Here is a 72,089-nt window from a genome sequence, read left to right as displayed (position 1 = left end):
GTCGGATCGGGTGAATACCTAGTTACGCCCCTCCAGGCATTCACTCTCCGGCACGGTCCAGTGGAATCACTACCAATCCCCCGCACACGCCGCTTAGCCCGGGCGTGTGCATAACACTGGGCATGTGTATTTGTGATATTTCACCCATAATCCCCATAAAGAACAATAGTTATACAAATATTCCTATGAGAAGTAGATGAAGTATTTTCCTGGGCATGTGTCTTTGTGATATTTCACCCATAATCCCCATACAGAACAATAGTTATACCCATATTCCTATGAGAAGTAGATGAAGTATGTTCCTGGGCATGTGTATTTGTGATATTTCACCCATAATCCCCATACAGAACAATAGTTATACCCATATTCCTATGAGAAGTAGATGAAATATGTTCCTGGGCATGTGTATTTATGATATTTCACCCATAATCCCCATACAGAACAATAGTTATGCCCATATTCCTATCAAAAGTAGATGAAGTATGTTCCTGGGCATGTGTATTTGTGATATTCTAGCTATAATCCCCATACAGAACAATAGTTATACACATATTCCTATCAGAAGTAGATGAAGTATGTTCCTGGGCATGTGTATTTGTGATATTTCACCCATAATCCCCTTACAGAACAATAGTTATACCCATATTCCTATCAGAAGTAGATGAAGTATGTTCCTGGGCATGTGTATTTGTGATATTTCACCCATAATCCCCATAAAGAACAATAGTTATACACATATTCCTATGAGAAGTAGATGAAGTATGTTCCTGGCCATGTGTATTTGTGATATTTTAGTCATAATCCCCATACAGAACAAAAGTTATACACATATTCCTATCAGAAGTAGATGAAGTATGTTCCTGGCCAAGTGTATTTGTGATATTTCACGCATAATCCCCATACAGAACAATAGTTATACCCATATTCCTATCAGAAGCAGATGAAGTATGTTCCTGGGCATGTGTATTTGTGATATTTCACCCACAATCCCCATAGAGAACAATAGTTATACCCATATTCTTATCAGAAGTAGATGAAGTATGTTCCTGGGCATGTGTATTTGTGATATTTCACCCATAATTCCCATACAGAACAATAGTTATACCCATATTCCTATCAGAAGTAGATGAAGTATGTTCCTGGGCATGTGTATTTGTGATATTTTAGCCATAATCCCCATACAGAACAATAGTTATACCCATATTCCTGACAGAAGTAGATGAAGTATATTCCTGGGCATGTGTATTTGTGGTATTTCACCCATAATCCCCTTACAGAACAATAGTTATACCCATATTCCTATGAGAAGTAGATGAAGTATGTTACTGGGCATGTGTATTTGTGATATTTCACCCATAATCCCCATACAGAACAATAGTTATACATATATTCCTATCAGAAGTAGATGAAATATGTTCCTGGGCATGTGTATTTGTGATATTTTAGCCATAATCCCCATACAGAACAATAGTTATACCCATATTCCTATGAGAAGTAGATGAAGTATGTTCCTGGGCATGTGTATTTGTGATATTTTAGCCATAATCCCCATACAGAACAATAGTTATACCCATATTCCTGACAGAAGTAGATGAAGTATATTCCTAGGCATGTGTATTTGTGATATTTCACCCATAATCCCCATACAGAACAATAGTTATACACATATTCCTATGAGAAGTAGATGAAGTATGTTCCTGGCCATGTGTATTTGTAATATTTTAGCCATAAACCCCATACAGAACAATAGTTATACACATATTCCTATCAGAAGTAGATGAAGTATGTTCCTGGTCATGTGTATTTGTGATATTTTAGCCATAATCCCGATACAGAACAATAATTATACCCATATTCCTATGAGAAGTAGATGAAGTATGTTCCTGGGCATGTGTATTTGTGATATTTCACCCATAATCCCCATACAGAACAATAGTTATACCCATATTCTTATCAGAAGTAGATGAAGCATGTTCCTGGGCATGTGTATTTGTGATATTTTAGCCATAATCCCCATACAGAACAATACTTATACACATATTCCTATCAGAAGTAGATGAAGTATGTTCCCGGCCATGTGTATTTGTGATATTTCACCCATAATCCCCATACAGAACAATAGTTATACCCATATTCCTATGAGAAGTAGATGAAATATGTTCCTGGGCATGTGTATTTGTGATATTTCATCCATAATCCCCATACAGAACAATAGTTATACCTATAATCCTATGAGAAGTAGATGAAGTATGTTCCTGGGCATGTGTATTTGTGATATTTCACCCATAATCCCCATAAAGAACAATAGTTATACAAATATTCCTATGAGAAGTAGATGAAGTATTTTCCTGGGCATGTGTGTTTGTGATATTTCACCCATAATCCCCATACAGAACAATAGTTATACCCATATTCCTATGAGAAGTAGATGAAGTATGTTCCTGGGCATGTGTATTTGTGATATTTCACCCATAATCCCCATACAGAACAATAGTTATACCCATATTCCTATGAGAAGTAGATGAAATATGTTCCTGGGCATGTGTATTTATGATATTTCACCCATAATCCTCATACAGAACAATAGTTATGCCCATATTCCTATCAAAAGTAGATGAAGTATGTTCCTGGGCATGTGTATTTGTGATATTTTAGCTATAATCCCCATACAGAACAATAGTTATACACATATTCCTATCAGAAGTAGATGAAGTATGTTCCTGGGCATGTGTATTTGTGATATTTCACCCATAATCCCCTTACAGAACAATAGTTATACCCATATTCCTATCAGAAGTAGATGAAGTATGTTCCTGGGCATGTGTATTTGTGATATTTCACCCATAATCCCCATAAAGAACAATAGTTATACACATATTCCTATGAGAAGTAGATGAAGTATGTTCCTGGCCATGTGTATTTGTGATATTTTAGTCATAATCCCCATACAGAACAAAAGTTATACACATATTCCTATCAGAAGTAGATGAAGTATGTTCCTGGCCAAGTGTATTTGTGATATTTCACGCATAATCCCCATACAGAACAATAGTTATACCCATATTCCTATCAGAAGCAGATGAAGTATGTTCCTGGGCATGTGTATTTGTGATATTTCACCCACAATCCCCATAGAGAACAATAGTTATACCCATATTCCTATCAGAAGTAGATGAAGTATGTTCCTGGGCATATGTATTTGTGATATTTTAGCCATAATCCCCATACAGAACAATAGTTATACCCATATTCCTATCAGAAGTAGATGAAGTATGTTCCTGGGCATGTGTATTTGTGATATTTCACCCATAATCCCCATAGAGAACAATAGTTATACCCATATTCCTATCAGAAGTAGATGAAGTATGTTCCTGGGCATGTGTATTTGTGATATTTTAGCCATAATCCCCATACAGAACAATAGTTATACCCATATTCCTATCAGAAGTAGATGAAGTATGTTCCTGGGCATGTGTATTTGTGATATTTCACCCATAATCCCCATACAGAACAATAGTTATAGCCATATTCCTATCAGAAGTAGATGAAGTATGTTCCTGGGCATCTGTATTTGTGATATTTTAGCCATAAACCCCATACAGAACAATAGTTATACACATATTCCTATCAGAAGTAGATGAAGTATGTTCCTGGGCATGTGTATTTGTGATATTTCACCTATAATCACCATACAGAACAATAGTTATACCCATATTCCTATGAAAAGTAGATGCAGTATGTTCCTGGTCATGTGTATTTGTGATATTTCAACCAGAATTCCCATACAGTACAATAGTTATATCCATATTCCTATCAGAAGTAGATGAAGTATATTCCTGGGCATGTGTATTTGTGATATTTCAACCAGAATTTCCATACAGTACAATAGTTAGATCCATATTCCTATCAGAAGTAGATGAAGTATATTCCTGGGCATGTGTATTTGTGATATTTCACCCATAATCACCATACAGAACAATAGTTATACCCATATTCCTATGAGAAGTAGATGAAGTATGTTCCTGGGCAGGTGTATTTGTGATATTTCACCCATAATCCCCATACAGAACAATAGTTATACCCCTATTCCTATCACAAGTAGATGAAGTATGTTTCTGGGCATGTGTATTTGTGATATTTCACCCATAATCCCCATACAGAACAATAGTTATACACATATTCCTATCAGAAGTAGATGAAGTATGTTCCTAGGCATGTGTATTTGTGATATTTTAGCCATAATCCCCTTACAGAATAATAGTTATACCCGTATTCCTATAAGAAGTAGATGAAATATGTTCCTGGGCATATGTATTTGTGATATTTCACCCATAATCCCCATACAGAACAATAGTTATACCCATATTCCTATCAGAAGTAGATGAAGTATGTTCCTGGGCAGGTGTATTTGTGATATTTCACCCATAATCCCCATACAGAACAATAGTTATACCCATATTCCTATCAGAAGTAGATTAAGTATGTTCCTGGGCATGTGTATTTGTGATATTTTAGCCATAATCCCCATACAGAATAATAGTTATACCCATATTCCTATCAGAAGTAGATGAAGTATGTTCCTGGGCATGTGTATTTGTGATATTTCACCCATAATCCCCATACAGAACAATAGTTATACCCATATTTCTATCAGAAGTAGATGAAGTATGTTCCTGGGCATGTGTATTTGTGATATTTTAGCCATAATCCCCATACAGAATAATAATTATACCCATATTACTATGAGAAGTAGATGAAGTATGTTCCTGGGCATGTGTATTTGTGATAATTTAGCCATAATCCCCATACAGAACAATAGTTATACCCATATTACTATGAGAAGTAGATGAAGTATGTTCCTGGGCATGTGTATTTGTGATAATTTAGCCATAATCCCCATACAGAACAATAGTTATACCCATATTCCTATCAGAAGTAGATGAAGTATGTTCCTGGGTATGTGTATTTGTGATATCTTAGCCATAAAACCCCATACAGAACCATAGTTATACCCATATTACTATGAGAAGTAGATTTAGTATGTTCCTGGGCATGTGTATTTGTGATATTTCACCCATAATCCCCATACAGAACAATAGTTATACCCATATTCCTATCAGAAGTAGATGAAGTATGTTCCTGGGCATGTGTATTTGTGATATTTTAGCCTTAATCCCCATACAGAACAATAGTTATACCCATATTCCTATCAGAAGTAGATGAAGTATGTTCCTGGGCATTTGTATTTGTGATATTTCACCCATAATCCCCATGCAGAACAATAGTTATACCCATATTCCTATCAGAAGTAGATGAAGTACGTTCCTGGGCATGTGTATTTGTGATGTTTCACCCATAATCCCCATACAGAACAATAGTTATACCCATATTCCTATGAGAAGTAGATGAAGTATGTTCCTGGGCATGTGTATTTGTGATATTTCACCCATAATCCTCATACAGAACAATATTGTGTGAACATGCCTCTGTTTCTTGTATGTCTGCCATCTTAGACCTCAGTTCACATTGTCTGGTTTTTTGACTTGTTTGCATTCTGTGCAATTTAAGGGTGTGGCATGCCCTTTGTTGAGCTGATTGGTATATATGTAGCTTACCACGGGCCTAGGTGGTCTGGAGTTGGGACCCGGTCCTATTTGTCTACCCTTTTATATGCATTACTTCAACTTTGATATACAGTAAGGTTTTTAATATAGGCAGTATAGGTACCGTCCCAATTTAGGGTCACCTTGCCGCTGGTGGGACGGCTTGTATACTTTTTTTGATCAAAAATAGTTCACTAAGTACCCTATATTTATTATGCAACTTTGCTTTACATTTATATATAATTATGGTAGGGTATGAGATATATTTTTGTCTTGCTTCTTTTTTTTTTTTCTTTTTTGCTAGTGTGAACATGCCTCTGTTTCTTGTATGTCTGCCATCTTAGACCTCAGTTCACATTGTCTGGTTTTTTGACTTGTTTGCATTCTGTGCAATTTAAGGGTGTGGCATGCCCTTTGTTGAGCTGATTGGTATATATGTAGCTTACCACGGGCCTAGGTGGTCTGGAGTTGGGACCCGGTCCTATTTGTCTACCCTTTTATATGCATTACTTCAACTTTGATATACAGTAAGGTTTTTAATATAGGCAGTATAGGTACCGTCCCAATTTAGGGTCACCTTGCCGCTGGTGGGACGGCTTGTATACTTTTTTTGATCAAAAATAGTTCACTAAGTACCCTATATTTATTATGCAACTTTGCTTTACATTTATATATAATTATGGTAGGGTATGAGATATATTTTTGTCTTGCTTCTTTTTTTTTTTTTTCTTTTTTGCTAGTGTGAACATGCCTCTGTTTCTTGTATGTCTGCCATCTTAGACCTCAGTTCACATTGTCTGGTTTTTTGACTTGTTTGCATTCTGTGCAATTTAAGGGTGTGGCATGCCCTTTGTTGAGCTGATTGGTATATATGTAGCTTACCACGGGCCTAGGTGGTCTGGAGTTGGGACCCGGTCCTATTTGTCTACCCTTTTATATGCATTACTTCAACTTTGATATACAGTAAGGTTTTTAATATAGGCAGTATAGGTACCGTCCCAATTTAGGGTCACCTTGCCGCTGGTGGGACGGCTTGTATACTTTTTTTGATCAAAAATAGTTCACTAAGTACCCTATATTTATTATGCAACTTTGCTTTACATTTATATATAATTATGGTAGGGTATGAGATATATTTTTGTCTTGCTTCTTTTTTTTTTTTTTTCTTTTTTGCTAGTGTGAACATGCCTCTGTTTCTTGTATGTCTGCCATCTTAGACCTCAGTTCACATTGTCTGGTTTTTTGACTTGTTTGCATTCTGTGCAATTTAAGGGTGTGGCATGCCCTTTGTTGAGCTGATTGGTATATATGTAGCTTACCACGGGCCTAGGTGGTCTGGAGTTGGGACCCGGTCCTATTTGTCTACCCTTTTATATGCATTACTTCAACTTTGATATACAGTAAGGTTTTTAATATAGGCAGTATAGGTACCGTCCCAATTTAGGGTCACCTTGCCGCTGGTGGGACGGCTTGTATACTTTTTTTGATCAAAAATAGTTCACTAAGTACCCTATATTTATTATGCAACTTTGCTTTACATTTATATATAATTATGGTAGGGTATGAGATATATTTTTGTCTTGCTTCTTTTTTTTTTTTTCTTTTTTGCTAGTGTGAACATGCCTCTGTTTCTTGTATGTCTGCCATCTTAGACCTCAGTTCACATTGTCTGGTTTTTTGACTTGTTTGCATTCTGTGCAATTTAAGGGTGTGGCATGCCCTTTGTTGAGCTGATTGGTATATATGTAGCTTACCACGGGCCTAGGTGGTCTGGAGTTGGGACCCGGTCCTATTTGTCTACCCTTTTATATGCATTACTTCAACTTTGATATACAGTAAGGTTTTTAATATAGGCAGTATAGGTACCGTCCCAATTTAGGGTCACCTTGCCGCTGGTGGGACGGCTTGTATACTTTTTTTGATCAAAAATAGTTCACTAAGTACCCTATATTTATTATGCAACTTTGCTTTACATTTATATATAATTATGGTAGGGTATGAGATATATTTTTGTCTTGCTTCTTTTTTTTTTTTTTCTTTTTTGCTAGTGTGAACATGCCTCTGTTTCTTGTATGTCTGCCATCTTAGACCTCAGTTCACATTGTCTGGTTTTTTGACTTGTTTGCATTCTGTGCAATTTAAGGGTGTGGCATGCCCTTTGTTGAGCTGATTGGTATATATGTAGCTTACCACGGGCCTAGGTGGTCTGGAGTTGGGACCCGGTCCTATTTGTCTACCCTTTTATATGCATTACTTCAACTTTGATATACAGTAAGGTTTTTAATATAGGCAGTATAGGTACCGTCCCAATTTAGGGTCACCTTGCCGCTGGTGGGACGGCTTGTATACTTTTTTTGATCAAAAATAGTTCACTAAGTACCCTATATTTATTATGCAACTTTGCTTTACATTTATATATAATTATGGTAGGGTATGAGATATATTTTTGTCTTGCTTCTTTTTTTTTTTTTCTTTTTTGCTAGTGTGAACATGCCTCTGTTTCTTGTATGTCTGCCATCTTAGACCTCAGTTCACATTGTCTGGTTTTTTGACTTGTTTGCATTCTGTGCAATTTAAGGGTGTGGCATGCCCTTTGTTGAGCTGATTGGTATATATGTAGCTTACCACGGGCCTAGGTGGTCTGGAGTTGGGACCCGGTCCTATTTGTCTACCCTTTTATATGCATTACTTCAACTTTGATATACAGTAAGGTTTTTAATATAGGCAGTATAGGTACCGTCCCAATTTAGGGTCACCTTGCCGCTGGTGGGACGGCTTGTATACTTTTTTTGATCAAAAATAGTTCACTAAGTACCCTATATTTATTATGCAACTTTGCTTTACATTTATATATAATTATGGTAGGGTATGAGATATATTTTTGTCTTGCTTCTTTTTTTTTTTTTCTTTTTTGCTAGTGTGAACATGCCTCTGTTTCTTGTATGTCTGCCATCTTAGACCTCAGTTCACATTGTCTGGTTTTTTGACTTGTTTGCATTCTGTGCAATTTAAGGGTGTGGCATGCCCTTTGTTGAGCTGATTGGTATATATGTAGCTTACCACGGGCCTAGGTGGTCTGGAGTTGGGACCCGGTCCTATTTGTCTACCCTTTTATATGCATTACTTCAACTTTGATATACAGTAAGGTTTTTAATATAGGCAGTATAGGTACCGTCCCAATTTAGGGTCACCTTGCCGCTGGTGGGACGGCTTGTATACTTTTTTTGATCAAAAATAGTTCACTAAGTACCCTATATTTATTATGCAACTTTGCTTTACATTTATATATAATTATGGTAGGGTATGAGATATATTTTTGTCTTGCTTCTTTTTTTTTTTTTTCTTTTTTGCTAGTGTGAACATGCCTCTGTTTCTTGTATGTCTGCCATCTTAGACCTCAGTTCACATTGTCTGGTTTTTTGACTTGTTTGCATTCTGTGCAATTTAAGGGTGTGGCATGCCCTTTGTTGAGCTGATTGGTATATATGTAGCTTACCACGGGCCTAGGTGGTCTGGAGTTGGGACCCGGTCCTATTTGTCTACCCTTTTATATGCATTACTTCAACTTTGATATACAGTAAGGTTTTTAATATAGGCAGTATAGGTACCGTCCCAATTTAGGGTCACCTTGCCGCTGGTGGGACGGCTTGTATACTTTTTTCGATCAAAAATAGTTCACTAAGTACCCTATATTTATTATGCAACTTTGCTTTACATTTATATATAATTATGGTAGGGTATGAGATATATTTTTGTCTTGCTTCTTTTTTTTTTTTTCTTTTTTGCTAGTGTGAACATGCCTCTGTTTCTTGTATGTCTGCCATCTTAGACCTCAGTTCACATTGTCTGGTTTTTTGACTTGTTTGCATTCTGTGCAATTTAAGGGTGTGGCATGCCCTTTGTTGAGCTGATTGGTATATATGTAGCTTACCACGGGCCTAGGTGGTCTGGAGTTGGGACCCGGTCCTATTTGTCTACCCTTTTATATGCATTACTTCAACTTTGATATACAGTAAGGTTTTTAATATAGGCAGTATAGGTACCGTCCCAATTTAGGGTCACCTTGCCGCTGGTGGGACGGCTTGTATACTTTTTTTGATCAAAAATAGTTCACTAAGTACCCTATATTTATTATGCAACTTTGCTTTACATTTATATATAATTATGGTAGGGTATGAGATATATTTTTGTCTTGCTTCTTTTTTTTTTTTTTTTTTTCTTTTTTGCTAGTGTGAACATGCCTCTGTTTCTTGTATGTCTGCCATCTTAGACCTCAGTTCACATTGTCTGGTTTTTTGACTTGTTTGCATTCTGTGCAATTTAAGGGTGTGGCATGCCCTTTGTTGAGCTGATTGGTATATATGTAGCTTACCACGGGCCTAGGTGGTCTGGAGTTGGGACCCGGTCCTATTTGTCTACCCTTTTATATGCATTACTTCAACTTTGATATACAGTAAGGTTTTTAATATAGGCAGTATAGGTACCGTCCCAATTTAGGGTCACCTTGCCGCTGGTGGGACGGCTTGTATACTTTTTTTGATCAAAAATAGTTCACTAAGTACCCTATATTTATTATGCAACTTTGCTTTACATTTATATATAATTATGGTAGGGTATGAGATATATTTTTGTCTTGCTTCTTTTTTTTTTTTCTTTTTTGCTAGTGTGAACATGCCTCTGTTTCTTGTATGTCTGCCATCTTAGACCTCAGTTCACATTGTCTGGTTTTTTGACTTGTTTGCATTCTGTGCAATTTAAGGGTGTGGCATGCCCTTTGTTGAGCTGATTGGTATATATGTAGCTTACCACGGGCCTAGGTGGTCTGGAGTTGGGACCCGGTCCTATTTGTCTACCCTTTTATATGCATTACTTCAACTTTGATATACAGTAAGGTTTTTAATATAGGCAGTATAGGTACCGTCCCAATTTAGGGTCACCTTGCCGCTGGTGGGACGGCTTGTATACTTTTTTTGATCAAAAATAGTTCACTAAGTACCCTATATTTATTATGCAACTTTGCTTTACATTTATATATAATTATGGTAGGGTATGAGATATATTTTTGTCTTGCTTCTTTTTTTTTTTTTCTTTTTTGCTAGTGTGAACATGCCTCTGTTTCTTGTATGTCTGCCATCTTAGACCTCAGTTCACATTGTCTGGTTTTTTGACTTGTTTGCATTCTGTGCAATTTAAGGGTGTGGCATGCCCTTTGTTGAGCTGATTGGTATATATGTAGCTTACCACGGGCCTAGGTGGTCTGGAGTTGGGACCCGGTCCTATTTGTCTACCCTTTTATATGCATTACTTCAACTTTGATATACAGTAAGGTTTTTAATATAGGCAGTATAGGTACCGTCCCAATTTAGGGTCACCTTGCCGCTGGTGGGACGGCTTGTATACTTTTTTTGATCAAAAATAGTTCACTAAGTACCCTATATTTATTATGCAACTTTGCTTTACATTTATATATAATTATGGTAGGGTATGAGATATATTTTTGTCTTGCTTCTTTTTTTTTTTTTTCTTTTTTGCTAGTGTGAACATGCCTCTGTTTCTTGTATGTCTGCCATCTTAGACCTCAGTTCACATTGTCTGGTTTTTTGACTTGTTTGCATTCTGTGCAATTTAAGGGTGTGGCATGCCCTTTGTTGAGCTGATTGGTATATATGTAGCTTACCACGGGCCTAGGTGGTCTGGAGTTGGGACCCGGTCCTATTTGTCTACCCTTTTATATGCATTACTTCAACTTTGATATACAGTAAGGTTTTTAATATAGGCAGTATAGGTACCGTCCCAATTTAGGGTCACCTTGCCGCTGGTGGGACGGCTTGTATACTTTTTTTGATCAAAAATAGTTCACTAAGTACCCTATATTTATTATGCAACTTTGCTTTACATTTATATATAATTATGGTAGGGTATGAGATATATTTTTGTCTTGCTTCTTTTTTTTTTTTTTTCTTTTTTGCTAGTGTGAACATGCCTCTGTTTTTTGTATGTCTGCCATCTTAGACCTCAGTTCACATTGTCTAGAACAATATTTATGTAGTGCCGGCGTCCCTGCCCTCTGCTAGGCAGGGACGCTGCTCCCCTCACCGCTCGGCTCCGTGCCCGGCGTCCTCCCCCCGCTCTGCTGTCAGCGCGCGCTCCTTCCCGGCGTCCTCCTCCTGCTCTGCTCTCAGCGCGCGCTCCTTCCCGGCCCCTGTGCTTAGGGTGCGCGTGCGCGCGCTCCCCTCCTCTTAAAGGGGCCGCGCGCGCCGTCCTAAGGAGTCCCCGGCCAATGGCCGGAGGACTTCATCATATATAAGGCACCTCCTCCAAAATGGAGGTGCCCGAGCAATGTTGTTTGCACCTGTGTCTCACCTGTGCTTCAGCCCTCAGGTCCCGTTGCCAGTTACCTGCCAGTTACCTGCCAGTTACCTGCCTGATTCCTGCCTGTATACTTGTTACCAGCCTGCTTGCCTGAGGTCCGACGGTCTGCCTTACTACTCCGGTCAGTCTGTCTATGGACCAGCTTGCCCGCTCACCTGGGAGCGCACTTCAGCTACCTGCCTGCTTGCCTGAGGTCCGACGGTCTGCCTTACTACTCCGGTCAGTCTGTCTATGGACCAGCTTGCCCGCTCACCTGGGAGCGCTTCTCCGTTTCCTGCCTGCTTGCCAGCCCGGAGGCTCCGTTGTCACGTGCTGTGACCACCAGCTATCTCAGAGACTCTCGTTTGCTCACCTGGGAGCACACATCTACCATCTGCCTGCTAGCCTACCCGGAGGCTCTGCCATCACAGGTCGTACCTACCCTTTACCCAGAGACTGCCCTGATCACTTGCCGTAACTCCCTGTCCGTTCTTCCAGAGACTGCCACCTGCTCCCTTACAAGGGCCGCCCCCTTGTATCGCAGCTCAGAGGTTCCGCCTCCCGGACCCGTTACAATTTGCTCGGGCCATGGAACCCGGTGGCACCCAAGCTCCCTCGCTCTCGGACCTGTGTCATGAACTGTCCCGTCAGAGGTCCCAACAGGAGTCCATCTTGGGTCACCTGCGGAATGTCAATTCTTTCCTGGACACTCTGCCTGCTCCGCCAGCAACCTCCGCCAGTGCCATGACCACTAATACCATGGTATCCTACCCCGGACCCCGGCTGTCTGCACCTCCTCGCTTCGGAGGCGACTCCGTCCAGGCTCGGGGCTTCATAAATCAGTGCACCCTGCACTTTGAACTATTGTCCCACCAGTTTAACTCCGATCGAGCCAAAATTGCATTTATCATGTCCCATCTCACCGGGGAGGCTCTGGCCTGGCTAAATCCTCTATGGGAGAGAGGAGACCCCCTGGTGTCCGACTTGCCTGCCTTTCTCATGGCTTTCCGGAAAGCCTTCGACGAACCCGGACGGAAGACCTCATCCGCATCATCACTGCTACTCCTCCGTCAGGGAAGCCTCACCGTGGGCCAATATGCCATACGGTTCCGTACCCTTGCCTCGGAGCTGGCCTGGGATAACGACGCCTTGGTATCCGTCTTCTGGGAGGGTCTGTCCGGCCATATTAAAGATGAACTTGCCGGTCGGGACATTCCTACCACTCTCGACGACCTAATAACTCTTGCCACCCGGATTGACCTACGGTTCCAGGAACGTGCCAAAGAGGTCACCCGTGAAAAGTGGTTTCCACGTCTAGTTCCTACTTTTCAGAAACCCGTCACTCCTTCCGTTTCTCCCCAGGTACACTCTCCTGAGCCTATGCAGGTCGACCAGACCAAGATGGTCAAAACCCGTCAGGACTTACGCCGTGCCGAGGGGAGCTGCTTCTACTGTGGCAGTAAGGAGCATCGGATCCGTGCCTGCCCGGAGAGGTCGGGAGAACGCCTGTGTCTAGGTTCGCTCAGAGGGGTCGATCTAGACAAAAATAAATCCTCTCCATCCCTGCTGCTGTCAGTCTCAATCATCTGCGGGGAGAATCGTTATTTCGAACTAGCCCAACTGGACTCTGGAGCAGCCGGAAATTTTATTTCACAGTCCCTGGTGGAGAAATACCGCATCCCCACCAAACCTCTGGCTGTACCCTTGTCTGTTGCTGCCGTGGATGGGGGCCTCTTACCTCGCCCCATCCAACTCATCACCGAATCCATTACTCTGCAGGTGGGAATGCTGCATTCTGAGAGTATCTCCCTTCACGTTCTGCCTGGACTCTCTCTCGCCCTCTTGCTAGGTCTGCCTTGGCTCCAGAAACATGCACCCGTGCTTGACTGGCAAACCGGAGAAGTCCTTCGCTGGGGACAAGACTGTCATAAAACCTGCCTGGTTCCCGTCCATCCCGTTCGTCCCTCTCCTCCTACCCCAGCTAATCTACCTGGACTTCCGATTCCTTATTGGTCTTATGCTGATGTCTTTAATAAAAAGGAGGCAGAGACATTACCACCTCATAGACCATACGACTGCCCCATCGATCTGCTACCCGGTACTACTCCTCCCCGTGGGCGTATTTATCCTTTATCTGCTGCTGAGACCCGGTCAATGTCCGAATATATTGAGGAGAATCTGGCCAGAGGTTTCATCCGGAAATCTACCTCCCCGGCGGGAGCAGGCTTCTTTTTCGTCAAAAAGAAGGACGGCTCTCTCCGTCCCTGTATAGACTATAGAGGCCTAAACCAGATCACGGTGAAGAATAAGTACCCCCTTCCGCTCATTCCTGAATTATTTGATCGTCTGAGGGGGGCTAGGATCTTCACCAAACTGGACCTTCGTGGGGCGTACAACCTGGTTCGTATTCGTCAGGGGGATGAATGGAAGACGGCATTCAACACCCGGGACGGCCACTATGAATACCTGGTAATGCCCTTTGGTCTTTGTAACGCTCCTGCCGTCTTTCAAGAGTTGGTCAACGACATCTTCCGGGACCTTCTCTACTCCTGCGTAGTGGTGTACCTGGACGACATCTTGGTCTTCTCTCCGGATCTCCAGACTCACCGGAGGGACGTTCGTCAGGTCCTGCTCAGGCTCAGGCAGAACCATCTCTATGCTAAATTTGAGAAGTGCCTCTTTGAGCAGACCTCGCTTCCGTTTCTGGGCTACATTATCTCTCAGACCGGCCTACAAATGGATCCTGAGAAACTGTCTGCCATCGAGAAATGGCCCCGACCGGAGGGGTTGAAGGCCATTCAGCGATTCCTGGGCTTCGCCAACTATTACCGCCTCTTCATACCACACTTCTCTTCCCGGACGGCTCCAATTTCTGCGCTCACCCGTAAAGGTACTAATCCCAAAGAGTGGCCACCCGAAGCAGAGGAGGCCTTTCTTTCCCTAAAACAGGCCTTCTCTTCCGCCCCGGTACTGCATCGCCCAGATGGCAACAAGCAGTTCTTCCTGGAAGTTGACGCCTCCTCCTCTGGAGCCGGAGCGGTACTTACTCAAAAATCATCTTCCGGGAGGATGGTAACTTGTGGCTTCTTCTCAAAACTCTTCTCCTCCTCAGAGCGCAACTATTCCATAGGAGACCGAGAGTTATTGGCCATCAAACTGGCATTGGAGGAGTGGCGTTACCTGCTCGAGGGGGCTCTTCACCCGGTAATAATTTACACTGACCACAAGAACTTGGCTTACCTCCAGCATGCCCAGAGACTTAACCCGCGCCAAGCTCGGTGGTCCTTGTTTTTTGCTCGTTTTGATTTTTTCCTTCATTTTTGCCCGGCTGACAAAAACGTCAAGGCGGACGCCTTGTCTCGATCCTTTCTGGTGTCTGATCTCGAGGAGGATCCGAAACACATCATCGATCCCGCCAGAGTAATGCAGGTGGCTCCCGTGAGTCTAAATCGTCTCCCTCCTGGTAAGACGTTCGTATCAGTACCTGATCGGGAGAGGATCCTACACTGGGGTCATTCGTCTAAACTAGCTGGCCACGCCGGTCAGAAAAAGACCCTCCAGCTTATTACCCGGCACTACTGGTGGCCTAACCTGCACAAGGATGTAATAGACTTTGTTTCTGCCTGTGTGTCCTGCGCCCGCAACAAAGTTCCGAGACACCTGCCGGCCGGCCGCCTTCTTCCTCTGCCAGTACCTGCTGCCCCCTGGCAGCATATAGCGATGGACTTCATAACTGATCTGCCCGTCTCTGCCGGTTGTACGGTCATTTGGGTGGTCGCTGACCGCTTTTCCAAGATGGCTCACTTCATTCCCCTGCCAGGCCTTCCGTCTGCACCCGAGCTGGCTAAAGACTTTATCCGCCACATCTTCCGTCTTCATGGCCTGCCCCGTCACATCGTGTCGGATCGAGGAGTACAGTTCACTTCTCGTTTCTGGAGAGCCACTTGTAAATTGCTGGACGTCACTCTGGACTTCTCCTCCGCTTACCACCCACAGTCTAATGGTCAAGTGGAGCGGATCAATCAGAACCTGACCAGTTACCTCCGGCACTTCGTTAATGCCCACCATTCTGACTGGGTGGATCTCCTGCCATGGGCCGAATTCTCGTACAACAATCACGAGAGCGAGTCTTCCTCCAAATCCCCGTTTTTTGTAGTCTACGGTCAGCATCCTCGGATCCCGTTTCCCGTCTCCACCTCGGTGGACAATCCGGCTGCGGAATCTCTTGTTAACAAATTTTCCTCCATATGGGAGAGTACACGGTCCGCACTCCTTCTGTCATCCGAGCGTATGAAAAGACACGCTGACAAAAAACGTCTGGACCCTCCTCAATTCCGTCCTGGGGATAAAGTCTGGCTCTCGTCCAAATATGTCCGGCTCAAGATCCCTTCCTATAAGTTAGGGCCTCGGTTCATCGGCCCACTGGAGGTCATCAGTCAGATCAACCCGGTGGCCTATAAATTGAAACTCCCGGCCAACTTACGGATCCCTAACTCCTTCCATGTATCTCTCCTCAAACCTGTGGTGCTTAACTCTTTTTCCAAGTCTACAGGTACGCCTCCTGCTCCGGTTTCTGCTGAGGACGAGTTTGAGGTAGAGAACATTCTTGCCACCAAAAGGGTAAGAGGAAAGACCTTTTTCCTGGTAGATTGGAAGGGGTTTGGTCCTGAGGAGAGAACGTGGGAGCCCCGGGAGAACATCCATGCCCCTCTCATCCTAGCTAAATTTTTGTCTGGCCTAAAAAAGGGGGGGCCTAAAGGGGGGGGTACTGTAGTGCCGGCGTCCCTGCCCTCTGCTAGGCAGGGACGCTGCTCCCCTCACCGCTCGGCTCCGTGCCCGGCGTCCTCCCCCCGCTCTGCTGTCAGCGCGCGCTATTTCCCGGCGTCCTCCTCCTGCTCTGCTCTCAGCGCGCGCTCCTTCCCGGCCCCTGTGCTTAGGGCGCGCGCGCTCCCCTCCTCTTAAAGGGGCCGCGCGCGCCGTCCTAAGGAGTCCCCGGCCAATGGCCGGAGGACTTCATCATATATAAGGCACCTCCTCCAAAATCGAGGTGCCCGAGCAATGTTGTTTGCACCTGTGTCTCACCTGTGCTTCAGCCCTCAGGTCCCGTTGCCAGTTACCTGCCAGTTACCTGCCTGATTCCTGCCTGTATACTTGTTACCAGCCTGCTTGCCTGAGGTCCGACGGTCTGCCTTACTACTCCGGTCAGTCTGTCTATGGACCAGCTTGCCCGCTCACCTGGGAGCGCACTTCAGCTACCTGCCTGCTTGCCTGAGGTCCGACGGTCTGCCTTACTACTCCGGTCTGTCTGTCTATGGACCAGCTTGCCCGCTCACCTGGGAGCGCTTCTCCGTTTCCTGCCTGCTTGCCAGCCCGGAGGCTCCGTTGTCACGTGCTGTGACCACCAGCTATCTCAGAGACTCTCGTTTGCTCACCTGGGAGCACACATCTACCATCTGCCTGCTAGCCTACCCGGAGGCTCTGCCATCACAGGTCGTACCTACCCTTTACCCAGAGACTGCCCTGATCACTTGCCATAACTCCCTGTCCGTTCTTCCAGAGACTGCCACCCGCTCCCTTACAAGGGCCGCCCCCTTGTATCGCAGCTCAGAGGTTCCGCCTCCCGGACCCGTTACAATTTACACACATATTCCTATCAGAAGTAGATGAAGTATGTTCCCGGGCATGTGTATTTGTGATATTTCACCCATAATCCCCATACAGAACAATAGTTATACACATATTCCTATCAGAAGTAGATGACGTATGTTCCTGGGCATGTGTATTTGTGATATTTTAGCCATAATCCCCATCCAGAACAATAGTTATACTCATATTCCTATCAGAAGTAGATGAAGTATGTTCCTGGGCATGTGTATTTGTGATATTTCACCCATAATTCCCATACAGAACAATAGTTATACCCATATTACTATCAAAAGTAGATGAAGTATGTTCCTGGGCATGTGTATTTGTGATTTTGTAGCCATAATCCCCATACAGAACAATAGTTCTACACATATTCCTTTCAGAAGTAGATGAAGTATGTTCCTGGGCATGTGTATTTGTGATATTTCACCCATAATCCCCGTACAGAACAATAGTTATAGACATATTCCTATGAGAAGTAGATGAATTATGTTCCTGGGCATGTGTATTTGTGATATTTTAGCCATAATCCCCATACAGAACAATAGTAATACCCATATTCCTATCAGAAGTAGATGAAGTATGTTCCTTGGCATGTGTATTTGTGATATTTCACCCATAATTCCCATACAGAACAATAGTTATACCCATATTCCTATCAGAAGTAGATGAAGTATGTTCCTGGGCATGTGTATTTGTGATAATTTAGCCATAATCCCCATACATAACAATAGTTATACCCATATTCCTATCAGAAGTAGATGAAGTATGTTCCTGGGCATGTGCATTTGTGATATTTTAGCCATAATCCCCATACAGAACAATAGTTATACCCATATTCCTATCAGAAGTAGATTAAGTATGTTCCTGGGCATGTGTATTTGTGATATTTCACCCATAATCCTCATACAGAACAATATTTACACACATATTCCTATCAGAAGTAGATGAAGTATGTTCCTGGGCATGTGTATTTGTGATATTTTAGCCATAATCCTCATACAGAACAATAATTATACCCATATTCCTATGAGAAGTAGATGAAGTATCTTCCTGGGCATGTGTATTTGTGATATTTCACCCATAATCCCCATACAGAACATTAGTTATACCCATATTCCTATCAGAAGTAGAAGAAGTATGTTCCTGGGCATGTATAATTGTGATATTGTAGCCATAATCCCCGTACAGAACAATAGTTATTCCGATATTCCTATGAGAAGTAGATGAAATATGTTCCTGGGCCTGTGTATTTGTGATATTTCACCCATAATCCCCATACGGAACAACAGTTATACCCCTATTCCTATCAGAAGTAAACGAAGTATGTTCCTGGGCATGTGTATTGTGATATTTCACCCATAATCCCCATACAGAACAATAGTTATACCCATATTCCTATCAGAAGTAGATGAAGTATGTTCCTGGACATGTGTATTTGTGATATTTTAGCCATAATCACCATACAGAACAATAGTTATACCCATATTCCTATCAGAAGTAGATGTAGTATGTTCCTGGGCAGGTGTATTTGTGATATTTCACCCATAATCCCCATACACAACAATAGTTATACACATATTCCTATCAGAAGTAGATGAAGTATGTTCCTGGGCATGTGTATTTGTGATATTTTAGCCATAATCCAAATACAGAACAATAGTTATACACATATTCCTATCAGAAGTAGATGAAGTATGTTCCTGGGCATGTGTATTTGTGATATTTCACCCATAATCCCCATAAAGAACAATAGCTATACCCATATTCCTATGAGTAGTAGATGAAATATGTTCCTGGGCCTGTGTATTTGTGATAGTTCACCCATAATCCCCATACAGAACAATAATTATACCCATATTCCTATCAGAATTAGACAAAGTATGATACTGGGCATGTGTATTTGTGATATTTCACCCATAATCCCCATACAGAACAATAGTTATACCCATATTCCTATCAGAAGTAGATGAAGTATGTTTCTGGGTATGTGTATTTGTGATAATTTAGCCATAATCCCCATACATAACAATAGTTATACCCATATTCCTATCAGAAGTAGATGAAGTATGTTCCTGGGTATGTGTATTTGTGATAATTTAGCCATAATCCCCATACATAACAATAGTTATACCCATATTCCTATCAGAAGTAGATGAAGTATGTTCCTGGGCATGTGTATTTGTGATATTTCACCCATAATCCCCATACAGAACAATAGTTATACCCATATTCCTATCAGAATTAGACAAAGTATGATACTGGGCATGTGTATTTGTGATATTTCACCCATAATCCCCATACAGAACAATAGTTATACCCATATTCCTATCAGAAGTAGATGAAGTATGTTTCTGGGTATGTGTATTTGTGATAATTTAGCCATAATCCCCATACATAACAATAGTTATACCCATATTCCTATCAGAAGTAGATGAAGTATGTTCCTGGGCATGTGTATTTGTGATATTTCACCCATAATCCCCATACAGAACAATAGTTATACCCATATTCCTATCAGAAGTAGATGAAGTATGTTCCTGGGCATGTGTATTTGTGATATTTTAGCCATAATCCCCATACAGAACAATAGTTATACCCATATTCCTATCAGAAGTAGATGAAGTATGTTCCTGGGCATGTGTATTTGTGATATTTCACCCATAATCACCATACAGAAGAATAGTTATACCCATATTCCTATCAGAAGTAGATGAAGTATGATGCTGGGCATGTGTATTTGTGATATTTCACCCATAATCCCCATACAGAACAATAGTTATACCCATATTCCTATCAGAAGTAGATGAAGTACGTTCCTGGGCATGTGTATTTGTGATATTTCACCCATAATCCCCATACAGAACAATAGTTATACCCATATTCCTATCAGAAGTAGATTAAGTATGCTCCTGGGCATGTGTATTTGTGATATTGTAGCCATAATCCCCATACAGAACAATAGTTCTACCCATATTCCTTTCAGAAGTAGATGAAGTATGTTCCTGGGCATGTGTATTTGTGATATTTCACCCATAATCCCCATACAGAACAATAGTTATACCTATATTACTATCAGAAGTAGATGAAGTATGTTCCTGGGCATGTGTATTTGTGATATTTTAGCCATAATCCCCATACAGAACAATAGTTATACTCATATTCCTATCAGAAGTAGATTAAGTATGTTCCTGGACATGTGTATTTGTGATATTTTAGCCATAATCCCCATACAGAACAATAATTATACCCATATTCCTATGAGAAGTAGATGAAGTATGTTCCTGGGCATGTGTACTTGTGATATTTCACCCATAATCCCCATACATAACAATAGTAATACCCATATTCCTATGAGAAGTAGATGAAGCATGTTCCTGGGCATGTGTATTTGTGATATTTCACCCATAATCCCCATACAGAACAATAGTTATACACATATTCCTATCAGAAGTAGATGAAGTATGTTCCTGGGCATGTGTATTTGTGATATTTCACCCATAATCCCCATACAGAACAATAGTTCTACCCATATTCCTTTCAGAAGTAGATGAAGTATGTTCCTGGGCATGTGTATTTGTGATATTTCAACCATAATTGCCATACAGAACAATAGTTATCCCTATATTACTATCAGAAGTAGATGAAGTATGTTCCTGGGCATGTGTATTTGTGATATTTTAGCCATAATCCCCATACAGAACAATAGTTATACCCATATTCCTATCAGAAGTAGATTAAGTATGTTCCTGGGCATGTGTATTTGTGATATTTTAGCCATAATCCCCATACAGAACAATAGTAATACCCATATTCCTATCAGAAGTAGATGAAGTATGTTCCTGGGCATGTGTATTTGTCATATTTCACCCATAATTCCCATACAGAACAATAGTTATACCCATATTCCTATCAGAAGTAGATGAAGTATGTTCCTGAGCATGTGTATTTGTGATATTTTAGCCATAATCCGCCTACAGAATAATAGTTATACACATATTCCTATAAGAAGTAGATGAAGTATGTTCCTGGGCATGTGTATTCGTGATATTTCACCCATAATCCCCATACAGAACAATAGTTATACCCATATTTCTATCAGAAGTAGATGAAGTATGTTCCTGGGCATGTGTATTTGTGATATTTTAGCCATAATCCCCATACAGAACAATAGTTATACCCATATTACTATGAGAAGTAGATGAAGTATGTTCCTGGGCATGTGTATTTGTGATAATTTAGCCATAATCCCCATACAGAACAATAGTTATTCCGATATTCCTATGAGAAGTAGATGAAATATGTTCCTGGGCCTGTGTATTTGTGATAATTCACCCATAATCCCCATACAGAACAACAGTTATACCCCTATTCCTATCAGAAGTAAATGAAGTATGTTCCTGGGCATGTGTATTGTGATATTTCACCCATAATCCCCATACAGAACAATAGTTATACCCATATTCCTATCAGAAGTAGATGAAGTATGTTCCTGGGCATGTGTATTTGTGATATTTTAGCCATAATCCCCATACAGAACAATAGTTATACCTATATTACTATGAGAAGTAGATGAAGTATGTTCCTGGGCATGTGTATTTGTGATATTTTAGCCATAATCCCCATACAGAACAATAGTTATACCCATATTCCTATCAGAAGTAGATGAAGTATGTTCCTGGACATGTGTATTTCTGATATTTCACCCATAATCCCCATACAGAACAATAGTTATACCCATATTACTATCAAAAGTAGATGAAGTATGTTCCAGGGCATGTGTATTTGTGATTTTGTAGCCATAATCCCCATACAGAACAATAGTTCTACCCATATTCCTTTCAGAAGTAGATGAAGTATGTTCCTGGGCGTGTGTATTTGTGATATTTTAGCCATAATCCCCATACAGAACAATAGTAATACCCATATTCCTATCAGAAGTAGATGAAGTATGTTCCTGGGTATGTGTATTTGTGATATTTCACCCATAATTCCCATACAGAACAATAGTTATACCCATATTCCTATCAGAAGTAGATGAAGCATGTTCCTGGGCATGTGTATTTGTGATATTTTAGCCATAATCCCCCTACAGAATAATAGTTATACACATATTCCTATAAGAAGTAGATGAAGTATGTTCCTGGGCATGTGTATTTGTGATATTTTACCCATAATCCCCATACAGAACAATAGTTATACCCATATTTCTATCAGAAGAAGATGAAGTATGTTCCTGGGCATGTGTATTTGTGATATTTTAGCCATAATCCCCATACAGAACAATAGTTATCCCCATATTACTATGAGAAGTAGATGAAGTATGTTCCTGGGCATGTGAATTTGTGATAATTTAGCCATAATCCCCATACAGAACAATAGTTATACCCATATTACTATGAGAAGTAGATGAAGTATGTTCCTGGGCATGTGTATTTGTGATAATTTAGCCATAATCCCCATACATAACAATAGTTATACCCATATTCCTATCAGAAGTAGATGAAGTATGTTCCTGGGCATGTGCATTTGTGATATTTCACCAATAATCCCCATACAGAACAATAGTTATACCCATATTCCTATCAGAAGTAGATGAAGTATGTTCCTGGGCATGTGTATTTGTGATATTTCACCCATAATCCTCATACAGAACAATATTTACACACATATTCCTATCAGAAGTAGATGAAGTATGTTCCTGGGCATGTGTATTTGTGATATTTCACCCATAATCCCCATACAGAACAATAGTTATACACATATTCCTATCAGAAGTAGATGAAGTATGTTCCTGGGCATGTGTATTTGTGATATTTTAGCCATAATCCCCATACAGAACAACAGTTATACTCATATTCCTATCAGAAGTAGATGAAGTATGTTCCTGGGCATGTGTATTTGTGATTTTTCACCAATAATCCCCATACAGAACAATAATTATAAACCATATTCCTATCAGAAGTAGATGAAGTATGTTCCTGGCCATGTGTATTTGTGATATTTTATCCGTAATCCCCATACAGAACAATAGTTATACCCATATTCCTATGAGAAGTAGATGAAGTATGTTCCTGGGCATGTGTACTTGTGATATTTCACCCATAATCCCCATACATAACAATAGTAATACCCATATTCCTATGAGAAGTAGATGAAACATGTTCCTGGGCATGTGTATTTGTGATATTTCACCCATAATCCCCATACAGAACAATAGTTATACACATATTCCTATCAGAAGTAGATGAAGTATGTTCCTGGGCATGTGTATTTGTGATATTTCACCCATAATCCCCATACAGAACAATAGTTCTACCCATATTCCTTTCAGAAGTAGATGAAGTATGTTCCTGGGCATGTGTATTTGTGATATTTCAACCATAATTCCCATACAGAACAATAGTTATCCTTATATTACTATCAGAAGTAGATGAAGTATGTTCCTGGGCATGTGTATTTGTGATATTTTAGCCATAATCCCCATACAGAACAATAGTTATACCCATATTCCTATCAGAAGTAGATTAAGTATGTTCCTGGGCATGTGTATTTGTGATATTTTAGCCATAATCCCCATACAGAACAATAGTAATACCCATATTCCTATCAGAAGTAGATGAAGTATGTTCCTGGGCATGTGTATTTGTGATATTTCACCCATAATTCCCATACAGAACAATAGTTATACCCATATTCCTATCAGAAGTAGATGAAGTATGTTCCTGAGCACGTGTATTTGTGATATTTTAGCCATAATCCGCCTACAGAATAATAGTTATACACATATTCCTGTAAGAAGTAGATGAAGTATGTTCCTGGGCATGTGTATTCGTGATATTTCACCCATAATCCCCATACAGAACAATAGTTATACCCATATTCCTATCAGAAGTAGATGAAGTATGTTCCTGAGCACGTGTATTTGTGATATTTTAGCCATAATCCCCATACAGAACAATAGTAATACCCATATTCCTATCAGAAGTAGATGAAGTATGTTCCTGGGCATGTGTATTTGTGATATTTTAGCCATAATCCCCATACAGAACAATAGTTATACCCATATTACTATGAGAAGTAGATGAAGTATGTTCCTGGGCATGTGTATTTGTGATAATTTAGCCATAATCCCCATACAGAACAATAGTTATTCCGATATTCCTATGAGAAGTAGATGAAATATGTTCCTGGGCCTGTGTATTTGTGATAATTCACCCATAATCCCCATACAGAACAACAGTTATACCCCTATTCCTATCAGAAGTAAACGAAGTATGTTCCTGGGCATGTGTATTGTGATATTTCACCCATAATCCCCATACAGAACAATAGTTATACCCATATTCCTATCAGAAGTAGATGAAGTATGTTCCTGGGCATGTGTATTTGTGATATTTTAGCCATAATCCCCATACAGAACAATAGTTATACCTATATTACTATCAGAAGTAGATGAAGTATGTTCCTGGGCATGTGTATTTGTGATATTTTAGCCATAATCCCCATACAGAACAATAGTTATACCCATATTCCTATCAGAAGTAGATGAAGTATGTTCCTGGACATGTGTATTTCTGATATTTCACCCATAATCCCCATACAGAACAATAGTTATACCCATATTACTATCAAAAGTAGATGAAGTATGTTCCTGGGCATGTGTATTTGTGATTTTGTAGCCATAATCCCCATACAGAACAATAGTTCTACCCATATTCCTTTCAGAAGTAGATGAAGTATGTTCCTGGGCGTGTGTATTTGTGATATTTTAGCCATAATCCCCATACAGAACAATAGTAATACCCATATTCCTATCAGAAGTAGATGAAGTATGTTCCTGGGTATGTGTATTTGTGATATTTCACCCATAATTCCCATACAGAACAATAGTTATACCCATATTCCTATCAGAAGTAGATGAAGTATGTTCCTGGGCATGTGTATTTGTGATATTTTAGCCATAATCCCCCTACAGAATAATAGTTATACACATATTCCTATAAGAAGTAGATGAAGTATGTTCCTGGGCATGTGTATTTGTGATATTTCACCCATAATCCCCATACAGAACAATAGTTATACCCATATTTCTATCAGAAGAAGATGAAGTATGTTCCTGGGCATGTGTATTTGTGATATTTTAGCCATAATCCCCATACAGAACAATAGTTATCCCCATATTACTATGAGAAGTAGATGAAGTATGTTCCTGGGCATGTGAATTTGTGATAATTTAGCCATAATCCCCATACAGAACAATAGTTATACCCATATTACTATGAGAAGTAGATGAAGTATGTTCCTGGGCATGTGTATTTGTGATAATTTAGCCATAATCCCCATACATAACAATAGTTATACCCATATTCCTATCAGAAGTAGATGAAGTATGTTCCTGGGCATGTGTATTTGTGATATTTCACCCATAATCCTCATACAGAACAATATTTACACACATATTCCTATCAGAAGTAGATGAAGTATGTTCCTGGGCATGTGTATTTGTGATATTTCACCCATAATCCCCATACAGAACAATAGTTATACACATATTCCTATCAGAAGTAGATGAAGTATGTTCCTGGGCATGTGTATTTGTGATATTTTAGCCATAATCCCCATACAGAACAAAAGTTATACTCATATTCCTATCAGAAGTAGATGAAGTATGTTCCTGGGCATGTGTATTTGTGATATTTCACCAATAATCCCCATACAGAACAATAGTTATAAACCATATTCCTATCAGAAGTAGATGAAGTATGTTCCTGGCCATGTGTATTTGTGATATTTTATCCATAATCTCCATACAGAACAATAGTTATACCCATATTCCTATGAGAAGTAGATGAAGTATGTTCCAGGGCATGTGTATTTGTGATATTTCACCAATAATCCCCATACAGAACAATAGTTATACCCATATTCCTATCAGAAGTAGATGAAGTATGTTCCTGGGCATGTGTATTTGTGATATTTCACCCATAATCCCCATACAGAACGATAGTTATACCCATATTTCTATGATTAGTAGATGAAGCATGTTCCTGGGCATGTGTATTTGTGATATTTCACCCATAATCCCCATACAGAAAAATTGTTATACCCATATTCCTATCAGAAGTAGATGAAATATGTTCCTGGGCCTGTGTATTTGTGATATTTCACCCATAATCCCCATACAGAACAATAATTATACCCATATTCCTATCAGAAGTAGATGAAGTATGTGCCTGGGCATGTGTATTTGTGATATTTCAGCCATATTCCCCATACAGAACAACAATTAAACCCATATTCCTATGAGAAGTAGATGAAGTATATTACTGGGCATGTGTATTTGTGATATTTCAACCATAATCCCCATACAGAACAATAGATATACCCATATTCCTATCAGAAGTAGATGAAGTATGTTCCTGGGCACGTGTATTTGTGATATTTTAGCCATAATCACCATACAGAACAATAGTTATACACATTTTCCTATCAGAAGTAGATGAAGTATGTTCCTGGGCATGTGTATTTGTGATATTTCACCCATAATCCCCATACAGAACAATAGTTATACCCATATTCCTATGAGTAGTAGATGAAATATGTTCCTGGGCCTGTGTATTTGTGATAGTTCACCCATAATCCCCATACAGAACAATAGTTATACCCATATTCCTATCAGAATTAGATGAAGTATGTTCCTTGGCATGTGTATTTGTGATATTTCACCCATAATCCCCATACAGAACAATAGTTATGCCCATATTCCTATGAGAAGTAGATGAAATATGTTCCTGGGCATGTTTATTTGTGATATTTCACCCATAATCCCCATAGAAAACAATAGTTATACCCATATTTCTATCAGAAGTAGATGAAGTATGTTCCTTGGCAGGTGTATTTGTGATATTTCACCCATAATCCCCATACAGAACAATAGTTATACCAATATTCCTATCAGAAGTAGATTAAATAAGTTCCTGGGCATGTGTATTTAAGATATTTCACCCGTAATCCCCATACAGAACAATAGTTATACCCATATTTCTATCAGAAGTAGATGAAGTATGTTCCTGGGCATATTTATTTGTGATATTTTAGCCATAATCCCCATACAGAACAATAGTTATAGCCATATTCCTATCAGAAGTAGATGAAGTATGTTCCTGGGCATGTGTATTTGTGATATTTTAGCCATAATCCCCATACAGAACAATAGTTATACACATATTCCTATGAGATGTAGATGAAGTATGTTCCTGGGCATGTGTATTTGTGATATTTCACCCATAATACCCATACAGAACAATAGTTTTAGACATATTCCTATCAGAAGTAGATGAAGTATGTTCCTGGGCATGTGTATTTGTGATATTTTAGCCATAATCCCCATACAGAACAATAGTTATACCCATATTCCTATCAGAAGTAGATGAAGTATGTTCCTGGGCATGTGTATTTGTGATATTTCACCCATAATCCCCATACAGAACAATAGTTATACCCATATTACTATCAAAAGTAGATGAAGTATGTTCCTGGGCATGTGTATTTGTGATTTTGTAGCCATAATCCCCATACAGAACAATAGTTCTACCCATATTCCTTTCAGAAGTAGATGAAGTATGTTCCTGGGCATGTGTATTTGTGATATTTCACCCATAATCCCCATACAGAACAATAGTTATACCCATATTCCTATCAGAAGTAGATGAAGTATGTTCCTGGGCATGTGTATTTGTGATATTTCACCAATAATCCGCCTACAGAACAATAGTTATAAACCATATTCCTATCAGAAGTAGATGAAGTATGTTCCTGGCCATGTGTATTTGTGATATTTTAGCCATAATCCCCATACAGAACAATAGTTATACCCATATTCCTATGAGAAGTAGATGAAGTATGTTCCAGGGCATGTGTATTTGTGATATTTCACCAATAATCCCCATACAGAACAATAGTTATACCCATATTCCTATCAGAAGTAGATGAAGTATGTTCCTGGGCATGTGTATTTGTGATATTTCACCCATAATCCCCATACAGAACGATAGTTATACCCATATTTCTATGAGAAGTAGATGAAGCATGTTCCTGGGCATGTGTATTTGTGATATTTCACCCATAATCCCCATACAGAAAAATTGTTATACCCATATTCCTATCAGAAGTAGATGAAATATGTTCCTGGGCCTGTGTATTTGTGATATTTCACCCATAATCCCCATACAGAACAATAATTATACCCATATTCCTATCAGAAGTAGATGAAGTATGTGCCTGGGCATGTGTATTTGTGATATTTCAGCCATATTCCCCATACAGAACAACAATTAAACCCATATTCCTATGAGAAGTAGATGAAGTATATTACTGGGCATGTGTATTTGTGATATTTCAACCATAATCCCCATACAGAACAATAGATATACCCATATTCCTATCAGAAGTAGATGAAGTATGTTCCTGGGCATGTGTATTTGTGATATTTCACCCATAATCCCCATACAGAACAATAGTTTTAGACATATTCCTATCAGAAGTAGATGAAGTATGTTTCTGGGCATGTGTATTTGTGATATTTCACCCATAATCCCCATACAGAACAATAGTTATACCCATATTCCTATGAGTAGTAGATGAAATATGTTCCTGGGCCTGTGTATTTGTGATAGTTCACCCATAATCCCCATACAGAACAATAGTTATACCCATATTCCTATCAGAATTAGACGAAGTATGTTCCTGGGCAGGTGTATTTGTGATATTTCACCCATAATCCCCATACAGAACAATAGTTATACCCATATTCCTATCAGAAGTAGATGAAGTATGTTACTGGGCATGTGTATTTGTGATATTTCATCCATAATCCCCATACAGAACAATAGTTATACCCATATTCCTATCAGAAGTAGATGAAGTATGTTCCTTGGCATGTGTATTTGTGATATTTCACCCATAATCCCCATACAGAACAATAGTTATGGCCATATTCCTATGAGAAGTAGATGAAATATGTTCCTGGGCATGTTTATTTGTGATATTTCACCCATAATCCCCATACAAAACAATAGTTATACCCATATTCCTATCAGAAGTAGATTAAGTATGTTCCTTGGCAGGTGTATTTGTGATATTTCACCCATAATCCCCATACAGAACAATAGTTATACCAATATTCCTATCAGAAGTAGATGAAGTATGTTCCTGGGCATGTTTATTTGTGATATTTTAGCCATAATCCCCATACAGAACAATAGTTATAGCCATATTCCTATCAGAAGTAGATGAAGTATGTTCCTGGGCATGTGTATTTGTGATATTTTAGCCATAATCCCCATACAGAACAATAGTTATACACATATTCCTATGAGATGTAGATGAAGTATGTTCCTGGGCATGTGTATTTGTGATATTTCACCCATTATCCCCATACAGAACAATAGTTTTAGACATATTCCTATCAGAAGTAGATGAAGTATGTTCCTGGGCATGTGTATTTGTGATATTTTAGCCATAATCCCCATACAGAACAATAGTTATACCCATATTCCTATCAGAAGTAGATGAAGTATGTTCCTGGGCATGTGTATTTGTGATATTTCACCCATAATCCCCATACAGAACAATAGTTATACCCATATTACTATCAAAAGTAGATGAAGTATGTTCCTGGGCATGTGTATTTGTGATTTTGTAGCCATAATCCCCATACAGAACAATAGTTCTACCCATATTCCTTTCAGAAGTAGATGAAGTATGTTCCTGGGCATGTGTATTTGTGATATTTCACCCATAATCCCCATACAGAACAATAGTTATACCCATATTACTATCAAAAGTAGATGAAGTATGTTCCTGGGCATGTGTATTTGTGATTTTGTAGCCATAATCCCCATAAAGAACAATAGTTCTACCCATATTCCTTTCAGAAGTAGATGAAGTATGTTCCTGGGCATGTGTATTTGTGATATTTCACCCATAATCCCCATACAGAACAATAGTTATAGACATATTCCTATCAGAAGTAGATGAATTATGTTCCTGGGCATGTGTATTTGTGATATTTTAGCCATAATCGCCATACAGAACAATAGTTATACCCATATTCCTATCAGAAGTAGATTAAGTATGTTCCTGGGCATGTGTATTTGTGATATTTCACCCATAATCCCCATACAGAACAATAGTTATACCCATATTTCTATCAGAAGTAGATGAAGTATGTTCCTGGGCATGTGTATTTGTGATATTATAGCCATAATCCCCATACAGAACAATAGTTATACCCATCTTACTATGAGAAGTAGATGAAGTATGTTCCTGGGCATGTGTATTTGTGATAATTTAGCCATAATCCCCATACAGAACAATAGTTATACCCATATTACTATGAGAAGTAGATGAAGCATGTTCCTGGGCATGTGTATTTGTGATAATTTAGCCATAATCCCCATACATAACAATAGTTATACCCATATTCCTATCAGAAGTAGATGAAGTATGTTCCTGGGCATGCGTATTTGTGATATTTCACCCATAATCCCCATACTTAAGAATAGTTATGCCCATATTCCTATGAGAAGTAAATGAAATATGTTCCTGGGCATGTTTATTTGTGATATTTCACCCATAATCCCCATACAGAACAATAGTTATACCCATATTCCTATCAGAAGTAGATGAAGTATGCTCCTGGGCATGTGTATTTGTGATATTTTAGCCATAATCCCCATACAGAACAATAGTTATACCCATATTCCTATCAGAAGTAGATGAAGTATGTTCCTGGGCATGTGTATTTGTGATATTTCACCCATAATCCCCATACAGAACAATAGTTATACCCATATTTCTATCAGAAGTAGATGAAGTATGTTCCTGGGCATGTGTATTTGTGATATTATAGCCATAATCCCCATACAGAACAATAGTTATACCCATCTTACTATGAGAAGTAGATGAAGTATGTTCCTGGGCATGTGTATTTGTGATAATTTAGCCATAATCCCCATACAGAACAATAGTTATACCCATATTACTATGAGAAGTAGATGAAGCATGTTCCTGGGCATGTGTATTTGTGATAATTTAGCCATAATCCCCATACATAACAATAGTTATACCAATATTCCTATCAGAAGTAGATGAAGTATGTTCCTGGGCATGCGTATTTGTGATATTTCACCCATAATCCCCATACTTAAGAATAGTTATGCCCATATTCCTATGAGAAGTAAATGAAATATGTTCCTGGGCATGTTTATTTGTGATATTTCACCCATAATCCCCATACAGAACAATAGTTATACCCATATTCCTATCAGAAGTAGATGAAGTATGCTCCTGGGCATGTGTATTTGTGATATTTTAGCCATAATCCCCATACAGAACAATAGTTATACCCATATTCCTATCAGAAGTAGATGAAGTATGTTCCTGGGCATGTGTATTTGTGATATTTCACCCATAATCCCCATACAGAACAATAGTTATACCCATATTACTATCAAAAGTAGATGAAGTATGTTCCTGGGCATGTGTAATTGTGATTTTGTAGCCATAATCCCCATAAAGAACAATAGTTCTACCCATATTCCTTTCAGAAGTAGATGAAGTATGTTCCTGGGCATGTGTATTTGTGATATTTCACCCATAATCCCCATACAGAACAATAGTTATACTCATATTACTATCAAAAGTAGATGAAGTATGTTCCTGGGCATGTGTTTTTGTGATTTTGTAGCCATAATCCCCATACAGAACAATAGTTCTACCCATATTCCTATCAGAAGTAGATGAAGTATGTTACTGGACATGTGTATTTGTGATATTGTAGCCATAATCCACATACAGAACAATAGTTATACACATATTCATATCAGAAGAAGATGAAGTATGTTCATGGCCATGTGTATTTGTGATATTTTAGCCATAATCCCCATACAAAACAATAGTTATACCCATATTCCTATGAGAAGAAGATGAAGTATGTTCCTGGGCATGTGTATTTGTGATATTTCACCCATAATCCCCATACAGAACAATAGTTATACCCATATTCCTATCAGAAGTAGATGAAGTATGCTCCTGGGCATGTGTATTTGTGATATTTCACCCATAATCCCCATACAGAACAATAGTTATACCCATATTCCTATCAGAAGCAGATGAAGTATGTTCCTGGGAATGTGTATTTGTGATATTTAACCCATAATCCCCATATAGAACATTAGTTATACCCATATTCCTATCAGAAGTAGATGAAGTATGTTCCTGGGCATGTGTATTTGTGATATTTCACCCATAATCCCCATACAGAACAATAGTTATACCCATATTCCTATCAGAAGTAGATGAAGTATATTCCTGGGCATGTGTATTTGTGATATTTCACCCATAATCCACATACAGAACAATAATTATACCCATATTCCTATCAGAAGCAGATGAAGCATGTTCCTGGGCATGTGCATTTGTGATATTTCACCCATAATCCCCATACACAACAATAGTTATACCCATATTCCTATCAGAAGTAGATGAAGTATGTTCCTGGGCATGTGTATTTGTGATATTTCACCCATAATCCCCACACAGAACAATAGTTATACCCATATTCCTATGAGAAGTAGAAGAATCATGTTCCTGGGTATGTGTATTTGTGATATTTCACCCATAATCCCCATACAGAACAATAGTTATACCCATATTCCTATGAGAAGCAGATTTAGTATGTTCCTGGGCATATGTATTTGTGATATTTCACCCATAATCCCCATACAGAACAATAGTTATACACATATTCCTATCAGAAGAAGATAAAGTATGTTCCTGGGCATGTGTATTTGTGATATTTTAGCCATAATCCCCATACAGAACAATAGTTATACCCATATTCCTATCAGAAGTAGATGAAGTATGTTCCTGGGCATGTGTATTTGTGATATTTCACCCATAATCCCCATACAGAACAATAGTTATACCCATATTACTATCAAAAGTAGATGAAGTATGTTCCTGGGCATGTGTATTTGTGATTTTGTAGCCATAATCCCCATACAGAACAATAGTTCTACCCATATTCCTTTCAGAAGTAGATGAAGTATGTTCCTGGGCATGTGTATTTGTGATATTTCACCCATAATCCCCATACAGAACAATAGTTATACTCCTATTCCTATCAGAAGTAGATGAAGTATGTTCCTGGGCATGTGTATTTGTGATATTTCACCAATAATCCGCATACAGAACAATAGTTATAAACCATATTCCTATCAGAAGTAGAAGAAGTATGTTCCTGGCCATGTGTATTTGTGATATTTTAGCCATAATCCCCATACAGAACAATAGTTATACCCATATTCCTATGAGAAGTAGATGAAGTATGTTCCAGGGCATGTGTATTTGTGATATTTCACCAATAATCCCCATACAGAACAATAGTTATACCCATATTCCTATCAGAAGTAGATGAAGTATGTTCCTGGGCATGTGTATTTGTGATATTTCACCCATAATCCCCATACAGAACGATAGTTATACCCATATTTCTATGAGAAGTAGATGAAGCATGTTCCTGGGCATGTGTATTTGTGATATTTCACCCATAATCCCCATACAGAAAAATTGTTATACCCATATTCCTATCAGAAGTAGATGAAATATGTTCCTGGGCCTGTGTATTTGTGATATTTCACCCATAATCCCCATACAGAACAATAATTATACCCATATTCCTATCAGAAGTAGATGAAGTATGTGCCTGGGCATGTGTATTTGTGATATTTCAGCCATATTCCCCATACAGAACAACAATTAAACCCATATTCCTATGAGAAGTAGATGAAGTATATTACTGGGCATGTGTATTTGTGATATTTCAACCATAATCCCCATACAGAACAACAGTTATACCCCTATTCCTATCAGAAGTAAACGAAGTATGTTCCTGGGCATGTGTATTTGTGATATCTCACCCATAATGCCCATACAGAACAATAGTTATACCCATATTCCTATCAGAAGTAGATGAAGTATGTTTCTGGGCATGTGTATTTGTGATATTTTAGCCATAATCCCCATACAGAACAATAGTTATACACATATGTCTATCAGAAGTAGATGAAGTATGTTCCTGGGCATGTGTATTTGTGATATTTCACCCATAATCCCCATACAGAACAATAGTTATACCCATATTCCTATGAGTAGTAGATGAAATATGTTCCTGGGCCTGTGTATTTGTTATAGTTCACCCATAATCCCCATACAGAACAATAGTTATACCCATATTCCTATCAGAATTAGACGAAGTATGTTCCTGGGCAGGTGTATTTGTGATATTTCACCCATAATCCCCATACAGAACAATAGTTATACCCATATTCCTATCAGAAGTAGATGAAGTATGTTACTGGGCATGTGTATTTGTGATATTTCATCCATAATCCCCATACAGAACAATAGTTATACCCATATTCCTATCAGAAGTAGATGAAGTATGTTCCTTGGCATGTGTATTTGTGATATTTCACCCATAATCCCCATACAGAACAATAGTTATGCCCATATTCCTATGAGAAGTAGATGAAATATGTTCCTGGGCATGTTTATTTGTGATATTTCACCCATAATCCCCATGCAAAACAATAGTTATACCCATATTCCTATCAGAAGTAGATTAAGTATGTTCCTTGGCAGGTGTATTTGTGATATTTCACCCATAATCCCCATACAGAACAATAGTTATACCAATATTCCTATCAGAAGTAGATGAAGTATGTTCCTGGGCATGTTTATTTGTGGTATTTTAGCCATAATCCCCATACAGAACAATAGTTATAGCCATATTCCTATCAGAAGTAGATGAAGTATGTTCCTGGGCATGTGTATTTGTGATATTTTAGCCATAATCCCCATACAGAACAATAGTTATACACATATTCCTATGAGATGTAGATGAAGTATGTTCCTGGGCATGTGTATTTGTGATATTTCACCCATTATCCCCATACAGAACAATAGTTTTAGACATATTCCTATCAGAAGTAGATGAAGTATGTTCCTGGGCATGTGTATTTGTGATATTTTAGCCATAATCCCCATACAGAACAATAGTTATACCCATATTCCTATCAGAAGTATATGAAGTATGTTCCTGGGCATGTGTATTTGTGATATTTCACCCATAATCCCCATACAGAACAATAGTTATACCCATATTACTATCAAAAGTAGATGAAGTATGTTCCTGGGCATGTGTATTTGTGATTTTGTAGCCATAATCCCCATACAGAACAATAGTTCTACCCATATTCCTTTCAGAAGTAGATGAAGTATGTTCCTGGGCATGTGTATTTGTGATATTTCACCCATAATCCCCATACAGAACAATAGTTATACCCATATTACTATCAAAAGTAGATGAAGTATGTTCCTGGGCATGTGTATTTGTGATTTTGTAGCCATAATCCCCATAAAGAACAATAGTTCTACCCATATTCCTTTCAGAAGTAGATGAAGTATGTTCCTGGGCATGTGTATTTGTGATATTTCACCCATAATCCCCATACAGAACAATAGTTATAGACATATTCCTATCAGAAGTAGATGAATTATGTTCCTGGGCATGTGTATTTGTGATATTTTAGCCATAATCGCCATACAGAACAATAGTTATACCCATATTCCTATCAGAAGTAGATTAAGTATGTTCCTGGGCATGTGTATTTGTGATATTTCACCCATAATCCCCATACAGAACAATAGTTATACCCATATTTCTATCAGAAGTAGATGAAGTATGATCCTGGGCATGTGTATTTGTGATATTATAGCCATAATCCCCATACAGAACAATAGTTATACCCATATTACTATGAGAAGTAGATGAAGTATGTTCCTGGGCATGTGTATTTGTGATAATTTAGCCATAATCCCCATACAGAACAATAGTTATACCCATATTACTATGAGAAGTAGATGAAGCATGTTCCTGGGCATGTGTATTTGTGATAATTTAGCCATAATCCCCATACATAACAATAGTTATACCCATATTCCTATCAGAAGTAGATGAAGTATGTTCCTGGGCATGCGTATTTGTGATATTTCACCCATAATCCCCATACTTAAGAATAGTTATGCCCATATTCCTATGAGAAGTAAATGAAATATGTTCCTGGGCATGTTTATTTGTGATATTTCACCCATAATCCCCATACAGAACAATAGTTATACCCATATTCCTATCAGAAGTAGATGAAGTATGCTCCTGGGCATGTGTATTTGTGATATTTTAGCCATAATCCCCATACAGAACAATAGTTATACCCATATTCCTATCAGAAGTAGATGAAGTATGTTCCTGGGCATGTGTATTTGTGATATTTCACCCATAATCCCCATACAGAACAATAGTTATACCCATATTACTATCAAAAGTAGATGAAGTATGTTCCTGGGCATGTGAAATTGTGATTTTGTAGCCATAATCCCCATAAAGAACAATAGTTCTACCCATATTCCTTTCAGAAGTAGATGAAGTATGTTCCTGGGCATGTGTATTTGTGATATTTCACCCATAATCCCCATACAGAACAATAGTTATACTCATATTACTATCAAAAGTAGATGAAGTATGTTCCTGGGCATGTGTATTTGTGATTTTGTAGCCATAATCCCCATACAGAACAATAGTTCTACCCATATTCCTATCAGAAGTAGATGAAGTATGTTACTGGACATGTGTATTTGTGATATTGTAGCCATAATCCACATACAGAACAATAGTTATACACATATTCATATCAGAAGAAGATGAAGTATGTTCATGGCCATGTGTATTTGTGATATTTTAGCCATAATCCCCATACAAAACAATAGTTATACCCATATTCCTATGAGAAGAAGATGAAGTATGTTCCTGGGCATGTGTATTTGTGATATTTCACCCATAATCCCCATACAGAACAATAGTTATACCCATATTCCTATCAGAAGTAGATGAAGTATGCTCCTAGGCATGTGTATTTGTGATATTTCACCCATAATCCCCATACAGAACAATAGTTATACCCATATTCCTATCAGAAGCAGATGAAGTATGTTCCTGGGAATGTGTATTTGTGATATTTAACCCATAATCCCCATACAGAACATTAGTTATACCCATATTCCTATCAGAAGTAGATGAAGTATGTTCCTGGGCATGTGTATTTGTGATATTTCACCCATAATCCCCATACAGAACAATAGTTATACCCATATTCCTATCAGAAGTAGATGAAGTATATTCCTGGGTATGTGTATTTGTGATATTTCACCCATAATCCACATACAGAACAATAATTATACCCATATTCCTATCAGAAGCAGATGAAGCATGTTCCTGGGCATGTGCATTTGTGATATTTCACCCATAATCCCCATACACAACAATAGTTATACCCATATTCCTATCAGAAGTAGATGAAGTATGTTCCTGGGCATGTGTATTTGTGATATTTCACCCATAATCCCCATACAGAACAATAGTTATACCCATATTCCTATGAGAAGTAGAAGAATCATGTTCCTGGGCATGTGTATTTGTGATATTTCACCCATAATCCCCATACAGAACAATAGTTATACCCATATTCCTATGAGAAGCAGATTTAGTATGTTCCTGGGCATATGTATTTGTGATATTTCACCCATAATCCCCATACAGAACAATAGTTATACACATATTCCTATCAGAAGAAGATAAAGTATGTTCCTGGCCATGTGTATTTGTGATATTTTAGCCATAATCCCCATACAGAACAATAGTTATACCCATATTCCTATGAGAAGTAGATGAAGTATGTTCCTGGGCATGTGTATTTGTGATATTTCACCCATAATTCCCATACAGAACAATAGTTATACCCATATTCCTATCAGAAGTAGATGAAGTATGTTCCTGGGCATGTGTATTTGTGATATTTCACCCATAATCCCCATACAGAACAGTAGTTATACTCATATTCCTATCAGAAGTAGATGAAGTATGTTCCTGGGCATGTGTATTTGTGATATTTCACCCATAATCCCCATACAGAACAATAATTATACCCATATTCCTATCAGAAGTAGATGAAGTATGATCCTGGGCATGTGTATTTGTGATATTTCACCCATAATCCCCATACAGAACAATAGTTATACCCATATTCCTATGAGAAGTAGATGAAGTATGTTCCTGGGCATGTGTATTTGTGATATTTCACCCATAATCCCCATACAGATCAATAGTTATACCCATATTCCTATGAGAAGTAGATGAAGTATGTTCCTGGGCATGTGTATTTGTGATATTTTAGCCATAATCCCCATACATAACAACAGTTATACCCATAATCCGATCAGAAGTAGATGAAGTATGTTCCTGGGCATGTGTATTTGTGATATTTTAGCCATAATCCCCATAGAGAACAATAGTTATACTCATATTCCTATCAGAATTAGATGAAGTATGTTCCTGGGCAAGTGTATTTGTGATATTTCAGCCATAATCCCCATACAGAACAATAATTATACCCATATTCCTATCAGAAGTAGATGAAGTATGTTCCTGGGCATGTGTATTTGTGATATTTCACCCATAATCCCCATACAGAACAATAGTTATACCCATATTCCTATCAGAAGTAGATGAAGTATGTTCCTGGGCATGTGTATTTGTGATATTTTAGCCATAATCCCCATACAGAACAATAGTTATACTCATATTCCTATCAGAAGTAGATGAAGTATGTTCCTGGGCATGTGTATTTGTGATATTTTAGCCATAATCCCCATACAGAACAATAATTATACCCATATTCCTATGAGAAGTAGATGAAGTATGTTCCTAGGCATGTGGATTTGTGATATTTCACCCATAATCCCCATACAGAACAATAGTTATACCCATATTCCTATCAGAAGTAGATGAAGTATGTTCCTGGGTACAGTACAGACCAAAAGTTTGGACACACCTTCTCATTTAAAGATTTGTCTGTATTTTCATGACTATGAAAATTGTACATTCACACTGAAGGCATCAAAACTATGAATGAACACATGTGGAATTACATACTTAACAAAAAAGTGTGAAACAACTGAAAATATGTCTTATATTCTAGGTTCTTCAAAGTAGCCACCTTTTGCTTTGATGACTGCTTTGCACACTCTTGGCATTCTCTTGATGAGCTTCAAGAGGTAGTCACCGGAAATGGTCTTCCAACAATCTTGAAGGAGTTCCCATAGATGCTTAGCACTTGTTGGCCCTTTTGCCTTCACTCTGCAGTCCAGCTCACCCCAAACCATCTTGATTGGGTTCAGGTCTGGTGACTGTGGAGGCCAGGTCATCTGGCATAGCACCCGATCACTCTCCTACTTGGTCAACTAGCCCTTACACAGCCTGGAGGTGTGTTTGGGGTCATTGTCCTGTTGAAAAATAGATGGTCCAACTAAATGCAAACCGGATGCAATAGCATGCCGCTGCAAGATGCTGTGGTAGCCATGCTGGTTCAGTATGCCTTCAATTTTGAATAAATCCCCAACAGTGTCACCAGCAAAGCACCCCCACACCATCACACATCCTCCTCCATGCTTCACGGTGGGAACCAGGCATGTAGAGTCCATCCATTCACCTTTTCTGCATCGCGGTGGTTGGAACCAAAGATCTCAAATTTGGACTCATCAGACCAAAGCACAGATTTCCACTGGTCTAATGTCCATTCCTTGTGTTCTTTAGCCAAAACAAGTCTCTTCTGCTTGTTGCCTGTCCTTATCAGTGGTTTCCTAGCAGCTATTTTACCATGAAGGCCTGCTGCACAAAGTCTCCTCTTAACAGTTGTTGAAGAGATGTGTCTGCTGCTAGAACTCTGTGTGGCATTGACCTGGTATCTAATCTGAGCTGCTGGGCATGTGTATTTGTGATATTTAGCCATAATCCCCATACAGAACAATAGTTATACCCATATTCCTATCAGAAGTAGATGAAGTATGTTCCTGGGCATGTGTATTTGTGATATTTTAGCCATAATCCCCATACAGAACAATAGTTATAGCCATATTCCTATCAGAAGTAGATGAATTATGTTCCTGGGCATGTGTATTTGTGATATTTCACCCATAATCTCCATACAGAACAATAGTTATACACATATTCCTATAAGGAGTGGAATTAGTATGTTCCTGGGCATGTGTATTTGTGATATTTCACCCATAATTCCCATACAGAACAATAGTTAGAGACATATTCCTATCAGAAGTAGATGTAGTATGTTCCTGGGCATGTGTATTTGTGATATTTTAGCCATAATCCCCATACAGAGCTATAGTTATACCCATATTCCTATCAGAAGTAGATGAAGTATGTTCCTGGGCATGTGTATTTGGGATAATTCACCCATAATCCCCATACAAAACAATAGTTCTACCCATATTCCTATGAGAAGTAGATGAAGTATGTTCCTGGGCATGTGTATTTGTGATATTTCACCCATAATCCCCATACAGAACAATAGTTATACCCATATTCCTATCAAAAGTAGATGAAGTATGTTCCTGGGCATGTGTATTTGTGATATTGTAGCCATAATCCCCATACAGAACAATAATTATACCCATATTCCTATCAGAAGTAGATGAAGCATGTTCCTGGGCATGTGTATTTGTGATATTTCGCCCATAATCCCCATACAGAACAATAGTTATACCCATATTCCTATCAGAAGTAGATGAAGTATGTTCCTGGGCATGTGTATTTGTGATATTTTAGCAATAATCCCCATACAGAACAATAGTTATACCAATATTCCAATCAGAAGTAGATGAAGTATGTTCCTAGGCATGTGTATTTGTGATATTTCAGCCTTAATCCCCATACAGAACAATAATTATACCCATATTCCTATGAGAAGTAGATGAAGTATGTTCCTGTGCAGGTGTATTTGTGATATTTCACCCATAAACCCCATACAGAACAAAAGTTATACCCATATTCCTATCAAAAGTAGATGAAGTATGTTCCTGGGCATGTGTATTTGTGATATTTCACCCATAATCCCCATACAGAACAATAGTTATACCCATATTCCTATCAGAAGCAGATGAAGTATTTTCCTGGGCATGTGTATTTGTGATATTTCACCCATAATCCCCTTACAGAACAATAGTTATACACATATTCCTATCAGAAGTAGATGAAGTATGTTCCTGGCCATGTGTATTTGTGATATTTTAGCCATAATCCCCATACAGAACAATAGTTATACCCATATTCCTATCAGAAGTAGATGAAGTATGTTCCTGGGCATGTGTATTTGTGATATTTCACCCATAATCCCCATACAGAACAATAGTTATACCCATATTCCTATGAGAAGTAGATGAAGTATGTTCCTGGGCATGTGTATTTGTGATATTTCACCCATAATCCCCATACAGAACAATAGTTATACCCATATTCCTATCAGAAGTAGATAAAGTATGTTCCTGGGCATGTGTATTTGTGATATTTCGCCCATAATCCCCATACAGAACAATAGTTATACCCATATTCCTATCAGAAGTTTATGAAGTATGTTCCTGGGCATGTGTATTTGTGATATTTCACCCATAATCCCCATACAGAACAATAGTTATACCCATATTCCTTTGAGAAGTATATGAAATATATTCCTGGGCCTGTGTATTTGTGATATTACACCCATAATCCCCATACAGAACAATAGTTATACCCATATTCCTATCAGAAGTAGATGAAGTATGTTCCTGGGCATGTGTATTTGTGATATTTTAGCCATAATCCCCATACAGAACAATAGTTATACCCATATTCATATCAGAAGTAGATGAAGTATGTTCCTGGGCATGTGTATTTGTGATATTTCGCCCATAATCCCCATACAGAACAATAGTTATACCCATATTCCTATCAGAAGTAGATGAAGCATGTTCCTGGGCATGTGTATTTGTGATATTTTAGCCATAATCCCCATACAGAACAATAGTTATACCTATATTCCTATGAGAAGTAGATGAAATATGTTCCTGGGCATGTGTATTTGTTACATTTTAGCCATAATCCCCATACAGAACAATAGTTATACCCATATTCCTATGAGAAGTAGATGAAGTATGTTCCTGGGCATGTGTATTTGTGATATTTTAGCCATAATCCCCATACAGAGCAATAGTTATACCCATATTCCTATCAGAAGTAGATGAAGTATGTTCCTGGGCATGTGTATTTGTGATATTTTAGCCATAATCCCCATACAGAACAATAGTTATACCCATATTCCTATCAGAAGTAGATGAAGAATGTTCCTGGGCATGTGTATTTGTGATATTTTAGCCATAATCCCCATACAGAACAATAGTTATACCCATATTCCGATCAGAAGTAGATGAAGTATGTTCCTGGGCATGTGTATTTGTGATAAATCACCCATAATCCCCATACAGAACAATAGTTATACCCATATTCCTATCAGAAGTAGATTAAGTATGTTCCTGGGCATGTGCATTTGTGATATTTCACCCATAATCCCCATACAGAACAATAGTTATACCCATATTCCTATCAGAAGTAGATGAAGTATGTTCCTGGGCATGTGTATTTGGGATAATTCACCCATAATCCCCATACAAAACAATAGTTCTACCCATATTCCTATGAGAAGTAGATGAAGTATGTTCCTGGGCATGTGTATTTGTGATATTTCACCCATAATCCCCATACAGAACAATAGTTATACCCATATTCCTATCAAAAGTAGATGAAGTATGTTCCTGGGCATGTGTATTTGTGATATTGTAGCCACAATCCCCATACAGAACAATAATTATACCCATATTCCTATCAGAAGTAGATGAAGCATGTTCCTGGGCATGTGTATTTGTGATATTTCGCCCATAATCCCCATACAGAACAATAGTTATACCCATATTCCTATCAGAAGTAGATGAAGTATGTTCCTGGGCATGTGTATTTGTGATATTTTAGCAATAATCCCCATACAGAACAATAGTTATACCAATATTCCAATCAGAAGTAGATGAAGTATGTTCCTAGGCATGTGTATTTGTGATATTTCAGCCTTAATCCCCATACAGAACAATAATTATACCCATATTCCTATGAGAAGTAGATGAAGTATGTTCCTGTGCAGGTGTATTTGTGATATTTCACCCATAAACCCCATACAGAACAAAAGTTATACCCATATTCCTATCAAAAGTAGATGAAGTATGTTCCTGGGCATGTGTATTTGTGATATTTCACCCATAATCCCCATACAGAACAATAGTTATACCCATATTCCTATCAGAAGCAGATGAAGTATTTTCCTGGGCATGTGTATTTGTGATATTTCACCCATAATCCCCTTACAGAACAATAGTTATACACATATTCCTATCAGAAGTAGATGAAGTATGTTCCTGGCCATGTGTATTTGTGATATTTTAGCCATAATCCCCATACAGAACAATAGTTATACCCATATTCCTATCAGAAGTAGATGAAGTATGTTCCTGGGCATGTGTATTTGTGATATTTCACCCATAATCCCCATACAGAACAATAGTTATACCCATATTCCTATGAGAAGTAGATGAAGTATGTTCCTGGGCATGTGTATTTGTGATATTTCACCCATAATCCCCATACAGAACAATAGTTATACCCATATTCCTATCAGAAGTAGATAAAGTATGTTCCTGGGCATGTGTATTTGTGATATTTCGCCCATAATCCCCATACAGAACAATAGTTATACCCATATTCCTATCAGAAGTTTATGAAGTATGTTCCTGGGCATGTGTATTTGTGATATTTCACCCATAATCCCCATACAGAACAATAGTTATACCCATATTCCTTTGAGAAGTATATGAAATATATTCCTGGGCCTGTGTATTTGTGATATTACACCCATAATCCCCATACAGAACAATAGTTATACCCATATTCCTATCAGAAGTAGATGAAGTATGTTCCTGGGCATGTGTATTTGTGATATTTTAGCCATAATCCCCATACAGAACAATAGTTATACCCATATTCATATCAGAAGTAGATGAAGTATGTTCCTGGGCATGTGTATTTGTGATATTTCGCCCATAATCCCCATACAGAACAATAGTTATACCCATATTCCTATCAGAAGTAGATGAAGCATGTTCCTGGGCATGTGTATTTGTGATATTTTAGCCATAATCCCCATACAGAACAATAGTTATACCTATATTCCTATGAGAAGTAGATGAAATATGTTCCTGGGCATGTGTATTTGTTACATTTTAGCCATAATCCCCATACAGAACAATAGTTATACCCATATTCCTATGAGAAGTAGATGAAGTATGTTCCTGGGCATGTGTATTTGTGATATTTTAGCCATAATCCCCATACAGAGCAATAGTTATACCCATATTCCTATCAGAAGTAGATGAAGTATGTTCCTGGGCATGTGTATTTGTGATATTTTAGCCATAATCCCCATACAGAACAATAGTTATACCCATATTCCTATCAGAAGTAGATGAAGAATGTTCCTGGGCATGTGTATTTGTGATATTTTAGCCATAATCCCCATACAGAACAATAGTTATACCCATATTCCGATCAGAAGTAGATGAAGTATGTTCCTGGGCATGTGTATTTGTGATAAATCACCCATAATCCCCATACAGAACAATAGTTATACCCATATTCCTATCAGAAGTAGATTAAGTATGTTCCTGGGCATGTGTATTTGTGATATTTCACCCATAATCCCCATACAGAACAATAGTTATACCCATATTCCTATCAGAAGTAGATGAAGTATGTTCCTGGGCATGTGTATTTGTGATATTTCACCCATAATCCCCATACAGAACAATAGTTATACTCATATTCCTATCAGAAGTAGATGAAGTATGTTACTGGGCATGTGTGTTTGTGATATTTCACCCATAATCCCCATACAGAACAATAGTTATACCCATATTCCTATCAGAAGTAGATGAAGTATGTTCCTCGGCATGTGTATTTGTGATATTTTAGACATAATCCCCATACATAACAATAGTTATACCCATATTCCTTTCAGAAGTAGATGAAGGATGTTCCTGGGCATGTGTATTTGTGATATTTCACCCATAATCCCCATACAGAACAATAGTTATACCCACATTCCTATCAGAAGTAGATGAAGTATGTTCCTGGGCATGTGTATTTGTGATATTGTAGCCATAATCCCCATACAGAACAATAGTTATACCCATATTCCTATGAGAAGTAGATGAAGTATGTTCCTGGGCATGTGTATTTGTGATATTTTAGCCATAATCCCCATACAGAACAATAGTTATACCCATATTCCTATCAGAAGTAGATGAAATATATTCCTGGGCATGTGTATTTGTGATATTTTAGCCATAATCCCCATACATAATAATAGTTATACCCATATTCCTATCAGAAGTAGATGAAGTATGTTCCTGGGCATGTGTATTTGTGATATTTCACCCATAATCCCCATACAGAACAATAGTTATACCCATATTCCTATCAGAAGAAGATGAAGTATGTTCCTGTGCATGTGTATTTGTGATATTTTAGCCATAATCCCCATACAGAACAATAGTTATACCCATATTCCTATCAGAAGTAGATGAAGTATGCTCCTGGGCATGTGTATTTATGATATTTCACCCATAATCCCCATACAGAACAATAGTTATACCCATATTCCTATCAGAAGTAGATGAAGTATGTTCCTGGGCATGTGTATTTGTGATATTGTAGCCATAATCCCCATACAGAACAATAATTATACCCATATTCCTACCAGAAGTAGATGAAGTATGTTCCTGGGCATGTGTATTTGTGATATTGTAGCCATAATCCCCATACAGAACAATAGTTATACCCATATTCCTATGAGAAGTAGATGAAGTATGTTCCTGGGCATGTGTATTTGTGATATTTCACCCATAATCCCCATACAGAACAATAGTTATACCTATATTCCTATGAGAAGTAGATGAAGTATGTTCCTCGGCATGTGTATTTGTGATATTTTAGCCATAATCCCCATACAGAACAATAGTTATACCCATATTCCTATCAGAAGTACATTAATTATGTTCCTGGGCATGTGTATTTGTGATATTTTAGCCATAATCCCCATACATAATAGTTATACCCATATTCCTATCAGAAGTAGATGAAGTATGTTACTGGGCATGTGTATTTGTGATATTTCACCCATAATCCCCATACATTACAATAATTATACTCATATTCCTATCAGAAGTAGATGAAGTATGTTCATGGGCATGTTTATTTGTGATATTTCACCCATAATCCCCATAGAGAACAATAGTTATACCCATATTCCTATCAGAAGTAGATGAAGTATGTTCCTAGGCATGTGTATTTGTGATATTTCACCCATAATCCCCATACAGAACAATAGTTATACCCATATTCATATCAGAAGTAGATGAAGTATGTTCCTGGGCATGTGTATTTGTGATATTTCGCCCATAATCCCCATACAGAACAATAGTTATACCCATATTCCTATCAGAAGTAGATGAAGCATGTTCCTGGGCATGTGTATTTGTGATATTTTAGCCATAATCCCCATACAGAACAATAGTTATACCTATATTCCTATGAGAAGTAGATGAAATATGTTCCTGGGCATGTGTATTTGTTATATTTTAGCCATAATCCCCATACAGAACAATAGTTATACCCATATATCTATGAGAAGTAGATGAAGTATGTTCCTGGGCATGTGTATTTGTGATATTTTAGCCATAATCCCCATACAGAGCAATAGTTATACCCATATTCCTATCAGAAGTAGATGAAGTATGTTCCTGGGCATGTGTATTTGTGATATTTTAGCCATAATCCCCATACAGAACAATAGTTATACCCATATTCCTATCAGAAGTAGATGAAGAATGTTCCTGGGCATGTGTATTTGTGATATTTTAGCCATAATCCCCATACAGAACAATAGTTATACCCATATTCCGATCAGAAGTAGATGAAGTATGTTCCTGGGCATGTGTATTTGTGATAAATCACCCATAATCCCCATACAGAACAATAGTTATACCCATATTCCTATCAGAAGTAGATTAAGTATGTTCCTGGGCATGTGTATTTGTGATATTTCACCCATAATCCCCATACAGAACAATAGTTATACCCATATTCCTATCAGAAGTAGATGAAGTATGTTCCTGGGCATGTGTATTTGTGATATTTCACCCATAATCCCCATACAGAACAATAGTTATACTCATATTCCTATCAGAAGTAGATGAAGTATGTTACTGGGCATGTGTGTTTGTGATATTTCACCCATAATCCCCATACAGAACAATAGTTATACCCATATTCCTATCAGAAGTAGATGAAGTATGTTCCTCGGCATGTGTATTTGTGATATTTTAGCCATAATCCCCATACATAACAATAGTTATACCCATATTCCTTTCAGAAGTAGATGAAGGATGTTCCTGGGCATGTGTATTTGTGATATTTCACCCATAATCCCCATACAGAACAATAGTTATACCCACATTCCTATCAGAAGTAGATGAAGTATGTTCCTGGGCATGTGTATTTGTGATATTGTAGCCATAATCCCCATACAGAACAATAGTTATACCCATATTCCTATGAGAAGTAGATGAAGTATGTTCCTGGGCATGTGTATTTGTGATATTTTAGCCATAATCCCCATACAGAACAATAGTTATACCCATATTCCTATCAGAAGTAGATGAAATATATTCCTGGGCATGTGTATTTGTGATATTTTAGCCATAATCCCCATACATAATAATAGTTATACCCATATTCCTATCAGAAGTAGATGAAGTATGTTCCTGGGCATGTGTATTTGTGATATTTCACCCATAATCCCCATACAGAACAATAGTTATACCCATATTCCTATCAGAAGAAGATGAAGTATGTTCCTGTGCATGTGTATTTGTGATATTTTAGCCATAATCCCCATACAGAACAATAGTTATACCCATATTCCTATCAGAAGTAGATGAAGTATGTTCCTGGGCATGTGTATTTGTGATATTGTAGCCATAATCCCCATACAGAACAATAATTATACCCATATTCCTACCAGAAGTAGATGAAGTATGTTCCTGGGCATGTGTATTTGTGATATTGTAGCCATAATCCCCATACAGAACAATAGTTATACCCATATTCCTATGAGAAGTAGATGAAGTATGTTCCTGGGCATGTGTATTTGTGATATTTCACCCATAATCCCCATACAGAACAATAGTTATACCTATATTCCTATGAGAAGTAGATGAAGTATGTTCCTCGGCATGTGTATTTGTGATATTTTAGCCATAATCCCCATACAGAACAATAGTTATACCCATATTCCTATCAGAAGTACATTAATTATGTTCCTGGGCATGTGTATTTGTGATATTTTAGCCATAATCCCCATACATAATAGTTATACCCATATTCCTATCAGAAGTAGATGAAGTATGTTACTGGGCATGTGTATTTGTGATATTTCACCCATAATCCCCATACATTACAATAATTATACTCATATTCCTATCAGAAGTAGATGAAGTATGTTCATGGGCATGTTTATTTGTGATATTTCACCCATAATCCCCATAGAGAACAATAGTTATACCCATATTCCTATCAGAAGTAGATGAAGTATGTTCCTGGGCATGTGTATTTGTGATATTTTAGCCATAATCCCCATACATAACAATAGTTATACGCATATTCCTATCAGAAGTAGATGAAGTATGTTCCTAGGCATGTGTATTTGTGATATTTCACCCATAATCCCCATACAGAACAATAGTTATACCCATATTCATATCAGAAGTAGATGAAGTATGTTCCTGGGCATGTGTATTTGTGATATTTCGCCCATAATCCCCATACAGAACAATAGTTATACCCATATTCCTATCAGAAGTAGATGAAGCATGTTCCTGGGCATGTGTATTTGTGATATTTTAGCCATAATCCCCATACAGAACAATAGTTATACCTATATTCCTATGAGAAGTAGATGAAATATGTTCCTGGGCATGTGTATTTGTTATATTTTAGCCATAATCCATATACAGAACAATAGTTATACCCATATTCCTATGAGAAGTAGATGAAGTATGTTCCTGGGCATGTGTATTTGTGATATTTTAGCCATAATCCCCATACAGAGCAATAGTTATACCCATATTCCTATCAGAAGTAGATGAAGTATGTTCCTGGGCATGTGTATTTGTGATATTTTAGCCATAATCCCCATACAGAACAATAGTTATACCCATATTCCTATCAGAAGTAGATGAAGAATGTTCCTGGGCATGTGTATTTGTGATATTTTAGCCATAATCCCCATACAGAACAATAGTTATACCCATATTCCGATCAGAAGTAGATGAAGTATGTTCCTGGGCATGTGTATTTGTGATAAATCACCCATAATCCCCATACAGAACAATAGTTATACCCATATTCCTATCAGAAGTAGATTAAGTATGTTCCTGGGCATGTGTATTTGTGATATTTCACCCATAATCCCCATACAGAACAATAGTTATACCCATATTCCTATCAGAAGTAGATGAAGTATGTTCCTGGGCATGTGTATTTGTGATATTTCACCCATAATCCCCATACAGAACAATAGTTATACTCATATTCCTATCAGAAGTAGATGAAGTATGTTACTGGGCATGTGTGTTTGTGATATTTCACCCATAATCCCCATACAGAACAATAGTTATACCCATATTCCTATCAGAAGTAGATGAAGTATGTTCCTCGGCATGTGTATTTGTGATATTTTAGCCATAATCCCCATACATAACAATAGTTATACCCATATTCCTTTCAGAAGTAGATGAAGGATGTTCCTGGGCATGTGTATTTGTGATATTTCACCCATAATCCCCATACAGAACAATAGTTATACCCACATTCCTATCAGAAGTAGATGAAGTATGTTCCTGGGCATGTGTATTTGTGATATTGTAGCCATAATCCCCATACAGAACAATAGTTATACCCATATTCCTATGAGAAGTAGATGAAGTATGTTCCTGGGCATGTGTATTTGTGATATTTTAGCCATAATCCCCATACAGAACAATAGTTATACCCATATTCCTATCAGAAGTAGATGAAATATATTCCTGGGCATGTGTATTTGTGATATTTTAGCCATAATCCCCATACATAATAATAGTTATACCCATATTCCTATCAGAAGTAGATGAAGTATGTTCCTGGGCATGTGTATTTGTGATATTTCACCCATAATCCCCATACAGAACAATAGTTATACCCATATTCCTATCAGAAGAAGATGAAGTATGTTCCTGTGCATGTGTATTTGTGATATTTTAGCCATAATCCCCATACAGAACAATAGTTATACCCATATTCCTATCAGAAGTAGATGAAGTATGGTCCTGGGCATGTGTATTTATGATATTTCACCCATAATCCCCATACAGAACAATAGTTATACCCATATTCCTATCAGAAGTAGATGAAGTATGTTCCTGGGCATGTGTATTTGTGATATTGTAGCCATAATCCCCATACAGAACAATAATTATACCCATATTCCTATGAGAAGTAGATGAAGTATGTTCCTGGGCATGTGTATTTGTGATATTTCACCCATAATCCCCATACAGAACAATAGTTATACCTATATTCCTATCAGAAGTACATTAATTATGTTCCTGGGCATGTGTATTTGTGATATTTTAGCCATAATCCCCATACATAATAGTTATACCCATATTCCTATCAGAAGTAGATGAAGTATGTTACTGGGCATGTGTATTTGTGATATTTCACCCATAATCCCCATACATTACAATAATTATACTCATATTCCTATCAGAAGTAGATGAAGTATGTTCATGGGCATGTGTATTTGTGATATTTCACCCATAATCCCCATAGAGAACAATAGTTATACCCATATTCCTATCAGAAGTAGATGAAGTATGTTCCTTGGCATGTGTATTTGTGATATTTTAGCCATAATCCCCATACATAACAATAGTTATACGCATATTCCTATCAGAAGTAGATGAAGTATGTTCCTAGGCATGTGTATTTGTGATATTTCACCCATAATCCCCATACAGAACAATAGTTATACCCATATTCCTATGAGAAGTAGATGAAGTATGTTCCTGGGCATGTGTATTTGTGATATTTCACCCATAATCCCCATACAGAACAATAGTTATACCCATATTCCTATCAGAAGCAGATGAAGTATTTTCCTGGGCATGTGTATTTGTGATATTTCACCCATAATCCCCTTACAGAACAATAGTTATACACATATTCCTATCAGAAGTAGATGAAGTATGTTCCTGGCCATGTGTATTTGTGATATTTTAGCCATAATCCCCATACAGAACAATAGTTATACCCATATTCCTATCAGAAGTAGATGAAGTATGTTCCTGGGCATGTGTATTTGTGATATTTCACCCATAATCCCCATACAGAACAATAGTTATACCCATATTCCTATGAGAAGTAGATGAAGTATGTTCCTGGGCATGTGTATTTGTGATATTTCACCCATAATCCCCATACAGAACAATAGTTATACCCATATTCCTATCAGAAGTAGATAAAGTATGTTCCTGGGCATGTGTATTTGTGATATTTCGCCCATAATCCCCATACAGAACAATAGTTATACCCATATTCCTATCAGAAGTTTATGAAGTATGTTCCTGGGCATGTGTATTTGTGATATTTCACCCATAATCCCCATACAGAACAATAGTTATACCCATATTCCTTTGAGAAGTATATGAAATATATTCCTGGGCCTGTGTATTTGTGATATTACACCCATAATCCCCATACAGAACAATAGTTATACCCATATTCCTATCAGAAGTAGATGAAGTATGTTCCTGGGCATGTGTATTTGTGATATTTTAGCCATAATCCCCATACAGAACAATAGTTATACCCATATTCATATCAGAAGTAGATGAAGTATGTTCCTGGGCATGTGTATTTGTGATATTTCGCCCATAATCCCCATACAGAACAATAGTTATACCCATATTCCTATCAGAAGTAGATGAAGCATGTTCCTGGGCATGTGTATTTGTGATATTTTAGCCATAATCCCCATACAGAACAATAGTTATACCTATATTCCTATGAGAAGTAGATGAAATATGTTCCTGGGCATGTGTATTTGTTACATTTTAGCCATAATCCCCATACAGAACAATAGTTATACCCATATTCCTATGAGAAGTAGATGAAGTATGTTCCTGGGCATGTGTATTTGTGATATTTTAGCCATAATCCCCATACAGAGCAATAGTTATACCCATATTCCTATCAGAAGTAGATGAAGTATGTTCCTGGGCATGTGTATTTGTGATATTTTAGCCATAATCCCCATACAGAACAATAGTTATACCCATATTCCTATCAGAAGTAGATGAAGAATGTTCCTGGGCATGTGTATTTGTGATATTTTAGCCATAATCCCCATACAGAACAATAGTTATACCCATATTCCGATCAGAAGTAGATGAAGTATGTTCCTGGGCATGTGTATTTGTGATAAATCACCCATAATCCCCATACAGAACAATAGTTATACCCATATTCCTATCAGAAGTAGATGAAGTATGTTCCTGGGCATGTGTATTTGTGATATTTCACCCATAATCCCCATACAGAACAATAGTTATACTCATATTCCTATCAGAAGTAGATGAAGTATGTTACTGGGCATGTGTGTTTGTGATATTTCACCCATAATCCCCATACAGAACAATAGTTATACCCATATTCCTATCAGAAGTAGATGAAGTATGTTCCTCGGCATGTGTATTTGTGATATTTTAGACATAATCCCCATACATAACAATAGTTATACCCATATTCCTTTCAGAAGTAGATGAAGGATGTTCCTGGGCATGTGTATTTGTGATATTTCACCCATAATCCCCATACAGAACAATAGTTATACCCACATTCCTATCAGAAGTAGATGAAGTATGTTCCTGGGCATGTGTATTTGTGATATTGTAGCCATAATCCCCATACAGAACAATAGTTATACCCATATTCCTATGAGAAGTAGATGAAGTATGTTCCTGGGCATGTGTATTTGTGATATTTTAGCCATAATCCCCATACAGAACAATAGTTATACCCATATTCCTATCAGAAGTAGATGAAATATATTCCTGGGCATGTGTATTTGTGATATTTTAGCCATAATCCCCATACATAATAATAGTTATACCCATATTCCTATCAGAAGTAGATGAAGTATGTTCCTGGGCATGTGTATTTGTGATATTTCACCCATAATCCCCATACAGAACAATAGTTATACCCATATTCCTATCAGAAGAAGATGAAGTATGTTCCTGTGCATGTGTATTTGTGATATTTTAGCCATAATCCCCATACAGAACAATAGTTATACCCATATTCCTATCAGAAGTAGATGAAGTATGCTCCTGGGCATGTGTATTTATGATATTTCACCCATAATCCCCATACAGAACAATAGTTATACCCATATTCCTATCAGAAGTAGATGAAGTATGTTCCTGGGCATGTGTATTTGTGATATTGTAGCCATAATCCCCATACAGAACAATAATTATACCCATATTCCTACCAGAAGTAGATGAAGTATGTTCCTGGGCATGTGTATTTGTGATATTGTAGCCATAATCCCCATACAGAACAATAGTTATACCCATATTCCTATGAGAAGTAGATGAAGTATGTTCCTGGGCATGTGTATTTGTGATATTTCACCCATAATCCCCATACAGAACAATAGTTATACCTATATTCCTATGAGAAGTAGATGAAGTATGTTCCTCGGCATGTGTATTTGTGATATTTTAGCCATAATCCCCATACAGAACAATAGTTATACCCATATTCCTATCAGAAGTACATTAATTATGTTCCTGGGCATGTGTATTTGTGATATTTTAGCCATAATCCCCATACATAATAGTTATACCCATATTCCTATCAGAAGTAGATGAAGTATGTTACTGGGCATGTGTATTTGTGATATTTCACCCATAATCCCCATACATTACAATAATTATACTCATATTCCTATCAGAAGTAGATGAAGTATGTTCATGGGCATGTTTATTTGTGATATTTCACCCATAATCCCCATAGAGAACAATAGTTATACCCATATTCCTATCAGAAGTAGATGAAGTATGTTCCTAGGCATGTGTATTTGTGATATTTCACCCATAATCCCCATACAGAACAATAGTTATACCCATATTCATATCAGAAGTAGATGAAGTATGTTCCTGGGCATGTGTATTTGTGATATTTCGCCCATAATCCCCATACAGAACAATAGTTATACCCATATTCCTATCAGAAGTAGATGAAGCATGTTCCTGGGCATGTGTATTTGTGATATTTTAGCCATAATCCCCATACAGAACAATAGTTATACCTATATTCCTATGAGAAGTAGATGAAATATGTTCCTGGGCATGTGTATTTGTTATATTTTAGCCATAATCCCCATACAGAACAATAGTTATACCCATATATCTATGAGAAGTAGATGAAGTATGTTCCTGGGCATGTGTATTTGTGATATTTTAGCCATAATCCCCATACAGAGCAATAGTTATACCCATATTCCTATCAGAAGTAGATGAAGTATGTTCCTGGGCATGTGTATTTGTGATATTTTAGCCATAATCCCCATACAGAACAATAGTTATACCCATATTCCTATCAGAAGTAGATGAAGAATGTTCCTGGGCATGTGTATTTGTGATATTTTAGCCATAATCCCCATACAGAACAATAGTTATACCCATATTCCGATCAGAAGTAGATGAAGTATGTTCCTGGGCATGTGTATTTGTGATAAATCACCCATAATCCCCATACAGAACAATAGTTATACCCATATTCCTATCAGAAGTAGATTAAGTATGTTCCTGGGCATGTGTATTTGTGATATTTCACCCATAATCCCCATACAGAACAATAGTTATACCCATATTCCTATCAGAAGTAGATGAAGTATGTTCCTGGGCATGTGTATTTGTGATATTTCACCCATAATCCCCATACAGAACAATAGTTATACTCATATTCCTATCAGAAGTAGATGAAGTATGTTACTGGGCATGTGTGTTTGTGATATTTCACCCATAATCCCCATACAGAACAATAGTTATACCCATATTCCTATCAGAAGTAGATGAAGTATGTTCCTCGGCATGTGTATTTGTGATATTTTAGCCATAATCCCCATACATAACAATAGTTATACCCATATTCCTTTCAGAAGTAGATGAAGGATGTTCCTGGGCATGTGTATTTGTGATATTTCACCCATAATCCCCATACAGAACAATAGTTATACCCACATTCCTATCAGAAGTAGATGAAGTATGTTCCTGGGCATGTGTATTTGTGATATTGTAGCCATAATCCCCATACAGAACAATAGTTATACCCATATTCCTATGAGAAGTAGATGAAGTATGTTCCTGGGCATGTGTATTTGTGATATTTTAGCCATAATCCCCATACAGAACAATAGTTATACCCATATTCCTATCAGAAGTAGATGAAATATATTCCTGGGCATGTGTATTTGTGATATTTTAGCCATAATCCCCATACATAATAATAGTTATACCCATATTCCTATCAGAAGTAGATGAAGTATGTTCCTGGGCATGTGTATTTGTGATATTTCACCCATAATCCCCATACAGAACAATAGTTATACCCATATTCCTATCAGAAGAAGATGAAGTATGTTCCTGTGCATGTGTATTTGTGATATTTTAGCCATAATCCCCATACAGAACAATAGTTATACCCATATTCCTATCAGAAGTAGATGAAGTATGTTCCTGGGCATGTGTATTTGTGATATTGTAGCCATAATCCCCATACAGAACAATAATTATACCCATATTCCTACCAGAAGTAGATGAAGTATGTTCCTGGGCATGTGTATTTGTGATATTGTAGCCATAATCCCCATACAGAACAATAGTTATACCCATATTCCTATGAGAAGTAGATGAAGTATGTTCCTGGGCATGTGTATTTGTGATATTTCACCCATAATCCCCATACAGAACAATAGTTATACCTATATTCCTATGAGAAGTAGATGAAGTATGTTCCTCGGCATGTGTATTTGTGATATTTTAGCCATAATCCCCATACAGAACAATAGTTATACCCATATTCCTATCAGAAGTACATTAATTATGTTCCTGGGCATGTGTATTTGTGATATTTTAGCCATAATCCCCATACATAATAGTTATACCCATATTCCTATCAGAAGTAGATGAAGTATGTTACTGGGCATGTGTATTTGTGATATTTCACCCATAATCCCCATACATTACAATAATTATACTCATATTCCTATCAGAAGTAGATGAAGTATGTTCATGGGCATGTTTATTTGTGATATTTCACCCATAATCCCCATAGAGAACAATAGTTATACCCATATTCCTATCAGAAGTAGATGAAGTATGTTCCTGGGCATGTGTATTTGTGATATTTTAGCCATAATCCCCATACATAACAATAGTTATACGCATATTCCTATCAGAAGTAGATGAAGTATGTTCCTAGGCATGTGTATTTGTGATATTTCACCCATAATCCCCATACAGAACAATAGTTATACCCATATTCATATCAGAAGTAGATGAAGTATGTTCCTGGGCATGTGTATTTGTGATATTTCGCCCATAATCCCCATACAGAACAATAGTTATACCCATATTCCTATCAGAAGTAGATGAAGCATGTTCCTGGGCATGTGTATTTGTGATATTTTAGCCATAATCCCCATACAGAACAATAGTTATACCTATATTCCTATGAGAAGTAGATGAAATATGTTCCTGGGCATGTGTATTTGTTATATTTTAGCCATAATCCATATACAGAACAATAGTTATACCCATATTCCTATGAGAAGTAGATGAAGTATGTTCCTGGGCATGTGTATTTGTGATATTTTAGCCATAATCCCCATACAGAGCAATAGTTATACCCATATTCCTATCAGAAGTAGATGAAGTATGTTCCTGGGCATGTGTATTTGTGATATTTTAGCCATAATCCCCATACAGAACAATAGTTATACCCATATTCCTATCAGAAGTAGATGAAGAATGTTCCTGGGCATGTGTATTTGTGATATTTTAGCCATAATCCCCATACAGAACAATAGTTATACCCATATTCCGATCAGAAGTAGATGAAGTATGTTCCTGGGCATGTGTATTTGTGATAAATCACCCATAATCCCCATACAGAACAATAGTTATACCCATATTCCTATCAGAAGTAGATTAAGTATGTTCCTGGGCATGTGTATTTGTGATATTTCACCCATAATCCCCATACAGAACAATAGTTATACCCATATTCCTATCAGAAGTAGATGAAGTATGTTCCTGGGCATGTGTATTTGTGATATTTCACCCATAATCCCCATACAGAACAATAGTTATACTCATATTCCTATCAGAAGTAGATGAAGTATGTTACTGGGCATGTGTGTTTGTGATATTTCACCCATAATCCCCATACAGAACAATAGTTATACCCATATTCCTATCAGAAGTAGATGAAGTATGTTCCTCGGCATGTGTATTTGTGATATTTTAGCCATAATCCCCATACATAACAATAGTTATACCCATATTCCTTTCAGAAGTAGATGAAGGATGTTCCTGGGCATGTGTATTTGTGATATTTCACCCATAATCCCCATACAGAACAATAGTTATACCCACATTCCTATCAGAAGTAGATGAAGTATGTTCCTGGGCATGTGTATTTGTGATATTGTAGCCATAATCCCCATACAGAACAATAGTTATACCCATATTCCTATGAGAAGTAGATGAAGTATGTTCCTGGGCATGTGTATTTGTGATATTTTAGCCATAATCCCCATACAGAACAATAGTTATACCCATATTCCTATCAGAAGTAGATGAAATATATTCCTGGGCATGTGTATTTGTGATATTTTAGCCATAATCCCCATACATAATAATAGTTATACCCATATTCCTATCAGAAGTAGATGAAGTATGTTCCTGGGCATGTGTATTTGTGATATTTCACCCATAATCCCCATACAGAACAATAGTTATACCCATATTCCTATCAGAAGAAGATGAAGTATGTTCCTGTGCATGTGTATTTGTGATATTTTAGCCATAATCCCCATACAGAACAATAGTTATACCCATATTCCTATCAGAAGTAGATGAAGTATGGTCCTGGGCATGTGTATTTATGATATTTCACCCATAATCCCCATACAGAACAATAGTTATACCCATATTCCTATCAGAAGTAGATGAAGTATGTTCCTGGGCATGTGTATTTGTGATATTGTAGCCATAATCCCCATACAGAACAATAATTATACCCATATTCCTATGAGAAGTAGATGAAGTATGTTCCTGGGCATGTGTATTTGTGATATTTCACCCATAATCCCCATACAGAACAATAGTTATACCTATATTCCTATCAGAAGTACATTAATTATGTTCCTGGGCATGTGTATTTGTGATATTTTAGCCATAATCCCCATACATAATAGTTATACCCATATTCCTATCAGAAGTAGATGAAGTATGTTACTGGGCATGTGTATTTGTGATATTTCACCCATAATCCCCATACATTACAATAATTATACTCATATTCCTATCAGAAGTAGATGAAGTATGTTCATGGGCATGTGTATTTGTGATATTTCACCCATAATCCCCATAGAGAACAATAGTTATACCCATATTCCTATCAGAAGTAGATGAAGTATGTTCCTTGGCATGTGTATTTGTGATATTTTAGCCATAATCCCCATACATAACAATAGTTATACGCATATTCCTATCAGAAGTAGATGAAGTATGTTCCTAGGCATGTGTATTTGTGATATTTCACCCATAATCCCCATACAGAACAATAGTTATACCCATATTCCTATGAGAAGTAGATGAAGTATGTTCCTGGCCATGTGTATTTGTGATATTTCACCCATAATCCCCATACAGAACAATAGTTATACCCATATTCCGATCAGAAGTAGATGAAGTATGTTCTTGGGCATGTGTATTTGTGATATTTCACCCATAATGCCCATACAGAACAATAGTTATACCCATATTCCTATCAGAAGTAGATGAAGTATGTTACTGGGCATGTGTATTTGTGATATTTCACCCATAATCCCCATACATTACAATAATTATACTCATATTCCTATCAGAAGTAGATGAAGTATGTTCATGGGCATGTGTATTTGTGATATTTTAGCCATAATCCCCATACAGAACAATAGTTATACTCATATTCCTATCAGAAGTAGATGAAGTATGTTCCTGGGCATGTGTATTTGTGATATTTTAGCCATAATCCCCATACAGAACAATAATTATACCCATATTCCTATGAGAAGTAGATTAAGTATGTTCCTGGGCATGTGTATTTGTGATATTTTAGCCATAATCCCCATACATAATAGTTATACCCATATTCCTATCAGAAGTAGAAGAAGTATGTTCCTGGGCATGTGTATTTGTGATATTTCACCCATAATCCCCATACAGAACAATAGTTATACCGATATTCCTATCAGAATTAGATGAAGTATGTTCCTGGGCATGTGTATTTGTGATATTTCACCCATAATCCCCATACAGAACAATAGTTATACCCATATTCCTATGAGAAGTAGATGAAGTATGTTCCTGGGCATGTGTATTTGTGATATTTTAGCCATAATGCCCATACAGAACAATAGTTATACCCATATTCCTATCAGAAGTAGAGGAAGTATGTTCCTGGGCATGTGTATTTGTGATATTTTACCCATAATCCCCATACAGAACAATAGTTATACCCATATTCCTATCAGAAGTAGATGAAGTATGTTCCTGGGCATGTGTATTTGTGATATTTCACCCATAATCCCCATACAGAACAATAGTTATACACATATTCCTATGAGAAGAAGATGAAATATGTTCCTGGGCATGTGTAATTGTGATATTTCACCCATAATCCCCATACAGAACAATAGTTATACCCATATTCCTATCAGAAGTAGATGAAGTATGTTCCTGGGCATGTGTATTTGTGATATTTTAGCCATTGTCCCCATACAGAACAATAGTTATACCTATATTCCTATCAGAAGTAGATGAAGTATGTTCCTGGGCAAGTGTATTTGTGATATTTTAGCCATAATCCCCATACAGAACAATAATTATACCCATATTCCTATGAGAAGTAGATGAAATATGTTCCTGGGCATGGGTATTTGTTATATTTTAGCCATAATCTCCATACAGAACAATAATTATACCCATATTCCTATGAGAAGTAGATGAAATATGTTCCTGGGCATGCGTATTTGTGATATTTTAGCCATAATCCCCATACAGAACAATAGTTATACCCATATTCCTATCAGAAGTAGATGAAGTATGTTCCTGGGCATGTGTGTTTGTGATATTTTAGCCATAATCCCCATACATAACAATAGTTATACCCATATTCCTATCAGAAGTAGATGAATTATGTTCCTGGGCATGTGTATTTGTGATATTTCACCCATAATCCCCATACAGAACAATAGTTATAACCATATTCCTATCAGAAGTAGATGAATTATGTTCCTGGGCATGTGTATTTGTGATATTTCACCCATAATCCCCATACAGAACAATAGTTATAGCCATATTCCTATCAGAAGTAGATGAAGTATGTTCCTGGGCATGTGTATTTGTGATATTTCACCCATAATCCCCATACAGAACAATAGTTATACCCATATTCCTATCAGAAGTAGATGAAGTATGTTCCTGGCCATGTGTATTTGTGATATTTCACCCATAATCCCCATACAGAACAATAGTTATAGACATATTCCTATCTGAAGTAGATAAAGTATGTTCCTGGGCATGTGTATTTGTGATATTTTAGCCATAATCCCCATACAGAACTATAGTTATACCCATATTCCTATGAGAAGTAGATGAAGTATGTTCCTGGTCAAGTGTATTTGTGATATTTTAGCCATAATCCTCATACAGAACAATAGTTATTTATAAACATATTCCTATGAGAAGTAGATGAAGTATGTTCCTGGGCATGTGTATTTGTGATATTTCACCCATAATCCCCAAACAGAACAATAGTTATACCCATATTCCTATCAGAAGTAGATGAAGTATGTTCCTGGGATTGTGTATTTGTGATATTTCACCCATAATCCCCATACAGAACAATAGTTATACCCATATTCCTATCAGAAGTAGATGAAGTATGTTCCTGGCCATGTGTATTTGTGATATTTTAGCCATAATCCCCATACAGAACAATAGTTATACCCATATTCCTATGAGAAGTAGATGAAGTATGTTCCTGGTCAAGTGTATTTGTGATATTTCAGCCATAATCCCCATACAGAACAATAGTTATACCCATATTCCTATCAGAAGTAGATGAAGTATGTTCCTGGGCATGTGTATTTGTGATATTTCACCCATAATCCCCATGCAGAACAATAGTTATACACATATTCCTATCAGAAGTAGATGAAGTATTTTCCTGGGCATGTGTATTTGTGATATTTCACCCATAATCCTCATACAGAACAATAGTTATACCCATATTCCTATGAGAAGTAGATGAAGTATGTTCCTGGGCATGTGTATTTGTGATATTTCACCCATAATCCCCATACAGAACAATAGTTATACCCATATTCCTATCAGAAGTAGATGAGGTATGTTCCTGGGCATGTGTATTTGTGATATTTTAGCCATAATCCCCATACAGAACAATAGTTATACCCATATTCCTATGAGAAGTAGATGAAATATGTTCCTGGGCTTGTGTATTTGTGATATTTCACCCATAAATCCAAAACAGAACAATAGTTATACCCATATTCCTATGAGAAGTAGATGAAGTATGTTCCTGTGCAGGTGTATTTGTGATATTTTAGCCATAATCCCCATACAGAACAATAATTATACCCATATTCCTATGAGAAGTAGATTAAGTATGTTCCTGGGCATGTGTATTTGTGATATTTTAGCCATAATCCCCATACATAATAGTTATACCCATATTCCTATCAGAAGTAGAAGAAGTATGTTCCTGGGCATGTGTATTTGTGATATTTCACCCATAATCCTCTTACAGAACAATAGTTATACCCATATTCCTATGAGAAGTAGATGAAGTATGTTCCTGGGCATGTGTATTTGTGATATTTCACCCTTAATCCCTTTATAGTACAATAATTATACCCATATTCCTATGAGAAGTAGATGAAGTATGTTCCTGTGCAGGTGAATTTGTGATATTTCACACATAATCCCCATACAGAACAATAGTTATACCCATATTCCTATCAGAAGTAGATGAAATATGTTCCTGGGCATGTGTATTTGTGATATTTCACCCATAATCCCCATACAGAACAATAATTAAACCCATATTCCTATAAGAAGTAGATAAAGTATGTTCCTGTGCAGGTGTATTTGTGATATTTCACCCATAATCCCCTTACAGAACAATAATTATACTCATATTCCTATAAGAAGTAGATGAAGTATGTTCCTGTGCAGGTGTATTTGTGATATTTCACCCATAATCCCCATACAGAACAATAGTTATACCCATATTTCTATCAGAAGTAGATGAAGTATGTTCCTGGTCATGTGTATTTGTGATATTTCAGCCATAATCCCCATACAGAACAATAATTAAACCCATATTCCTATGAGAAATAGATGAAGTATGTTACTGGGCATGTGTATTTGTGATATTTTAGCCATAATCCCCATACAGAACAATAGTTATACCCATATTCCTATCAGAAGTAGATGAGGTATGTTCCTGGGCATGTGTATTTGTGATATTTCACCCATAATCCCCATGCAGAACAATAGTTATACACATATTCCTATCAGAAGTAGATGAAGTATTTTCCTGGGCATGTGTATTTGTGATATTTCACCCATAATCCTCATACAGAACAATAGTTATACCCATATTCCTATGAGAAGTAGATGAAGTATGTTCCTGGGCATGTGTATTTGTGATATTTCACCCATAATCCCCATACAGAACAATAGTTATACCCATATTCCTATCAGAAGTAGATGAGGTATGTTCCTGGGCATGTGTATTTGTGATATTTTAGCCATAATCCCCATACAGAACAATAGTTATACCCATATTCCTATGAGAAGTAGATGAAATATGTTCCTGGGCTTGTGTATTTGTGATATTTCACCCATAAATCCAAAACAGAACAATAGTTATACCCATATTCCTATGAGAAGTAGATGAAGTATGTTCCTGTGCAGGTGTATTTGTGATATTTTAGCCATAATCCCCATACAGAACAATAATTATACCCATATTCCTATGAGAAGTAGATTAAGTATGTTCCTGGGCATGTGTATTTGTGATATTTTAGCCATAATCCCCATACATAATAGTTATACCCATATTCCTATCAGAAGTAGAAGAAGTATGTTCCTTGGCATGTGTATTTGTGATATTTCACCCATAATCCTCTTACAGAACAATAGTTATACCCATATTCCTATGAGAAGTAGATGAAGTATGTTCCTGGGCATGTGTATTTGTGATATTTCACCCTTAATCCCTTTATAGTACAATAATTATACCCATATTCCTATGAGAAGTAGATGAAGTATGTTCCTGTGCAGGTGAATTTGTGATATTTCACACATAATCCCCATACAGAACAATAGTTATACCCATATTCCTATCAGAAGTAGATGAAATATGTTCCTGGGCATGTGTATTTGTGATATTTCACCCATAATCCCCATACAGAACAATAATTAAACCCATATTCCTATAAGAAGTAGATAAAGTATGTTCCTGTGCAGGTGTATTTGTGATATTTCACCCATAATCCCCTTACAGAACAATAATTATACTCATATTCCTATAAGAAGTAGATGAAGTATGTTCCTGTGCAGGTGTATTTGTGATATTTCACCCATAATCCCCATACAGAACAATAGTTATACCCATATTTCTATCAGAAGTAGATGAAGTATGTTCCTGGTCATGTGTATTTGTGATATTTCAGCCATAATCCCCATACAGAACAATAATTAAACCCATATTCCTATGAGAAATAGATGAAGTATGTTACTGGGCATGTGTATTTGTGATATTTTAGCCATAATCCCCATACAGAACAATAGTTATACCCATATTCCTATCAGAAGTAGATGAGGTATGTTCCTGGGCATGTGTATTTGTGATATTTCACCCATAATCCCCATACAGAACAATAGTTATACCCATATTCCTATCAGAAGTAGATGAAGTATGTTCCTGGCCATGTGTATTTGTGATATTTCACCCATAATCCCCATACAGAACAATAGTTATGGACATATTCCTATCTGAAGTAGATGAAGTATGTTCCTGGGCATGTGTATTTGTGATATTTTAGCCATAATCCCCATACAGAACAATAGTTATACCCATATTCCTATCAGAAGTAGATGAAGTATGTTCCTGGGCATGTGTATTTGTGATATTTTAGCCATAATCCCCATACAGAACAATGGTTATACTCATATTCCTATCAGAAGTAGATGAAGTATGTTCCTGTGCATGTGTATTTGTGATATTTTAGCCATAATCCTCATACAGAACAATAGTTATTTATAAACATATTCCTATGAGAAGTAGATGAAGTATGTTCCTGGGCATGTGTATTTGTGATATTTCACCCATAATCCCCAAACAGAACAATAGTTATACCCATATTCCTATCAGAAGTAGATGAAGTATGTTCCTGGGATTGTGTATTTGTGATATTTCACCCATAATCCCCATACAGAACAATAGTTATACCCATATTCCTATCAGAAGTAGATGAAGTATGTTCCTGGGCATGTGTATTTGTGATATTTTAGCCATAATCCCCATACAGAACAATAGTTATACACATTCCTATGAGAAGTAGATGAAGTATGTTCCTGGGCATGTGTATTTGTGATATTTCACCCATAATCCCCATACAGAACAATAGTTATACCCATATTCCTATCAGAAGTAGATGAAGTATGTTCCTGGACATGTGTATTTGTGATATTTCACCCATAATCCACATACAGAACAATAGTTATACCCATATTCCTATCAGAAGTAGAAGAAGTATGTTCCTGGCCATGTGTATTTGTGATATTTTAGCCATAATCCCCATACAGAACAATAGTTATACCCATATTCCTATGAGAAGTAGATGAAGTATGTTCCTGGTCAAGTGTATTTGTGATATTTCAGCCATAATCCCCATACAGAACAATAGTTATACCCATATTCCTATGAGAAGTAGATGAAGTATGTTCCTGGGCATGTGTATTTGTGATATTTCACCCATAATCCCCTTACAGAACAATAGTTATACCCATATTCCTATCAGAAGTAGATGAAGTATGTTCCTGGGCATGTGTATTTGTGATATTTCACCCATAATCCCCATGCAGAACAATAGTTATATACATATTCCTATCAGAAGTAGATGAAGTATGTTCCTGGGCATGTGTATTTGTGATATTTAACCCATAATCCTCATACAGAACAATAGTTATACCCATATTCCTATCAGAAGTAGATGAAGTATGATCCTGGGCATGTGTATTTGTGATATTCCCATAATCCCCATACAGAACAATAGTTATACCCATATTCCTATCAGAAGTAGATGAAGTATGTTCCTGGGCATGTGTATTTGTGATACTTCACCCATAATCCCCTTACAGAACAATAATTATACCCATATTCCTATGAGAAGTATATGAAATATGTTCCTGGGCCTGTGTATTTGTGATTTTACACCCATAATCCCCATACAGAACAATAGTTATACCCATATTCCTATATGAAGTAGATGAAGTATGTTCCTGGGCATGTGTATTTGTGATATTTTAGCAATAATCCCCATACAGAACAATAGTTATACCAATATTCCAATCAGAAGTAGATGAAGCATGTTCCTAGGCATGTGTATTTGTGATATTTCAGCCTTAGTCCCCATACAGAACAATAATTATACCCATATTCCTAAGAGAAGTAGATGAAGTATGTTCCTGTGCAGGTGTATTTGTGATATTTCACCCATAAACCCCATACAGAAGAATAGTTATACCCATATTCCTATCAGAAGTAGATGAAGTATGTTCCTGGGCATGTGTATTTGTGATATTTCACCCATAATCCTCATACAGAACAATAGTTATACCCATATTCCTATCAGAAGTAGATGAAGTATGTTCCTGGGCATGTGTATTTGTGATATTTCACCCATAATCCCCTTTCAGAACAATAGTTATACACATATTCCTATCAGAAGTAGATGAAGTATGTTCCTGGCCATGTGTATTTGTGATATTTTAGCCATAATCCCCATACAGAACAATAGTTATACCCATATTCCTATCAGAAGTAGATGAAGTATGTTACTGGGCATGTGTATTTGTGATATTTCACCCATAATCCCCATACAGAACAATAGTTATACCCATATTCCTATCAGAAGTAGATGAAGTATGTTACTGGGCATGTGTATTTGTGATATTTCACCCATAATCACCATACAGAACAATAGTTATACCCATATTCCTATGAGAAGTAGATGAAGTATGCTCCTGGGCATGTGTATTTGTGATTTTTCACCCTTAATCCCCTTACAGAACAATAATTATACCCATATTCCTATGAGAAGTAGATGAAGTATGTTCCTGTGCAGGTGTATTTGTGATATTTCACCCATAATCCCCATACAGAACAATAGTTATACCCATATTTCTATCAGAAGTAGATGAAGTATGTTCCTGGTCATGTGTATTTGTGATATTTCAGCCATAATCCCCATACAGAACAATAATTAAACCCATATTCCTATGAGAAATAGATGAAGTATGTTACTGGGCATGTGTATTTGTGATATTTTAGCCATAATCCCCATACAGAACAATAGTTATACCCATATTTCTATCAGAAGTAGATGAAGTATGTTCCTGGTCATGTGTATTTGTGATATTTCAGCCATAATCCCCATACAGAACAATAATTAAACCCATATTCCTATGAGAAATAGATGAAGTATGTTACTGGGCATGTGTATTTGTGATATTTTAGCCATAATCCCCATACAGAACAATAGTTATACCCATATTCCTATCAGAAGTAGATGAGGTATGTTCCTGGGCATGTGTATTTGTGATATTTCACCCATAATCCCCATGCAGAACAATAGTTATACACATATTCCTATCAGAAGTAGATGAAGTATTTTCCTGGGCATGTGTATTTGTGATATTTCACCCATAATCCTCATACAGAACAATAGTTATACCCATATTCCTATGAGAAGTAGATGAAGTATGTTCCTGGGCATGTGTATTTGTGATATTTCACCCATAATCCCCATACAGAACAATAGTTATACCCATATTCCTATCAGAAGTAGATGAGGTATGTTCCTGGGCATGTGTATTTGTGATATTTTAGCCATAATCCCCATACAGAACAATAGTTATACCCATATTCCTATGAGAAGTAGATGAAATATGTTCCTGGGCTTGTGTATTTGTGATATTTCACCCATAAATCCAAAACAGAACAATAGTTATACCCATATTCCTATGAGAAGTAGATGAAGTATGTTCCTGTGCAGGTGTATTTGTGATATTTTAGCCATAATCCCCATACAGAACAATAATTATACCCATATTCCTATGAGAAGTAGATTAAGTATGTTCCTGGGCATGTGTATTTGTGATATTTTAGCCATAATCCCCATACATAATAGTTATACCCATATTCCTATCAGAAGTAGAAGAAGTATGTTCCTGGGCATGTGTATTTGTGATATTTCACCCATAATCCTCTTACAAAACAATAGTTATACCCATATTCCTATGAGAAGTAGATGAAGTATGTTCCTGGGCATGTGTATTTGTGATATTTCACCCTTAATCCCTTTATAGTACAATAATTATACCCATATTCCTATGAGAAGTAGATGAAGTATGTTCCTGTGCAGGTGAATTTGTGATATTTCACACATAATCCCCATACAGAACAATAGTTATACCCATATTCCTATCAGAAGTAGATGAAATATGTTCCTGGGCATGTGTATTTGTGATATTTCACCCATAATCCCCATACAGAACAATAATTAAACCCATATTCCTATAAGAAGTAGATAAAGTATGTTCCTGTGCAGGTGTATTTGTGATATTTCACCCATAATCCCCTTACAGAACAATAATTATACTCATATTCCTATAAGAAGTAGATGAAGTATGTTCCTGTGCAGGTGTATTTGTGATATTTCACCCATAATCCCCATACAGAACAATAGTTATACCCATATTTCTATCAGAAGTAGATGAAGTATGTTCCTGGTCATGTGTATTTGTGATATTTCAGCCATAATCCCCATACAGAACAATAATTAAACCCATATTCCTATGAGAAATAGATGAAGTATGTTACTGGGCATGTGTATTTGTGATATTTTAGCCATAATCCCCATACAGAACAATAGTTATACCCATATTCCTATCAGAAGTAGATGAGGTATGTTCCTGGGCATGTGTATTTGTGATATTTCACCCATAATCCCCATACAGAACAATAGTTATACCCATATTCCTATCAGAAGTAGATGAAGTATGTTCCTGGCCATGTGTATTTGTGATATTTCACCCATAATCCCCATACAGAACAATAGTTATGGACATATTCCTATCTGAAGTAGATGAAGTATGTTCCTGGGCATGTGTATTTGTGATATTTTAGCCATAATCCCCATACAGAACAATAGTTATACCCATATTCCTATCAGAAGTAGATGAAGTATGTTCCTGGGCATGTGTATTTGTGATATTTTAGCCATTATCCCCATACAGAACAATGGTTATACTCATATTCCTATCAGAAGTAGATGAAGTATGTTCCTGTGCATGTGTATTTGTGATATTTTAGCCATAATCCTCATACAGAACAATAGTTATTTATAAACATATTCCTATGAGAAGTAGATGAAGTATGTTCCTGGGCATGTGTATTTGTGATATTTCACCCATAATCCCCAAACAGAACAATAGTTATACCCATATTCCTATCAGAAGTAGATGAAGTATGTTCCTGGGATTGTGTATTTGTGATATTTCACCCATAATCCCCATACAGAACAATAGTTATACCCATATTCCTATCAGAAGTAGATGAAGTATGTTCCTGGGCATGTGTATTTGTGATATTTTAGCCATAATCCCCATACAGAACAATAGTTATACACATTCCTATGAGAAGTAGATGAAGTATGTTCCTGGGCATGTGTATTTGTGATATTTCACCCATAATCCCCATACAGAACAATAGTTATACCCATATTCCTATCAGAAGTAGATGAAGTATGTTCCTGGACATGTGTATTTGTGATATTTCACCCATAATCCACATACAGAACAATAGTTATACCCATATTCCTATCAGAAGTAGAAGAAGTATGTTCCTGGCCATGTGTATTTGTGATATTTTAGCCATAATCCCCATACAGAACAATAGTTATACCCATATTCCTATGAGAAGTAGATGAAGTATGTTCCTGGTCAAGTGTATTTGTGATATTTCAGCCATAATCCCCATACAGAACAATAGTTATACCCATATTCCTATGAGAAGTAGATGAAGTATGTTCCTGGGCATGTGTATTTGTGATATTTCACCCATAATCCCCTTACAGAACAATAGTTATACCCATATTCCTATCAGAAGTAGATGAAGTATGTTCCTGGGCATGTGTATTTGTGATATTTCACCCATAATCCCCATGCAGAACAATAGTTATATACATATTCCTATCAGAAGTAGATGAAGTATGTTCCTGGGCATGTGTATTTGTGATATTTAACCCATAATCCTCATACAGAACAATAGTTATACCCATATTCCTATCAGAAGTAGATGAAGTATGATCCTGGGCATGTGTATTTGTGATATTCCCATAATCCCCATACAGAACAATAGTTATACCCATATTCCTATCAGAAGTAGATGAAGTATGTTCCTGGGCATGTGTATTTGTGATACTTCACCCATAATCCCCTTACAGAACAATAATTATACCCATATTCCTATGAGAAGTATATGAAATATGTTCCTGGGCCTGTGTATTTGTGATTTTACACCCATAATCCCCATACAGAACAATAGTTATACCCATATTCCTATATGAAGTAGATGAAGTATGTTCCTGGGCATGTGTATTTGTGATATTTTAGCAATAATCCCCATACAGAACAATAGTTATACCAATATTCCAATCAGAAGTAGATGAAGCATGTTCCTAGGCATGTGTATTTGTGATATTTCAGCCTTAGTCCCCATACAGAACAATAATTATACCCATATTCCTAAGAGAAGTAGATGAAGTATGTTCCTGTGCAGGTGTATTTGTGATATTTCACCCATAAACCCCATACAGAAGAATAGTTATACCCATATTCCTATCAGAAGTAGATGAAGTATGTTCCTGGGCATGTGTATTTGTGATATTTCACCCATAATCCTCATACAGAACAATAGTTATACCCATATTCCTATCAGAAGTAGATGAAGTATGTTCCTGGGCATGTGTATTTGTGATATTTCACCCATAATCCCCTTTCAGAACAATAGTTATACACATATTCCTATCAGAAGTAGATGAAGTATGTTCCTGGCCATGTGTATTTGTGATATTTTAGCCATAATACCCATACAGAACAATAGTTATACCCATATTCCTATCAGAAGTAGATGAAGTATGTTCCTGGGCATGTGTATTTGTGATATTTCACCCATAATCCCCTTTCAGAACAATAGTTATACACATATTCCTATCAGAAGTAGATGAAGTATGTTCCTGGTCATGTGTATTTGTGATATTTCAGCCATAATCCCCATACAGAACAATAATTAAACCCATATTCCTATGAGAAATAGATGAAGTATGTTACTGGGCATGTGTATTTGTGATATTTTAGCCATAATCCCCATACAGAACAATAGTTATACCCATATTCCTATCAGAAGTAGATGAGGTATGTTCCTGGGCATGTGTATTTGTGATATTTCACCCATAATCCCCATACAGAACAATAGTTATACCCATATTCCTATCAGAAGTAGATGAAGTATGTTCCTGGCCATGTGTATTTGTGATATTTCAACCATAATCCCCATACAGAACAATA

Source organism: Phyllobates terribilis, unplaced genomic scaffold (assembly GCF_046119375.1).
Source record: "Phyllobates terribilis strain yellow unplaced genomic scaffold, ASM4611937v1 Scaffold_3__8_contigs__length_932513732, whole genome shotgun sequence".
NCBI classification, from domain to species: Eukaryota; Metazoa; Chordata; class Amphibia; order Anura; family Dendrobatidae; genus Phyllobates; species Phyllobates terribilis.
This window is presented reverse-complemented; position numbering follows the sequence as displayed.